We start from the raw sequence: 72,089 nt of genomic DNA, 5'->3' as shown, positions 1-72,089 counted from the left end.
TCTGGTCACAGAGTTAGCTTTCACAAACAGAAAGATAGCCATGCCCCTCCCCATCAACGTCATCGGTGTCTTCCAACTGCCCTTTGGCATGGCACACGAGGCGAGGTGTGGTCCCACCTCCCACCAGAGCCAAGTACATTCAACACTCAGAATTGGGGGAGACACAATTCAGTCAATCACAACTTGTGAAAAGGCAGATTTTGGGGTCTCACAAGAGACTATGATTCAGTAAGCCTGGGGTAGAGCTCAGGGACCCACATTTTATCAGGTATCCTAAGAGATCCTAAAACATGGAATCTGCAAACTGGTTTTAAGAAACACACAGTGCTGCTTACCTGGGCTGCCCACTGCATTCACAACGGAGCTTTCAAAAGTCATCAGTTCTGGGCCCTGCTCCAGATCGGTTTGATTAGGATCTCTGAGGGTGGGGCTGGGTGGGCATCCGCTTTTCTTCAAAGGTCAACGGGTGATTTTTACATGTATTCAAGGTGAAGAAGTATCACTCCTGTGGTGTCATGAAGCAGTGCTTTTCAAATTGTGGGTCACGACTCAACAGTGAGTCTTGAAATCATAGCAGGTTGCCAGCAGCAATTTTTTAAATGGAAGAACAGAATGTAAAAAGGAAAAATTGAGTGCGTGGAGTCTAGCAGACGTAAGTATGATCTTGTGAAACGTGGCGTCATTTTATAGTCCCGTCTTTGCACATGCAGTCACTTCTTCCTTCTATGCACCTGATCTCATCCTTCAAAACCCACGGAGGCAGCATGTCCCTGAGAAACCTTCCCTGCGCCGGCCCTCTGTGGTCATTCCTTCCATGTATATTGGGGTCTTCTCACATCACTCTAACATACACTCCTCCTTGTAACTACTAATGGATAAAAGTGCTCATCTCTTTGGAAGGTCTCCTTTGAAGGTTGGAAAAGTGTCCCATACACTTTTTATTTTATTTTATTTTTTGGTACGTGCCCCTAGCGGGAACCGAACCCAGGACTGTCTGGTCCGCAGGCTGACGCTCCAACCGCTGAGCCAAACTGGCCAGGGCGCCCTACACTTTAAAGTCCTCAACCCAGAGTTCAATGTCTCGTACTGATCACAGTGCTGTTTGATTATGTTTATTGCATTAGTCATGGTTCTGTAGAGAGGCACAACCAGTGGGAAATATGTATAGCAAACCTGTTGGGTATATATGTCTCCTAGTGGTTCAGTCTCTCTAGAGAACCCTAGAGAAATATATAAATATGTATTTTATATCCCTTCATTGATACACACACACACACACACACACACACACAGACACACACACACACACACACATATATATATATATATACATATACATATGAGAGAGAGAGAGGTCCCAAGATCTGTAGTCTGAAAGCTTCAAATCTAGGAAAGCCCATCATGAAATTCAGTGCAAGTCTGAAGGACTGAGAATTAGGAGAGTAGGTGATGTAGATTCCAGTCTGGGTGTCAAGTCCTGAGGACCAGGAGCACCAAGGGCAGGGACTGATGTTCCCATAGCAACATTCAGGTGGGAAGGGGTGAATGCCTCCTTTCTCTGCCTTTTGTTCTATTCAGGTCCCCAAGGAATGGGATCCTGCTCCCCTGCACCAGGGAAGGCCGTCTGCTGCACTCAGCCCACCAATTCAAATGCTGATCTCATCCAGACACACCTCACAGACACACTCAGGCAGTGTTTAATCTGGGCATCCTGGGGCAGGTCAGATGGACACAAAACAGACCATCAAACTTGTGTGATCGAAGAGCGAACTTCGAAGTTCAGTAGTTATAATAATGTTCATTTTTCAGATCACATGTTTGGGATAAAGTGACCAAAATGGGATGATAGAAACAGAATTACTGCTGCAAGAGGCTTTACAAATTACGCTCTGGTACACACGGGGAAACTGAAGCGGAGGGTAATGTCAGACCAGTGGTTCCAGCGGCAGGGGAGGGAAGGACAAACCGCTTGAAGAGCAGTGTGGTGTTTTCTCTGGGGGCTTTTACTCTGCAGGGTCATTCACAATTGGCACGCGTTTTAGAGAGTAGAAAGGCCCCCTCAAGGTACATGGGGAATCATTCCCAAGACATCATCTAACCTGGGACAAGTTGGCAACATTCTTTTTTTTTTAATCCTCACCCGAGGATATTTTTCAATTTATCTTCAGACAGAGTGGGAGGGAGAAACATCCATGTGAGAGGGACACATCGATTGGCTGCCTCCCACACAACCCCAACCAGGGCTGGGGACAAACTGCAACAGAGGTACGTGCCCTTGGTCAGAATCGAACCCGCGGCTCATTGGTCCGCGGGCTGATGCTCTACCGCTGAGCCAAACCGGCCAGGGCTCAGCCTTTAAAAGAGTCTGATAAGGCACCTGCCCTTGTGGCACCTGGTTCTCAAGTCTTTAGACTGAATTACACTGAGGGCTTTTCTGAGCCTCCAGCCTGTGGGGGACTTCTCAGCCTCCATAATTGTGTGAGCCAGTTCCACATGGCACCTCGTGTGTACTCAATAAATGTGTTGAGGGAACACATGAATTAAGAAAATTGAATGTATACCTCTTGGAATCTTGGGCAAGCTGGTAAACATCTCTGAGCCTCAGTCTTTTGAACGATAAAGGGCTTTAACGCTTCTTATTGAGGATTAAAGCGGATACCGTGTGTGAGTGCTTAGGAGCACCGTGCCTGGCACGCACAAGATTGGGTATTTTTGTGGTTGAAGTTTCTGCCACTGTTTCATCCACCAGTGGCTGGTCTTTTCTGCACTGGCCCAGGCGCCATGACAGGTCCTTCTTTCTCAGCCCCACTCCGTTAGTCAGCTGGCAAAAAGAAACGGTATTTATATAATATATAATATAAGTTATCTAATGATTGTTTAATAGGCCCTGTGCTATTTTACTTGAAAGCCTTATTTCCAAATATAGGCTCATTAAATGGGTTCAAGGCAAATCACTGGAATGATAGAGAGAACACCCTGAAAGTCTTCTAGAGAGATGATACCTAGAAACTAATAATGCAGCGTCTCTTTATACTAAATATGGGTCAAAATGTTATTAAATGATTCTTATGTACTGGTCGATGTTTATTATTTCAGTTTAGCAAAGGCAACATTTTTACAAAGGCTCACTGAGATCCTCTTTCATCATCCTCATGTTTCCAAAAAGACATGTTTATTTTGTCATGACTTTTTTCTACCGTGATTTACAGAATCAACCTTTGCAGTTGAACAGAAGTTGTTACATTAACAATTTGGAAGAGGGGACATCAGCGTATACTAACAAAACTCCGCCACTGAGATATGAAACCAAAATTCCAATTTACTAATTTACAGAGAGGAAATATATTTGTGAACCTCAGTACCATCAGCCTAGCCAGAGCGTTCTGTCCTAAAGAAAGAAAAAAAAAAGTTGATTTGCTTTGTAACCTTATGGGGTCTTTAAATTGGTCCTAATAAGGACATCAGAGAGCTGAACTCGGTGACCCGTCCCTGCCCACGTGCTCTTCTGCAGCTCTTGTCAGACTGCAACCCTCCCCCCGCCCCACAGCCTTGGTATTTTGAGTGACATCTCTCTAAGGGTTAGTTGGTTTTACTTGCTGTCACATGTACTTTTCAAAAGTAACATTCTTTTTCAAGAGTTCTCACTCCCATCTAGTCGATGGTGCTCTGATTTATGCCCTCCAGGCCTTTCAGCAGAAAGGGCTCTTGGTGAAAAATGCTCGAGTTTGTAGATCTAAGAATGTCTTTGTGCAGCTTTCTCGTGTGAATGACAGCTTGACTGGATACAGCGGTCTGGGTCACAGCCTGCTCCCTTGAGAACACTCAAGATGTCAACCCGGTGACTTTTGAAATTGAGTGTGGAGTAGACCTTATCTCTTCCCCCTCCCCCTGCTTAGAAAATTAGTCCCCATGAAGTTTAAAATGTTGATGGTTTTCAGTTATTAACCTTAACTAGGAAAAAGTGGTATTTTTTTCCACTTCCAAGCTTTTTTCTGTTTTCTAAGTTCTGGGAGATGTGTGTATATTGTCAATTATGATAAATTCGGCGTATTTTCAATGAACTTTCCAAAAGGTAGTTTTTGGAAACTTAATGAGTGAATTCTAAAGTGAATCTGGAAAAGTGGTCAAGAAAAGTTCAGAATTGGAGAATAATCAAGAAGGAAATTGATCTTCTAGTCATCAACATATCTTAAAAGCCACGATAATTCAAGTTGAGGGGTGGCACCTCAGGAGCAGAGCAGCAGATGCGTGTACTAGGGTAGAGCTTTCACCAACAGACCCGCGTGTGTGCAGAGCTGAGGTCCATGTTCAACCCAGCATGTGGAGAAAGACCATGCAGCAAATTATTTGGGGGAGTTGAAGAAAAATAACCTAAACCTCCCTCACATACCCAACATTTACACACAAAAATACATTCTGGGTATATGAAAGATCTAACTGTTACAAATAACCTAAAAATAATATAATATTGCTTTATATCCTTGAAATAAGGCAAAAATATATATATATGAACTATTACAAAGGAAATAGTGACATGTTTTCCTAGATAAGAACTGAAAATTCTAAGGAAAGACAATGCCGAACCAACCTCATGGAACAGATTTGGGAAAATATCACTAAGGCATTTAATACACAAATAGTTAACATTTATAACATTGCATATATTTATTAGAGTTCGAATAGATTTGGGGAAGGAGAGTTAGATAAACTCATGGGCTGAATCCACTCCCATCACGATATAGAAATCAGGTTGAAACTTTGTACAACTTCCTCAAAGGAGAAGGGCCTTGACTTGTGGGAAGTGTACCCCAGTTCTTCCCAGGCTCCGAAGGGCGGTCGCTGGCCTTGCCTCCACCACTCAAGTATCCAGATTTCTGAGAACTGAACTCAGTGGTATTCACTGCAGTCATTTCTGCATCGGTGACATAAACAAACTGTTCAAGCACCTAGACCCAAGTTATCATGTTTAATATCTACTTTCCACCTCATCCTCTGGAATTCGTCCTCATTAATCTGTGGGTAGACCTCAGCTCTAGCCTTTGATGCATGGCTATAGCTTTGGCCTTGCTCTCCTTGTTCTCTGGTCTCAGACTCAATAGCAAGACATCATCATTGGGTTCTCTTAGCGGTCTTTCTGTTGGGTCTTGGTACCTGATGTTTCTTCTACCTGGAATCTTTTCCCTTTCTTTCTTTGTCTGGTTAACTTTCATTCATCCATAAAACCAAGTTTATTTATCTTCCTCAGCAACCATAGATGCTTCCAGGCACCATTATTTATCAGGTGCCCAGGAGAGTTCCTGGTATGTACTAGGTGCTCGATAATGCTTTCCCAAAGACATAAATGTAATCTAAAGATGTTATAAATCTTTATAGCACAGGAAAAATGCACAGAACCCAGTAGGAACATGAGCTGAGCATATGAATAAGCAATTCATAGGAAAAGAAATACATGTTGGGGATAAGGAATCAGGTATGGTTGTATACTATAAATGGAAGTACACGTCAGGGTCATTTCAGAGAAAGGGATTTTGGCACTATCAAAGTAAACATTGTACATACCCTTTGGTCCAGCAATCCTGCTTCCACATATAAATATGCTCTCCTACACACAATCATATTCATTGTCTCATTGTATGAAATAGTCAGAAATTGGAAATCATTCTGGAATCTACCCACAGGGGAACAGTAAATAGGAAAAGCCTAATTTCTAGGTCATAGCACAGGTGACTCTCTTTAATGATGTGAATTTAGGAGCCCAGTCTCTCTCCAAGTGTGGCTCTACCATCTTAGATGCCTTTCCTTTCATAGTGTGAATGGGGGAAGAGTGTGAAAGACAGCACGAGACACTCTATACCCAGTCTGAAAGTGATCTCCCTCACTGTGCTCACATTCCAGTGTCGAGAACGTAGTCACGTGGTCCCTCCTGGATGCAAGAGGGACCGGATTCTTCCTGTGCATGTACACAGGAGAAAAAAATAAGTTGATCTGGAAATAGCTTTAAGGTCATTTGCTAAAATGCAAGATGGAAGCTTCGGAAATGCATGTGGGGAATTATTTCATATTCTTAAAATTGCAACTGGTGCATTCTCACCCTTATACAATATTTAACACTTTTATAAGTGGAACAGGACATTGAGTTGAATGTTTCCTGTTGCCCTGGAATTGATAACGGGAGCTCCACATTAACGTCAAAATGGCTTCAATTCTCACATTCTAAAGAGAACTGTACCAAGTATCATCCCCCATCATAGGCATCTCAGAATCCATTCCTGTGCAATCTAAATAAGGATAATGGGAGAAGGAGGACAGTTGTTAGCACCTTGAGAGGACCAGTAGTTATGCCAAAAAGTTTTTCCTTCTCTCCTGGGAGGAGTCCAGTAGAACAACTCTCAGAACCCTGGGCACCTGCTAGAATTGGATTTGGCATCTCATGCTCCGGCTGTGTGTGCATTGAGCTGAAGAATTCACACGTCACAGGTGATGCCATCAGAACAGAGACAAGCATGGTGAGGACTCGTGGAGAGTTAACCATGAGTCCTCAAAGTTTGGGAGCCAGTGTGAACCATATACAGTTCTCTTCTAGAGACTTTTCATGGCAGAAGGTTCATTGCACCCGAAAAGCAAAAGGAAACTATAGGGTACATGCCTGGAAGAAAAGAGTGAGTAGATGGAGTGAATCACCCACACTCCAATTATCCCATTTTTTGGAGGGTGCAGAAGGCCTTTCTGGTTCCTGCAGCTTCTCACAAGGGAGCCCCGTGGTCGGAGGAGAGAAGAGAAGCAGTAGGACCACCCAGGTGCTACCAGGACAGTGAGGCAATACATTACCTGTCAAAGAGGCAGAATGCCCAGATGGCTGGAGGGCAAATGGGCGTCCATGGTGAAAGATGGGTTAAGGTGAAGCCAAATCTGGCCTGAAGAAAACATCATAATCCAGTTATGAAGAGACCAATGTCTACACCACCAGAGGTAACCAGCAGTTGGAATCGGAAAAGCCAGAAAAAGGCCTGAGAAATATGTCAGTTAGTTTCCTTACCCCGGCCAACCAGAGAAGCCGGGTCATAAAGGGACAATGGGAGCCGGGTGGTTTGTCCAGGGCCTACCTCAGCCTTCTCCACTCTGAGCTGGTGGAGGCGCTGAGAGCAGGCTTTAGAATTAAATATTAGATTAAAATCAAGTCTGAGACTGAAGTTTTAAAACAGACTGGATGTTTAGTAATCAAAAGTGACTAAGAAGTTCTTGGATCTGCCTGAGATACCCTAGAAGGACAAGAATGGGTGATTTGACGGCTCACAGTGGATTGGAAACAGAGGAAAGCATTTCCATCACTACACCCCGCTGAAGCACACCCCCGCCACAGAAAAATAAACTCAATTACATTTTTACGTCTTAAAAAAAAGAGTTAACTGCTCTACTTTGGTGATGTTGTCTGCTTATTAATTTTACCTGGAGCGAAGTAACCATTTTTAATCTCCTTTTTTTTTTTTTAACTTTTGAGAGTTCTTTGCTTCTATCCTTGCTTATTAATTCTGCACCGTTTGCTTTGTCTTCTCCTGTGTTTATAGTTCCCCCGTGACAGTGTGCAGCTCTGTGTCCCGTCTCCTGCGCTCGCCACTTCCCATTCTTCTTCTTATCATGTCCATTAATTCTTCTTATCGTGTCTCTTTTTTTCATTCTGGCTTCTATTTTGCTGATTTGATTTTCTGCCACATCGGTTCCATTTCTGACTGCTTCAGTAATGATCTGATTGTGGTTATTGCACTTTTCATCATAGATTGATTTTCTGTATTAACTGCAACACCTCTGGTATCTTCCCGAACATTTAAAGCACTTCTTGAATTACAAGTGAGAGATCTGTTTTAGGGGTTAGGATGACTTGGTGTTGCATCCTGACTCTGCCACTTAGCAACTGTGTGATCTCATAATTATAAGGGAAGGGATAAGACAAACCAGTAATTGCAGATTTGGTGAAGCATGTTCCTTGATAGCAGAATGAACCAGCAGGTTGCATTTAAAGGGCCAGAGAGGGGAGAAACCATAATGTTGAGGTTCAGTGTGTTACAAGTGGGGGGGTTGTTGGGTTTGCGTGCTAGGGCATGGGGTCAAGAAGGGGTCAGATCACAAAGGCTCTTATATGGTTGAATTGAGTATGAGGATATTATCCCGTAGACACGTGCTTCTCAAGTACACACGCTGGGAACTGTGAAACTGCCCAGGGGCACAGGAAGTCTCAGGAGGTCCTCGCCTCATTTCCTTAGATTGTCAATATTAAGTGATGTAAAGAAAACACTGTTTAAATTAAAGCAAACATGTACACATAGCATAGGATGCAAGATCAAAATGAAATTCTAAAATAATCCTGGAGACTATACAAGAGCGTGTTGGCTCTAGTGGCCCCCTCTGGACTCGTGGGCGTGCACCTCACGCCCCATGCCCTTCGGGAGGACAGCTGAGGGAAGCCATCCGCTCCCCCTCAACCTCTCTGCGTAGCTCCCTGGAAGGAGAGGTTTCCTCTTCATCCTTCGCACATAGGCTTTGAGGGGCCACACCCCTTCTTTAGTCTGGGAAAATGCTCTAATTAGGTGGTTTCACTGTACAAACATCCCAGCCCTTCAGAAGCCACGGGCCCAAACAGAGATTGACTAACGACAGTGTTTCCCACTAATACTGATGTATTTTCAATTTCTGCAATCCAGAGTGCAGCGGTCGGCTGGGTCCCCTGCCTCCGGTGATTAATGGCCTGGCCCCAGCCAGGGTCCAAACAGAAAGAGCCAGGGGAAGCAGATGCAATGGGTTTCACATTATCGTGACGGCAACAAACTCATTCTGTAGTCTCAGTGCTGACTGCAGGGTTCTGATGATGAAATATGATGCATGTTGAATTTAATGACTTTCTCTGCCCTTCTGGTGAGTTCACTGCTTTCCAATGTCATTTTCTGTTCTCATCTGAGTGGTAATAAAAGGAATATCATTGACTGTGGTAGCTTGTAACCACTGTGTGTTTTACAATAAATTGCATTTCAGGACCTTATTCCCCAGGAGAAAAGTGCATGTGGTCAGAAGGATTATTCTGGGCAGGCTCTGGGATCCCCGTCTCCAGATGAGGAGGGGCGGGGTGGAGCTGCCCTTTTTAGGGAATTACTGCCGAAGAGCACTCATTTTTCAAACGGTTCTATATCAAAGGTCAGTTGGGACTAGAGGGGGAAAATGATATAATATGGGCTCCAAAGCAGAAATGACTAGGGCTCAACCCAAATCGCGCAGAATGAGCAAGGTCTAATCTCTTACGAGGTTCAGGGAGGGGGTCTGAGAGAACGCAAACTCGAAGCTGGGAAGGAAGCCCGAAAGCCCCGCTCTCCCTGCACAAGTTTGAACCGACCCTGGGTTCTCACCTCACGGAACAGTCGCCTGCACGGGGAGTGGGAAGGAGACGAAGAGTAATACTCAGTGAACTGCCACCGTGTACCAGACCTGTGCCAGGCACAACGTCACCACCTGCTCTCTCCGCACTTCTGGGAGTCAGGCCTTCTTCTCCTCGATTTGTAAACAAAGAAACTTAGGCTCAGCCGTGTTCCAGGGTTTCCGAGCCGGTGAAGGTCAGGGCCAGGGGTCCGGCTCCAGGTCCTCTGACGCCCAGCGGTGTTTTCCATAGACCAGAAGCACTGGCCTCACCCAGGAGTTTGTTAAAGACGCAGACTCAGGTCCCAGCCCAGTCACGTGTGTGGAGAAAACTGCCACTGATTCCAAGCAATGGGGCTGGACAGGGACCAGAAAGTTTCCTGACACTCGGGGTAACCAGGACAAAGTTCTCTTTTAATTGTTCAGAGGGACTGCTGTGTGATGTCACATGGACCTTAGCCTGGTTGTCCAGCTGGCAGTGATGCTGCGGACAGTACCCCTCCGACTTCAGAGTCCGGGACAGCTGCCGGGGTGACTCTGGTTAAAGTGCAGACTCTTAGCTCTAGAGGGTGTGAGTCGGAACTCTCCGGACAGAGCAGGAGAATGTGTGTACACACAGAAAGAGATTTATTTTAGAAGACACGTGCAATTATAGAGATTGGCAAGTCCAAAATCTACAGGGTGCACGTTCAAACTCAAGACCAGAGGAGAGCTGACGACGCAGTTCAAATCCCAAGGCCACCTGCTGACAGAGTCTCATTTCACGACCCATATCCCGGAGGGCCACCTGCTCTCCTCACAGTCCACTGATTTAAATGTTAAACTCATCCAAAAACACTCTCACAGAAACATCCAGAATAGTGTTTGACCACATATCTGGGAACCACAACCCAACCAAAAAATTAACTATCACATGTATTGCAGTGGTGGTTACACAAATCTACATGGTGGGAAAAAATAGCAAACAAGCTATACACATGCATAGTACCAATGTCAGACATTTGGTTTGGCTATTGCACAATCATTAGTTATTAGTTATTAAATAAATTAAATAAAAATTAAATAATTAGTTAATAATTATTATAATCATTCAGATAGAACGATTGGAGAGTCTAGTGAAGGGTCCATAGGACCTCTCTGGACTGTTTTTGCAACTTTCCGTGAATGTAAAATTATTTTCCAAAAAAAGTTTTTAAAAAATGTTTACAGTGCAGATTCTTGCCCAGTTGCAGCGCCCCCTCCCACCTCCCCTGCTCCAGGAGGCTGGTCACGTGCCCTTCGGTAATTTGGTTTCCAGGAGCTGCTCTGACCACGGTGTGAGCACGGCCCAGGGGAGGTGTGATTTGATGGGCTGTGGTTTCACCTACCTGACAAGCAACTGTCACTTGACTACTTTCTCACCAAGAGGAGGAACATGTTGCAAGTAGCAGGTTAGAAGAGAATTTGGTGCTAAGCGTCGGTCCGTGTTAGACAACAAAGGGACAAGGGTGCCATCGTTCCAGGGTGCTCCCTGGACAGGTGAGAGAGGCCCAGAACCTCGAGCGTCTCCCTCTGGAGCCCCAGTCCTGACACATACTGAGCAGTTCGGACCAGAAGCAGAGCTCTGGGACCCCCAGGGCCTGAGCCAACCGACGACAATGTCACGTGGGCATGCTTAATCCCCTCAGAAACCCCTGTGGTCGAGAGGACAGCCACTTCCAAGGCCAACACATGAGGACACCGAGGTCAGGGGGCATCGTTCCCAAAACTTCCTCATGGGACAGTGAGATTGCTCAGGTACTTTTTCCACAACAAAAAAACTTCAAGGCCCTGGCCAGTTTGGCTCAGGGGTTAGTGCATCGTCCCGCAGTCCAGAGAGTCCCGGGTTCGGTTCCCGCTAAGGGCACGTACCTCGGTTGCAGTTTGTCCCTGGCCCTGGTTGGTGTCGTGTGGGAGGCAACTAGTCGATGTGTCTCTCTCACATCAATGTCTCTCTCTCTCTCTCTTACTCCCTCTCTCCTTCCCACTCTATCTGAATATAAAGGCAAAAGTGTCTTCTGGTGAGGATAAAAAAAAAAAGTTAGGTAATGAGTCCTAAGTCCCACAGAGCCAGACATACTAACCTCAAGACTGTCCCAAAACAGGAAGGCAGCCAGCCCGGCCCGGCCCCTGGAGGCTGTGTTAACTGCTGAAGTAGCAGCGGTAACCCCGCCCTGCTGGTTCCCAGCCCAGCCCCGCACCACCTGTACTAACCCAGACGGCGCATCATGGTCCTAGTTTCCTCTTGCTTAAAGTACCAGCACTGGGCTCCAGCATTCAGAGTTTGGGGTTATTGTGGTTTTGTTTTCCTCCATTCGCTCCATGATTTACATTCTAGCCTATACTTTGAAGAAGCTCCCAGATTAAGATAATTGTCAGTAATTTTCTGTTATTTGCCAAAGGATCCATGCCTATACAATGGAGGTAGAAATTAGAGGTGGCAGGTGACAGAAAATGAGTGACTACACCAGCAACTTGGGGCCACTTCAACTCAGGTCCTGCCCCTCCTTCCCCGCAGCTAAGATTCTGGTTGATTCTACTCTGCATGTTCCCTTTGGCTGCCAGCGGTCACTGCCCACACTTCAGGTCTCTCACCCTTTCCTGCCCTTTCACCCATGGCCCTAACAAAGGTCTCACCCTCTTCCAGCTCTGCGTTCAAACACTGCCTTAGCCAGTGTGCTACATGTAAATGCAATAGTTACATTTAAGTGTAAACGTAAAATATAACGATCACTTCCCTACTTAAGCTATTCATTCCCTTAAAACGTAAATCAATACTCAGCTCGGATTCCAGGTCGCCCTGGGCCGGCCTCTCCCTCCTCATGGCTCATCACTGTTCCTGTGCCTGGGACCACCTGCAGTTCCCCACGCACCCTTCTCTCTGTCCCCTCTGCCACTCTGCCTTAGCTACTCTCCACCACTCTAGTTATCCTTTAAAATCTGGCATTTGTCCCCAGGGAAGACCTGTACTGCCCCTGTGACTGCTTTAGTGACCTAGCACTGTATTCCCACAGCATCCTGTGGAATCTATTGGCATCCACACCTCCCACCGACTTGCAGGTGGTGAGTCCCGTGGGGGAGGGCTTTCACCTCTGTGTTAGCAGAACCCAGCGCAAGGCCAGCACTGCATGGGCTGAGCCAGCTGTGACATCATGAGAAGGTGGAACATCATGGCAAGGAGAGTTCCAAGGGATTCAAACAGGAACCTGGGATGGAAGGTCATGCCTGAATGGGATGTAGTCATTCAACAAGTGCTCATGAACCACCCTCCCTGTCAAGCCTTGTTCAGAGATAGATATGAAATGGTAACACCACTGCCTCTGATGCAGTCTTGCCTTAAACTCAAAATTGAACCACATTCAGCCTTAGAAAAGATGCCATTTTGCAAGACATTCAGGCTCCTGAGGAACATGTTTAGCAGCACTGTGAGGATGCAGTGGGAAAGGCCCAGAATATAGAAAACTCTGGGGGAAATAACTTGGTTCATTTACAAATTAAGTGCAAGGGAATTTTTTTTTTTTCGTAAAGAGAGAAAGAGGGAATCTATAGATTTAAAAACACTTAAAAGACAGCAATCAAATTCAATGTGTGGACCTTGAGTGGATCTTATTCAACAAGCCATCCCTTTAAAAACAAGTGCGGAAATTTATCAACTGAATGGATATTTGATCAGATTAAAGAACAATCATTAATTTCATAAGATGCGGACAATGTGGCTCAGTGGTTGAGCGTCAACCCATGCACCAAGAGGTTGCCGGTTCAATTCCCAGTCAGGGCACATGCCCAGGTTGGGGGCCAGATCTCCAGTGAGGGGCATGCAGGAGGCGGCCAATTGATGTTCTCTCTCATTGATGTTTCTTTCTTTCCCTCTCCCTCCCTCCCTCGAATCAATAAAGAAAAAATTTTTTTTAAAGATGCAACATAGGCATTATGGTTGTGTATTTTTAAAAATATACATACACACTGATTCTTGGCTGGTGTGGCTCAGTGGTTGAGTGTCGACCCATGCACCAAGAGGTCACCAGTTTGACTCCTGGTCAGGGCACATGCCCAGGTTGTGGGCCTGATCCCCAGTAGGGGGCATGCAGGAGGCAGCCAATCAATGTTCTCTCTCATTGATGTTTCTATCTCTCTCTTCCTCTCTCTTCCTCTCTCTCTAAAATCAAAAAGGAAAAAAATTTTTAAATACACATACACACTGAAACATTTATAGGTATCTGGGAAGGGGTAGCATAGATATAAAGATAAAAAGATTGACTATAAGCTGATTATTGTTGAAGCTAAGTGATGGATATTTGGGGTTCGCTGTTATTCTTCCTACTATATATGTTTGAGATTTGACAGAACAAGTTAAAAATGGTAAGCACAAAAGATGCCCCTGTTAGCATATTATTTCACAATTACAATAACAGATACTAAATAAACAATTACAAATGAGTTATTTACAGTTGGGTAAGGCCACAGATACTTATGACCTGTGATGTATTTGTATTGAATTCTGCTTAAGTGCTATAGGAAATGCTTTCTCAACATTATGTTTTGCTAAAATCAGCAGTGTATAGGGGTCAGGGCTAAAGCCTTTTCCATTCATTGTCAAAGTCCATGTTGACATGTCCATGAAGATTTGGTTTTCTTTCTGAGGTTTCTTGTAAAATATAGGATCAGCAAGTGCCAGGAGCCAAGAAATAATATAGGTCTCAACGCCTGTGCCTGAAAAGTGTTAAACTATTTGTAAAGATTAATTGCAATGTATCTCAATTAGTATTGCTTGTGTGGTATTTTATAAGCAAATTCTTATTTAGTGTATCTACCTACTGAAATTGGAGAATCGTTTAACTTTATAAATTAGAGTGAATTCATAACAGTATTTCCAGTCGCTTGTATTTCTTTGGATGCCCATCGTCAGTGACAAAGGGGCAGAGTTTATAGCTCATTTGCTGGATTTGTTCAAAATCCCCCTTCTCACCCCTGTTTGTCTCTGTCGCTGGCTATTGTCACCCCCATGCCAGTTGTGATCACGAGCTATTGCCATGCCAGACAGTTTGTGATTTAATAGGTATTCCCCTTTTCTCGTTCCCTGTACTTGGGGCATACATCTCAATAAGGACCAGGACAAGGGAGACAGAGAACCTGTGAGGGGATTGCCTGCCTCCACATTGCGTGGAAGTGAGGCTGAAGCCAGAAGCTTTTCTATTAGGAGTAACAAAACAGCCAAGACTACCAACGCCAAAGCTGACATTTCTAAAGCAAATATAGTCTGCCGTAGTAAACACATATGAAATAGATGCTAAATGTCATTAAATTATATAATTTCGAAATAAAATATGGACTTTTTTGCTTCTTTCCAATGGACTATATTTGATCACATCCTTACCAAAGAAATATACCTAGAAAAAATATGACTCATGTTAAAAAGTAAATTGCAATATTTAAAAATTAGATCAGCCACGCACGTCTTTATTTTACCATAAAAATAAACAATTTTTTACATCTTTAATTACTCACTTTTAGACATGTGTTTATGAATATCATCCCGAATTATCAAATCCAAAATACCCTTTTCTTTATTTTGGGGGTGGTACGTCAACACATTCTGGGCGTACACCAGGAACTGGGTTTGCACCGCGACCCTGTAAATGGCAGCAGGAGGAAGTCTGAGAGGCGTGTTGTACCGACAGCAATAGCCACGAGATACTCTGCTACAACAGGAGAGTTGTCTTAGGTCACTGCAAAATGAATTTTAATTTGCAGCACTAAGTGGTAAATAGTACCTTATGGGTAGCATAGACTTGTTGAGATAAAAATTCCGGGCCGAAAGACATCAAGAGAAGAGAATGACATTTAAAGACACAATCAAATCAGAAGTACCTACCAGAGTGAAAATCCTCAGAAGTGAGTGGAGAGACACACTAAAGATAATTCCGGTGATGTAAAAATGAAAAAGGACTCCAAAGCAGTACAGAAATTGATTCAAGTCCAACCCACACTATGAAGGACACAAAAGCTGTTCCGTAGCAGCTCTGTGGGCAAAATGACTTTCATGCTCTAGATGACGCACTTCTCATTGGTTTAAAAGCAGAGCACCTGAGAAACCCATTTGTTTTTCATCCTGCTTCACTGCTTGCTCCCCCTACCCCAGTCATCTTCGTTTCCCCAGCACGCCCCACCCCTTCCCACCTGCTGCTTTGCACCTGCTGACCCCTTTACTTGAGTAGATATACCATACTTTTGCTTGACTGGCATCTTCTCACCTGTTACATCATCACCCTGCATGGCCTCACCCCTAGAGAATTTCCCTATGGTTCTATATTCCCAGCCATTCCTTTCACAGCTCGTAGCAGAGCCTGCGTTAATTGATTTGGGATTGCCTGTCTCTTGCACCATACTAAAGCTCCATGAGGACAGAACCAATCTATCTTATTCACCACTGCATCGCCAGTACTTAATACATAAAAGGACTTGAGTATCCAGTTCAGAGTGGGTCGTGAAAACATATTTGTTTACTAAAAGAATAAAGGGTCATAATCCAGTCAACTCTTATAAGAAAGGGAGGAGCAACTATGTAATTAGTGTGACTACACAGGTAAGACTCAGAGGAGCTCTGCTTTTAAAAGGGCACCTGTGAAATGGAGAAAGGAAGAACTCATAACCAAGGACAAATGTAAGAGAAAGATGTCAAAGTACCATGAAGGCTACAATCCTGGTGAGATGAGACTGCGAACCAATGCTGGGAAGATGAACATGGACTTTCATAGTTGTACCTGGAGCTAATCAAAGATAGGGGGAGAATTTCACTTGCTCCTTGGGGTATAAGGTATAGCACTTAGGAGAATTAAAGAGAAAGGTAGTCTTTGGGCACAGTGCCATGGAGAAGGATTTTGGTTTAGAAAGATAGTTAGAATGAAGTTGATTGCCTCCCCCTGCCCTCGCCAAAAAAATCAAAAGAAAGATCACTGAGTGTGACCAGAACTTCACAGTGGCTCATTCAGCACCCACTCTGACCCCTAGAAAGCCTTCCCAAACTCTGAGAAGTGGAAAATAAAAACTACATTTTCTAGACTCTCTTACCACTAGGTTTCTTCATGGGATTCAGGTTCTACTAAGTGGATGATCATACAAGACACACAAGGAGGACATGAACATTGTAACAGACTTACACATGGGGAATCTGGCTTTTCTGGTAAGCATCATGATGGAGACCTTTGGTCCTCTGAGGGCCGGCAGCAACCGTTACAGCTTCACAATCATGGCAGTAATGAGCCGAGGGCCAGCCCGGCTGCACTGGCTTCACTAAATCGCCAGCTTAGCATTGCAGCAGCAGATGTGGGACCTGGGACCCCAACTGGCAAAGGCTCCCTTAGCAGGCCAGCTCTGTGTTGTGGTTCTGGGGGTTGTCCCGGCTCCAACTTAGCCAATGTCTCTGTGAGCTTTTTAATACCCGTATTTAACCCTTTTTGGCTCAAAATGGCTAGAGTGGATTCTGCTGACTGCAACTGAGAAACCCAACCAATTCGCTAAGAAAAGAGGAGAGGGTTCCTTTTACATTTACGTGAATGTTAGGGATGCCCATGTCTGGGAAATCTTACGTCTTTTGTAAATGTGATTTTGAGAACATCTTGGATTTCTTTCTTTAAATCGATTTATTTTTTACTACTAACAGTGAAAACCCAAATGAGCCACCAAGAAGGGCCAGGTGTTTATTTTCATGATAACCTGGTGGAATTATGTGTCTGCGCCAATGCAACTTGGGGGAAAATGATGTCAAAAATCTAAAAAACGAATACCTTCCGTGAAGAAGCCCAGACTAGTCCATTTCTAGAATCCAGAGGGAATGAAGAAATATGGCGATTAAGTGTCTATAAATAAACAAAAAATTACCATTGGACCTATCAATCAATGACCATTCATTAAATAATAAATATTAGCCACACTTCTATGTGTGAAATCAAAGAAAATGACACCAACGCTTCCCTCAGAGAAAATACAATGAGCTGTAGAAAGAAGGGAAATCTGTATTCAACACTAGAAAACAATGCAGAGTATTATGGAACTCAGGGAAAAAGCGTTTGGTAAAGACGTTGATTACTGTGGGTGGGGGCCGTTGAAATAGCTACTTAAAACCACGCTTATTGCCCTAAATCTGGATAAAAGAGTATGCTCTTAGAAAGCAGAGAAAAACTGGGAGACATTTAAAAGACAAAACATGCGTTAAGTATAGATGTGTCATTTTTTGCTGGGACACTCAGCACCGGTGACAAGGATTTGGCTCCGAGCGTGGTGGGCAGGCCCGCTGAGGAACCCAGGAGGAACTTCCGTGGACCACAGGGAGTCAAAGGGTTTCTGGGTGAGGAAAGACCTTGAGTCACCGAACGCAATACTCGAATACGTCCTACAAGTTAATCTCTGCTCATATCACTGTTTTTGGAATGTGGGCATAACAGGATAGATGTGCTTTTTAAAAACCCTAGAGAACGCCTCGGCAGAAAGAGTCTGGGTAAATCCAAGACAGTGATAGCCTCAGCAAAACAAATTACAAGTGAAATTACGGACCATTATTTCAATGCCTCAGTTGTACAACTGACCTGGGTTCAGAGAAGTAGAAGCATTTCCAAAGGCTGCTCAGCTCGGCAGAGCACCGTGGGCTCGGGACGTCTAGCCCGGGTCTCCACCTTGACAAGGAATTTCCTGGCTCTGTTTTGTGAGTGCTGCACTTGACTTCTCTTCCTAGGCATGAAAAATGTTAATAACTTTCTCTCTCCAAACATCCTTCCCCCGAGGAATCATAGATCATGGGAAGAGAGAGGTTCGCCATTATGGAGGGACATTATCATTTTTATACAAATGCTAAAACAATTCTGAGCTCTCAGCCTGAACTAAGCTACCTTAATCTTACCTGTGTCTCGCACCTGGGGAAACTGGGTTTAGAAAAATGAGTGGAATCCATTTCAAGTGTTCTATCTTAAGCCTCTCCGTTTGCACTCAATTTGTTTTATCACATAGTGATAGGAATTAAAGGCCTTCGCTGCAGTTTAGGCAGCTTGCCAATGCCTATTTTATAGCAATAAAATATGTACAAGTTAAGGAATCTCATGTGGAAAATTCATTCAACAGCCTCAAAAGCCAAATGAATGGTAATTACTTTGAACACAATGTGGCAGCAATCAAGCACGATTGGATCATGCTTTTAAATGTACGTCTACATTTTAAGAACTAAGATAATTATGAATTATGAAAATAACGAAGAGAGACAATGGCACAGCAAAGCTGTTGTTTATGAAACATGAAAGGGACATTTTCAGAGGAGTAGGGGAATGAGTCATTCCCCGCACCTGCCAGAAAATATTGAATATGACACATTACATAGTACAAGGCTGGGCTCGGCTTTTCTTCCCAGTGATTTCACGTGGGGATTACTATGCTGAGCTCCAGTGTTTGCAGAGGTTGGTGTGTGTGTGTGTGGGGGGGGGCACTGAGGTTTCCAGCTCCACTTCCCACACGATGTGAAATTAAATGCATGGCCATCACTCCACACACCACAATTCTAATAGATCCACCCCTTATTATGCCCGCAAACACGGATAAAGTGTTCTCTGGATAATGACTTGCCAAACTATTTTTCTCTAGACGGAATTTATCTGAAAAACATCTCTTGGAATAGCGAGTCCATGAAACAGTATTTCTTTTTGCCAGTCTCCCCTTTATGTGAGATCCTGGGATAGGCATTCAACTTCTCTGTTCCTCAGTTTTTTTTCCCCAACGTAAAAGTTATGGGGTGGCCAACTGTCTCCAACATGTCATGCATCTCTGCACCACGTCGATGGTGCCCCTCGGTGGCCATGTGGAGCGCGCCGGGGAGACATCTAGCGGAAGAAGTTTCCAGGAGGGAAAAGCAGCGAGTCATGGACATCACCACGCCTGCGGCACTTGAGAAGGAGTGAGGAGGCCAAAGTGAGGGGAGAACAAGAGATGAGATTAGAGAGAAAACGGAAGACAGATCACGTCGAACCTTGAAAGCCACCGTATATTGGCCTTTACCCTGAGCACAACGGGACATTGCAGAGGACGGTGAGCAGAGGAACTGTGTGACCTGACTTGGTGTTTTTCCAAGATTCTTCTGACTTCTAGAGTGAGAATGGACTGAAGGGGTGTGAGCGTAGAAACAGGGAGACCTGCTAAGATTCTGTGATAATCCAGGTAAGAAACGAGGGTGGCTGGGACTGGAGATTCTGGATTCTACTGGGGAAGGTGAGGGAGGGGCATTGGACGGGATTTGCTGACCTATCTGTCCTCCATATAACACAGAATCGAAATAACCCCAAAGATGAATAGTCTTCCATGGTTACCAGAGTTGGGGACTCAGTTCCCAACTGATGGCCCTGACATTTTTCATTTGTATTTTTAAGTTTCAAGGACACCTACACTGCTTGGGTTCAGTTTCAGTATTTTGAACTTCTCTACGAAGAACAAATCCTTACTGTCAGGCAACAAATAGTTTGTCAGATCATTTTGCTGAAACAAAATAAAAGTGGCCATTTTCCAAAGGCCCACTGTCTTGAGCTGAGTTCTCTCCAAAAAGTAAAGCCTGAGATGAGGACTTGTCATGGACAGTTTACTTTGGGAAGTGACCCCAGGGAACAAAAGTGGGATCTGGGATGGTGGTGCTGGCAGAGGCATTAAAGGCAGGGAAGACAGATTATACCTGGAATAGGTGAAAATTCAAGTGAAGACAAATAGCTATTCTCTCTAGAGTAGAAAATCAATCCAAGCAACCTGCTACCAAATTGCGAGTAAGGATGACACCATCCTGAGGGCTCAGAGTCGATCTCTACTGTGAGCAAGGTGAGTGTTCCACAATGGCAGTAGCTGATCAGTCTTGGGCTTGTTGCATAACCTCCATGCCTACTCCCACGACCATCTGTGGGGCCCATGGTACAAGCACCAGAATAGAGCAGCGTAGAGAATGGCCAACATCCCCCGACACCGAGGCGTCCTACCTATCTGATCACTGAGTTCCCGCTGTGGGGACGACGCTCTCTGGCGAGCATACAAATGAGACACAAGAATCAGCACACTCTATGTCCATTCCGATCGGCCTGCGCCCTCACCTCTGCCTTGAACCCTTTCCTCTGTTCTTCCCATCATGCTCCTCCCATGCCTCTGACCCGCCGACGAGCCGTTTACCTGTCTGCCGGAGCACACGTACAGTGACAAAGGGCAGCGTTCACAGTTCTGCCCATTGAAAGTGTCTGTCTTACCTTTTGTGCCCCAGGAATACTCCAGGGTGAAACTGGCCGCCCATTGCCACAAGCGTGAACACATTAAACATTATAATTATATTATACAGGTGGAGCAAAAGTAGGTTTACAGTTGTTCATATGGAAAAGAGTGCAATAATGAATAAATAACAATACAAGAATAAACTGTGATTCACGTACTCACAACTGTAAACCTAGTTTTTCCCTACCCTGAATATTAATATATTACTTAATATGTGCAAATGTTAATATAATATATAATTATACATCATATAATTACATCTATGATTATATAATATATAAGATTGTTATATGTCTACATATATTAGTATATAAAATATATTAAGCCACCCTGAGCCATGTCTAGATTTATCTTCTGTCGGTTGATCAGATGGAATATCCATGAAGCCATAAGTATAGTTCGAAGGGAGCCAGTTGTCTAAGGACGTAGTGAACGTGAAAGCCTGGGCCATCTGTTCATGTTTCTTACTTGTGCCCTTAGGATTTGTTCAGATTCGGTTCTAAATGTGCCCTTCCCATCATATGATAAATTGTTGCTGTGCCCACCCAACCTTATGACTCAAGTGGATTGGCCAATACCTAGCTAATTAATGATGGGAACTTCTGTTCTCACAGTCACATGATGTCCACGGTTGCTCAGTCTCTACGTAGTCACAACCATGAGCCAGGACACTTCTGGATTCATTCCGGAAACTGGTGGAGACACCATTCCTGTTGGAGTGGCCGGCACCCCCTTTCCGATCTCCAGCTATCATTTTTCTCTCATGTTCAGTCTTTCGTGGTCATAGAAATTAAATACTATCTTAGACAACTTCCTGCGTATCTCACCGCCAGGAATGTCATGGTCGTTACCGCCAGTCCCTGCAGGCCCGGGACACAGCGGTTGCCTCTGCAGCCTTGCTGCCCGTTACACCCACCTGCCTGCCTTGCCTGGTCGGTCGCATGCCGCCACCTGGCCTCGGCAGCCCGGAGGTCCTCCCACAGGGAGCTCAGCTCCAGGTACCATCTCCTGACGCCAGCCCAGCCTCGAGAGAACAGCCACTGCGAGACATCTCAAAGACCCGGTGCCTCCTCCCCAGCACACTTCCTACCGTTTTAGTGAAGGGAGTGCGAGGGGAGAGTTTTCAGTAAGGGGCTGGATTTTTGGTTCCATGCATTAAATCCTTCTACCAGTCCCACTTCTCTCAACCTTAGATCACTAGCTCATTACTCTGCCAAAACAGTGCTAGCAACTCCGCCGGGTTCATGGTGACCCGGCGTCCTGTGGCAGATCCCAGGAGCCCTCCCAGCAGGGTCCTCCGACGGCTCCACCGACCTTTCCAGGGCATCAGGGCCCAGGTAGGGGAGAGCATTCCCTTCCCCTGAACCCTCCCCTATCGGCTATACATCCCGCCTCCCCGCCCCCCTCCACCGCCACCCCTGCTCCAACAAAACCCGTGTCCCTCCTGACGCCTCTCAGCACCCATTTGCCAGGTCCTCTGGCGGAGAATGCCATTCCTTCCGGAGCAGGCAGCGGCTGTGTTCCACCCCTGGAGCCTGACCCTAGGTACTGTTCTGGAAGCAAGGAGGGATGGACAGATGGGCCGTGAGAGGAACGAACATCACCTTGCAAGGTGACTTCTTCATGGGAGCTTTCTGCAGACCGCCAGGCAAGAGGAAATTGTTCTCACCTGTCAAGGGAGAGAACTTTTCCCACTGACCTGACCGATCCAGGAGAATTCAGGTTTAAGATTCTCAGGCCACGCAACAGACATCCCCATGCCTGGTCTCAGGGCCCCAGTATGTTCCTACCAGAGCCCTGATTTTGGCATCAGATACCTGTCAAGGCTGTGCATTCTGTCTCTTTCTAACTCTGTAACGTTAATCCTGGGCTTAACTTCCAGCGCAGTTTGTCCTGCAGCTGAGGGGTGGGGGCTCTTTAAATGCTTCCATGGAGACTTCCCGATGTCACAATGCGCCCCGAGTACATGCGGACCGACCTGAGACTTCCATGTCTTCCAGGCTTCTAAAGGTGTTGCCAGAAGCCAGGCAGCTCCAGAAGCATCATGCTGATGTTGCGCCACACCCGGCAGGTTCCCCGCGTGAGGTTAGCCGGTGCTCCGCCCTCCACTCACAACTCCTCTCTGGCCGCCAGTGAGTCCTGGTGGGGCTTCCGCAGGCCACGGGTTACCCACACCCCACTTCCCCCAGCTGTGGGCCCGGGATGCCCGCGGATGGAGAGTGAGACGTTCCGGTTTCCAAACCCCATCCTCAGGGTCCACTGTCTGGCGAGTCTTCTGGTGCCGACGGTGGTGGCCTACACGCCCCCCCCCTTGGTTGTGAAGTACAACCTGAGATGCGGCTGTGCCCAGGTGGGCTCTGCTCTGCTTTGGTGCTGAGGGGCAGAGAACTGGGAAGAGTGGAAGACGAGAGGGAAAGCAGATACAGAAGTGCGCTCGTGAGCTGGTCCCTCGGGGGCGCGCTTAGTCATGTCCACCCACGGGGCAGAGAAGGGCGTAGGTACACACCAGAGGGCTCCCGGCTCCCATGGACAGGGGTTGGCCCACAGGGCGATAATGCCCTCCAGTTGGAGTGCACACATGTTGATCCTGGGAGGGTCCCCACCCGAGTACCACCACGTGGCCTCTGAGAGCCACTGAAACAGAAAAGGAGCCATCCGTGGTCCGCATGAGACAACGTGCCGTCAGACCGCCTGCGTGAAGCTGGCTGTGGGCAGGATCCGCTGCTGTAAACGTGGGCCAGGAGGGGTGAGGTGAGGCACGGCCACTCTGCGATGGGGTGTGGAAGGGAGGCCAGCAGTCCTGTCGGGGCCTCTGCTCTCACGCAGCCGCGCGGAGCTGTCAATCACTGCTTTCCTGCTGGGCGTAGCTGGGGCTCAATGCCGTGGGGGCCTTACTTCCCCACTGACAGGTGAGGAGGTTGGAGTATTTATTCACCAACTTCTGTCATTTATAGGTTGAGGATCACTCTTGGGGAGCTGGCTCTTGGCACTTCCAACTTGTCCCTGAGCTCAAGAGCTGAGCTCTCGTAGCTGGAGAACCCCTCAGGCAGAGAGATGCAGGAGGCCATCAGCAGGTCAGGGACCTCTGCAGGTGACCTGCAGGTTAGGCCAAGGACTGGGCACCAGCAATGTTTCCGCAAGTACTTCTGACTCTTCAACCACTGTTGGGCAGGGCAAGAGGCCAGGCCGATCGGGGTGGTAGTTCCAAGAATTTACTGTGTCTTCCGAGTCTTCTTGAAAACCCCTAGTATTAGTGAGCATCTGGTAAAATGCTCTTTTCATAAAAGGCACCTCTGTAGCAACCCTCAGATGCATCAGAATTTCCTTCTGCACAAATGCATACTCTCTTCTTCTCCCATTCCCAAGCTATCGGAAGTCTTGAAATTCCCTTGTAAAACTACTGCCGTGAGCTGTTGTGAAAGGAACAGCAAAATAAACGCTCTGTTTGCTGAAAAAGAACAGACACGCTCGCTGTACCCGACATTAGCTTACAGCCACCATGCAAGACCTCTCCCTGCGTGATTGAAAGTGGCAGATGGGGCGGGAGCTGGGCACCAGCCAAGGAGCCGGCAAGGAGATGGGCCCACCAGGCAGCGCTAAGGGGAGACAAGTGCTGATACTTCGAGAGTTTCTCATTTTGCGGCTTCTTTCGCTTTCCCGGAGCAGATTCCCAAATTGATTCTGCCGACTTCAGCCGCCACGTGTGAAAACGCTGACTGGCAGAAACACCTGAGGGTAATACATCTGCCAAGTGATTGGTTAAACAGCTACTCATTTTGAAATATATCTCTAAGAAGTAGAATAATAGAGGGCCGCTGTAGTGTGCGGCCCATTAATTACACGGTTGACAAGAAAATTACCCTTCAGATCAACATTAGTGGAGACTGGTCTGAGTGGTGGGTGGGGGTGCATCGAGGACAACATTCAACAGGGTGATCTGGCAGCCCGCCCCTCTGCATCGGGAGGAGGGAGTTGGTACATACAATGGAAAGAAAACGTATGAACCCTTCTGCGAAAGTCCCTGTCTGTGCGATTTAGGGGACTTTATCAGACCTTCTTAAACCTTACGGTCCTTATTCATAAAATGGGGCTGAGAAAAACAGCTACAAGGGCACTTATGAAGAATAAATGAGAATGCAGATGAATCACCTGACATACTATATGCTTGACCAATGCGCACCTGCTGCCTTCCACTCTGTGGTTTCCCTGTGCTCCGGGACAGCTTCCTCCGCACCTGGTTGTAAGGAAAACCACGAGAGCACCTGGCTGTGTGTACCTGCTCCTTCAGCCCTGCCCAGCAGGCTGTCCTGAGTCACAGGGCCCAGCCTGGGGGTGCATCAGGAGTGTCTGCCCCTCTAGGAAGTGGGGTCTGAACATGGTCTGCTGCGCCCAGCCCAAGTCTGACTTTCTGGAGGGAACCAAGCCTGTAGCACCATCCGGTTGCAGCCTCCTCACCTCCCCCGTCAAGCGCAGCTGGTCAGGCTGGCTGGCTCTCCTCCCAGCTCCTGTCTGCCTCCCAGATCCACCTCAGCTTCCCTCTGACACTGATCCTGATTGTGAAATCCAGTCTACCCACAGGGGCTCTCGATCTAGATGGCTCATTCAAACTGGGTAATTGAAGGAAGCTTAGTAAAAGGAGCCATTAACAAAATTATAAGCTGTAACCAGCTCTAGGCCTGCAGGGACCAAAGGAGGGAGGGCTTACCAGGGCCCGGCTGATTGTCGGGGCTGTGGATTTCACGGAGGGATGGAGCCAGGCCCCAAAACCTTGCAGGAAGGGAGTCGGGAGAATCAACTCTGATCTCTCTCTCCCTCCTCCCATGGGCTGAGCTCAACCAGAAGCTAGAGGGATACAGTCCAAACAGGTCAGCCTTCTGGGATACAGAAGAGCAGCGCAGAGAAGGGAGGAGTAATTGGAAGGCAGCCCGTGCTCAGTCTCACACCTCACCCAAGGGTCACATTGAACCCGAGGCTACCAGGACTCCTTGGGAACACCCAACCCTTCTTAGGTGCCACGGCCAGTTCTCCCAGAGGCTACTTTGGTGAACAGTTTTGAGCATGCTTCCTCCACTTCAACTAGGTACAATGGCAGCTCATGGCCCTCATCACCAATGTGTACCTTTTGCTCCCTGCTTGAGACTTGTCTGAGGCCATGGTGGGAGACACCTGCAGGAGACCCCTCACCTTTGATCCATGCACAACCCGAAGTGGAGGAGGTTTGGGGCTATGCTCGACCGACTGGGCATAAGCGCTTCTCTCCCTCCCCCGGCACCAGTGTGGAAATATATTTCATAAGATGCCTTCAGAGGTCTGGATTCTGATTCTAAACTCTAACCCACTGGGACCCCAAATCTGCAATCTTCGCCTAGTTCCTGTAGTCCTTTGTCCTGGCAGATGGTCTTGCTCCCTGCTCTACATTTTAGACTCCCAAACCTGAAGACCAGTACTCCCTAAATGCCCCTCCCAATCCAGTCTGTGATAGCCAGTCAGGCGGGAAACAGATGACAAACTCAAACTGAGAAAGTTGATAACTGTGTAAAGGATTTATGTACATGGGTACAGGTGTTACTGTCCCTAGGTCTGGAGGTCAAGCACCATCTTAGTTTTCCATCCTTCTCCACTAGTGCTTCACTTCTATTCCCTGCCGCTATTGCCCAGATAAACCAACTGCACTCAAACCTTTGTCTCAAAATCTGCTTGTTGGTGGCGTTCTCTCTCTCTCTCTCTCTCTCTCTCTCTCTCTCTCTCTCTCTCTCTCTTTCTGTCTCTCTCTCTCTCTCTCGCCTGTGTCTTTCCCCCTCTCCTCCCCTAGGTGCATTCTCTCTGCCTTTCTTTTTCCTAAGCTCCAAGGGCCCTTCTTTTGTCTCTGTAACTCATTTCCTGAGCCCATGCAACCCAGCTGGCTCACCTTTTCTGACTCTGACTTTCTAAATAAACTTTCTCTTATAATTTGGGGGGGGGGGGCTTGTTCCTTGGGTCAGGGGCTACCTAAAGTAAAAGGTTTTGGTTCTCAAGTATGACCCCAGAACTTCCTGTCATTTTAGAGCCTACTAGTTTCTTCTGTTCACACCCGAAGCTCATCTCTCACCCACCAACCGCCCTCCCCACCACCACCACCATCATTGCCACACTGTTGGGAGCACCTAGGATGCCTGGCCACTCTCTGACCTCTGTGTTCTGACCAGTCCCTGAAAACAGTCCTTCTGTCTTCTCTCCAGCCTTGGGTCCCTCCTTCTGGCCAAGCCCCTAGAGACCACCATGTATAAGCTCTCCTTATCCCTTGGAATCATGAAAAGTTCTCCCTGGATTGGAGGTAGCAGGAGAATTAGAAGGCTGTGGGAGTAGACTGTCAAAAGGTAGTGGCAGTGGAAATGAAAAGAGGTGTGTGGAGTCGAGGAATATCAATAAGGAAAAGTACAGGTTATCATGGTTGTGGAAGACATAGGAAAGACAAAGGCAAGGATGGGTCTTGGCTTCTCCCTTGGACACCTGGGTCAATGGAGTGCCACGGTTAGGTCATAGTCTGTGAGATAATTTCCTAGTGGGAAGGTCTAGTCATTCCAGATTCTCTCTCTCTCTGCCAAATGTTCACCTCTTTATATATCTTCTACATATGCTTAGCCAGGTTCCATCTGAGTGTTTGGTTATAAAACTTTATTCATAGGCCAAAATTTATTCTTTTTAAGTTGAACTAACACAAGTTAGAATTTTAAAAATTCAACTCTGCCAAGAAACCTATTGAAAACCAAATTACAGTGAAGCCTTGGAGGAGTTACAGATTAGCTTGCCTGGCAGCCTGCTGGGCACGGGTGTCCTACTTCCTCTTCAAGGCATTACAAGGCGTCCCTCTCTCCTAGTTTTCTGGACATAGGTGACTAACCCACCCTCTGCCTTCTGTTTCCTGTGAAAACGGGACATGTTGCCCTCATTCATCGCCCTAAATGAATCATGATGGTGCCCATACCTAGACCTGCCATGAGATTCAGAGCCTGGGTGGGAGGAATGTCATTCTGGATACATTAGAACATTTATTCCAGAACTGCATAAAAGCAAGAAAGAACAGCCCAGGAGGCTAGAAAAGCAAGATCCCAAACCTGGTGAGAAGACTGAGCTTGGGAGATGGTGCAGTGAGCGCAGGTGTCAAGAACAGGCTGGAAAGGCCAGGGAAGGGTTGCTGTTGGAACAGACTTCTGGTTCTGGTAGCAAATGTCTTTTCCACACAATGTGCTGGAAAAGGCCATGAGTTCGCACTGGTCAATTCTGTTCTAGAAAAATAAAACTTTTTAAAGTGAGCAAGATAGAGAGACTTGTTTACTATGTGTTGATTATAGACCAGGCACTGTGCAAGGAATTGGACTCCTACATTTTGTTTAATCCTTATCCACCTTAAGGTGAAAAATATTTTTCCTATGTATCCAATGAGGAAATTGGGGCTTGAAGAAGTCAAATTACTTGCTAGCTGAGCTGAGATCTTGCTGTGGTGGTTTCCAAAGCCCCTGTTATTTTCATTAGCGTATTCTAATTCCTCCAAACATACGTTGCTTCTCTCTACCTCCTATAATGCTATATTTATGTCACACCTTGGCTCAGCCTGAGTATGAGACATATGGCATTGCAAGAACATAAGTAGGTGATAGTGAGGAAGTTGGAACTGGATGGGACAGGGGCTGAGCCCAGACCCACCTCTGACTTCTGTAGGGTCTGGGATAAGAGTACAAACAGAGGCCTGCATACTATGCAGAGAAGTATTAACAGGCTGGAAATCAAACTTCTCAGTGAAATATGTTCTGTTACATATTTTTTTCCTTGACAAATAGTTCTAACCTGAAAAACCAAGTCAGAATGCAGAATTCTTGCATTCCCCTAGGTTCTGTGCTGAATATGGCATTGTGGAACCCCTCGCCCTCCACCCCTTGCTGCCCTTTCTCCCCATTCCAGGTTACATCCTGTTGCAAGAGGCCTTGCACATTTGCACACGCCCAAACTCCTTCCACACCACACACCAGCAGCTGCCCCGTGGCTAAGCTTCGACCCTTTGACTAGACTTGTGCATGCTCTGGTAGCCCCAGGGGAGAGGCCTGCCAAGTCCCTAGAAGTAGGATCATGATGACTGGGGCAAAGAATTCTTGCATCTCAGGTATCTGAAACATGGTCTAGAGGCGAAGGGATGGATTCCGGCTGGGCACAGCCCCTTGACCAGGTGGTTTCTTGCCCCGTGGGGAGGGCCTGACTAGAGGACAGCCCTGATGTAAAGTGTGTGAGCAAGAACAGAAGCCCTTCACCCAGGTTCAGGGCAGTACTGGCTGGATCACCCAGTATAAAAAGCACAAAGGGATTGGTGAGCTCCAGGGTGGCTCATGCAGAGCCTACACAAGGGATTCAAAGAAGAAGGCTGGAGAGTTTATCTTACAAGTACAAAGGGTAGTGCCTCCCCTCACAGTGAGACCCAGCTGGGACATGGAAATAAGAGGGAGGAGGCAGAAGGCAGGCTAGGGCCAGGAAGGACATAGTTCAGAGCTCCAGTCCCCAAAGTAAACTGCAAGTTAAATGCAGGAAGGAAGAACTTATTTCTGAATAAATCAACAGAGCCAGGCAGCATCAGGTAGTACCAGAAGGACAGGTAACAATAGACAGCAAGAATAATTCCAGGCCCCTCTCCTTCTGGCAGAGCTGAGGCTACTGATTATCTTAGCCCTGGTCAGGGCTGGCTCAGGAGCACACTGAGTCTGGCCTCCGAGGTGGAGGGCACCAGTGATTCTAATCGGAAGAGACAGGGAAGGTAGGAGCTGATTATTTCCCCATTAGGAATGACAGTATACGCTGTGACCAGGGCAGGGATGGGAACATCTTCTGCTTGCTGAGCAGGACTCCCCCCAGAGTCCGTTTAAACTGACAGGAAAAGAGTGTGCTACCTACAGCCAGCTGTACCAGGGAAGTTTCAAGATGCGCTGCGAGATTTGAAATCACTGATTGGGGGAGGGGTGTAGGGGTCAGCAGTTTAATTGGAGGATGGCCTGTGTTGTCAATGAGTTAAGGTCCCGCAGGCTCCCAGTGTTTCCACTGTACAAGTCCTCTCCCAAAGCACATGTTTATTTTTTCAAACAAAACATAATTTGTGTTACCATTTCATGCCATATGTATTTACATTTGGCTGTTTATTTGGGATAAGTTAGCCTCTCCTTGAATTTTTGTACCAATTTTTAAAACTTAGTATTTCTACTTTGGTTTCCCTCCGACCTAGAAATTGACTGTGTCAGAGAGAGAGCATTAGACTCAGACTTGAGAGAGTTTGGTCTGGCCTTGTCATTGAACTATGTTATATGTTTGGGAACGTTACTTACCTTCTTTGGCCTCTGCACCCTTGTTTGTCAAGAAGTAACAGTAAGAACATTAGACCTATCCAACTCAAAGACTGTGTGGGGCTCCTGTGAGATTATCTAGAAGCCAAAGAACCCGTAAGATAATGTGATGTTATGCAAAGAATGAGACAGATTAGGTCTCTGCCAATAAATATTGCCTCTGCCATTTACTAATTATATAATCTTAGGCACGTTTCTTAAGAAACTTGACTTTCAGTTTCTTTAAATGTAAAATGATAGACTCAATATTTATTTCAACGAGTCTTGTGAAGGTTTTGGTGAGATAATTATAAAAGAAATCAGTGCAGTTCTTTCCATATAGTAGATACTTGAAAATATTAATCTTCTTTTTTCTTTTCTAGAATAACACACTATAGGGTCTAATTAAACCTGGTTAATTGATCTGGAATATTTCTCTTTCCGATCCTTCTAAAATAAAAGTAAAGGAAATGAAAGTTATAAAATCTAAAATGCTATAATAGCAGTAAAAGACTTCAATGTGTCAGTCACTTGCATAATAGACTAAACACGTAAGCAGAAGACTACCTGAACAACAGCATGAACCAACTAGATCTAACAGACATCTACAGAATGCTCTTCCCACCAATAGGAATACACATTCTTTTCAAGTGCACATAGAACATTCTCTGGGATAGACCACACAGCAGACCACAAAATAAGTCTCAATAAATTAAAAAGATTCAAATCATACATATCTTCTCTGACCACAACAGAATGAAACTAGAAATGGATAATAGAAGAATAACAAAAATTCAGAAATATGTGGAAATTAACACACTCCTGAATTTGGGTCGAAGAAGAAAGTACAGGAGAAATTAAGTCATTAGAGATGGATGAAAATAAAGTCACAACATGTAAAGACTTATGGGATGAACTAAAAGTAGTATGCAGAAAAAAATAACTGTAAATGCTACACTAAAGAAAAAAATATCTCAAATCAATAAGCCAGCTATAACTTAAGGAACTAGAAAAATAAGACAAAAATATAACCAAACATAGCAGGAGAAAGAAAATAACAAAGAACAGAGCACAGATAAATAAAATGGAGAACAGAAATACAATAGAGAAAATAAATGAAACCCAATTTTTTAAATGATTTTAACAAAGTTTGCAACCCTTTAGCCAGACTGACAAAGAAAGAGAGAAGACACAAATAACTAAAATAAAAAAATGAAAGGAGACATTACTACTGACCTTACAGACATAAGATGAATTATACAAAATACTATGAACAATTGTGCACCAACAACCTAGATGAAATGGACAAATTCCTATAAATGCATAAATTATCTAAACTGACTCAAGGAGAAATAGCTAATCTCAACAGACCTATAAAAAGCAAAGAAGCCTTGGCCGGTTTTGCTCAGCGGTTAGAGCATCGGCCTGCGGTCCAGAGAGACCTCGGTTCGGTTCCCACTAAGGGCACGTACCTCGGTTGCAGTTTGTCCCCGGCCCTAGTTGGGTCGTGCGGGTGGCAGCCATTCGATATGTACCTTTCACGTCGATGCTTCTTTCTCTCTCTCTCTCTCTCTCTCCCCCTCCCACTCTGTCTTAACAAAAAATGAAAAGTGTCCTCGAGTGAGGATTTAAAAAAAAAAAAAAAAGTAAAGAGAATGAATCAGTAATAAAAAAATAAAATAAATAAAAATCTTCCAGGGATTCCAAAATGGCGGCGGAGTGAACTGAAGCTACACAGACCATCTCCCAGAACCAAACTGGAATTACAACTATAACACAGACAAATCAACGGGAAAAACCAACAGAGAAGCAGCTTGGAGGACCATACAACGAGGGACACCGACTCCATCCCGGTAGGCTTGCGAAGGCGCGAGACGGGGGCTGGGAATCCACGGTCTGCAGCTCGGCAGCAGCCTTAGCTGTGAACAGGGCCCTCAGGTTACACTCCCAAGGGGCTCCACAGCGCAGAGCCCAGACAGAGGCTAAAAAAGCCACAGCCACTCACCTTGGGCTCCGGCAGAGGGAGGGCAGACTGGACTGGAACTGTGTCGGGACACTCGGGATTTGGAGGGCACTCAAAGCTTTTGCTGAGTTGCTGCCATGCAGGACAGTGGCCATATTGCTCCTTCCCAGGGCTCTGGGGAGAGGCAGCAGCCCCTCCCTCGGAGATCCAACCCCACCCTGTGGGCCATTGAAGTGCTAATTGCAGCTCATTAACAACCAGCATCTGCCCCACCCTCGTGAAATCCCCTTATGCTGAGCACCTGAGGGAGTTTCTCAATCAACTGACAACCCAAAACTCATCAAGTAACCTCGACTGCTAGCCTCCAGGCAAAAAGCTAGAGGATAACAGTACCTTTCCTGGGCTGGCAACTTTAATCATGAAAGTAAGACTTGACAGCAGTGTTTACGTGGGTCCTCCCTTGCTCATCAAAACCCAGGAGAGGGAGCCACAAACAGCAGAACACCAAAACCCACAGGGAAAACTTGACAGGCTCCAAAGCCCACTGTGATAGCCAAAATGGTGAAATACAGAAACAGAAGCCAAATGAAAGAGCAAGAGACCTCCACCGAAGATGAGATCAATGTGGAGCAGTTAGGCATGTTAACAGAGCTAGAATTCAGAGCCATGATCTTGAGGAAGCTCAACAGCATGCGTAAGGACATAGAGGTGCTGAAAATAAGCCAACTGGAAATTAAAAACCATCGAGAAGAGATAAAAAATGATATATCAGACATGAAAAACACATTGGAAGGTTTAAAAGCAGAGTAGAGAAAGCTGAGGACCAGATCAGTGAATTAGAAGACAGTGTAGAAAAAATCAACCAATCAGAAAACCAAAAGGAAAAAACGATTACAAAACAGGAAGACAGTTTAAGAGAACTGTGGGACAACTGGAAACGTAATAATATTTGCATCATAGGAGTCCCCGAAGAAGAAGAAAATGAGCAAGGGATAGAAAATATGTTCAAAAAAATAGTGACAGAAAACTTCCCTTATCTGGTGTAAGAAGAAGGCATTCAAGTTCAAGAAGCACAGAGAGTCCCAAGTAAGAAGAACCCAAACAGGCCCACACCAAGACACATAGTAATTAAAATGCCACAAATTAAAGACAAAGAGAGAATCCTAAAAGCAGCAAGAGATAAGCAACAGGTTACCTACAAAGGAAACCCCATAAGGCTCTCAGCTGACTTCTCACAAGAAACACTGCAGGCCAGAAGGAAATGGCATGAAGTAATCAAGGTCATGACCAACAAGGATCTGAATCCAAGACTACTCAACCCAGCAAGGCTATCATTCAAAATAGAAGGTCAAATAAAGAGCTTCCCACACACACACACAAAAAAAAGGCTAAGGGAATACATTAGCACCAAACCAGCACTGCAAGAAATGTTAAAAAAAAAAAAAAAAAAAAACTGCTATAATTATCAGGAGAAATGAGAAGAAAAATAGAACCACACTAAACAAAAATGGCAATAAATAAGTACATATCAATAATCACCTTAAAAGTAAATGGATTGAATGCTCCCATAAAAAGACAGAGTAGCTGATTGGATAAGAAAGTATGACTCATCTATATGTGGTTTACAAGAGACCCACCTCACAAAAAAAGACTCATATAGGTTGAAAGTGAAGGGATGGAAAAAAATCTTCCAAGCAAATGGAAAGCAAAAAAAAGCTGGGGTAGCAATACTCATATCTGATAAAATAGATTTCAAAATGAAGGCCATAACTAGAGACAAAGAAGGCCACTACATAATATTGAAAGGATCTATCCAACAGGAAGATATAACCTTGATAAACATATATGTACCCAATATAGGAGCACCGAAATATATTAAAAAACTCCTGGAGGACTTCCAAGGAGAAATTGACAGCAATACAATCATAGCAGGGGACTTCAACACTCCGTTGACAGCAAAGGATAGATCCTCTAGACAAAAAATTAGCAAGGAAACAGAGACTCTAAATAAAGCACTAGACCAAATGGATTTAATAGATATCTATAGAGAATTACACCCCAAAACTACAGAATTCACATTCTTCTCAAGTGCACATGGGACATTCTCAAAGATAGACCACATGATAGGACACAAACTAAATCTCTACAAGTTCAAGAAGATTGAAATCATATCAAGCATCTTCTCAGATCACAATGGCACGAAACTAGAAATCAATTGCAACAAGAACATGCAAAGACATTTCAACAAATGGAGGCTAAATAGCATGTTATTAAACAATGAATGGGTTACCGAGGAGATCAAGGAAAAAATTAAAAACTTCCTGGAAACCAATGAAAATGAACACACAACAACACAAAATCTATGGGATGCAGCGAAAGCAGTTCTGAGAGGGAAGTTCATAGCACTACAGGCCTACCTCAAGAAACAAAAAAAATTTCTAATTGACGGTCTAACCTCACAACTTAAAGAATTAGAAAGCAAACAAAAAGAAAACCCCAGAGCAAGTAGAAGGAAGGAAATAGTAAAGATCAGAGCAGAAATAAATGACATAGAGACCAAAAAAACAATTTAAAGGATCAATGAAACAAAGAGCTGGTTTTTTGTAAAGATAAACAAGATTGATGGACCCTTAGCTAGACTCACCAAGAAACAAAGAGAGAGAACCCAAATACACAAAATCAGAAATGAAAGAGGAGAAATAACAACCGACGCCACAGAAGTACAAAAGATTGTTAACAGCTACTATGAACAACTATATGGCAACAAATTCGACAATCTAAGCGAAATGGACAAATTCCTAGAAACACAGAGTCTCCCAAAACTGGACCGGGAAAAGATAGAAAACTTAATCAGACCGATAACAACTAAGGAAATTGAAGAGGTAATCAAGACTCTCCCAGCAAACAAAAGCCCAGGCCCAGATGGCTTCACGGGGGTTTTACCGAACATTCAAAAAAGAACTAACACCCATTCTCCACAAACTATTTCAAGAAATTCAAGAAGGAAGACTTCCAAACACGTTCTATGAGGCCAGCATAATTCTAATTCCAAAACTAGAAAAAGACACTACAAATAAAGAAAACTACAGGACAATATCCCTGATGAACATAGACGTCAAAATCCTGAACAAAATACTAGCAAAACGGATCCAGCAATACATCAAAATAATTATTCACCATGACCAAGTGGGATTCATCCCAGGGATGCAACGCTCATACAATATTCGCAAATCAATAAATGTGATACATCACATAAACAAAATGAAGAATAAAAACCATATGATCATATTAATGGATGCTGAAAAAGCATTCGACAAAATCCAGCATCCATTTCTGATAAAAACGCTCAGCAATGTGGGAATAGAGGGATCATATCTCAACATAATAAAGGCCATATATAAAAGACCTACAGCCAACATCATACTCAATGGGCAGAAACTGAAAACATTTCCATTAAGAACAGGAACAAGACAGGGATGTTCACTTTCACCACTCTTATTTAACATAGTACTGGAAGTCTTAGCTACAGCAATCAGACATGAGGAAAAAACAAAAGGGATCCAAATTGGAAAGGAGGAAGTGAAACTGTCATTGTTTGCAGATGACATGATATTATACATAGAAAACCCTAAAGACTCCATCAAAAATCTACTAGACTTAATAAATGAATTTGGAAAAGTAGCAGGATACAAAATTAACGTCAAGAAATCGACGGCATTCTTATACACCAATGATGAACTCACAGAAAGAGAAACTAAAAAAACAATCCCATTTACCATCGCGGCAAAAAAATTAAGATACCTAGGAATAAATTTAACCAAAGAAGTAAAGGACCTACTTGCAGAAAACTACAGGACGTTGGGAAAAGAAATAGAGGAAGATATAAAAAAGTGGAAGCACATACCTTGTTCATGGACTGGAAGAATTAACATAATTAAAATGTCCCTACTACCCAAAGCAATCTATAGATTCAATGCAATCCCCATCAAAATACCAACGACATATTTCACAGAACTAGAACAAATACTTCAAAAGTTCATATGGAACCAAAAAAGTCCCCAAATAGCCACAACAATCTTGAAAAAGAAGGACAAAGTAGATGGGATCACATTACCAGATATCAGGTTATACTACAAAGCGACTGTAATCAAAACAGCCTGGTACTAGCACAAGAACAGGCATATAGACCAGTGGAACAGAACTGAAAACCCAGAAATGGACCCAAGGCAATACGCTCAATTAATATTAGACAAAGGTGGTAAGAGCATACAGTGGAGTAAAGACAGCCTCTTTAATAAATGGTGTTGGGAAAATTGGACAGCTACATGCAAAAAAATGAAACTATACCATCAACTTACACCATACATAAAAATAAACTCAAAATGGAGAAAAGACTTAAATGTGACCCGTGAATCCATAAAAATTCTAGAAGAAAATGTAGGCAACAAAATTTCAGACATCATACGAAGCAGAATTTTCACTGATACATCACCTAAGGCAACAGAAACGAAGGAAAAAATGAACACATGGGACTACGTCAAACTAAAAAGCTTCTGCACAGCAAAAGAAACAATCATCAAAATGGAAAGGCAACCCACTGTATGGGAGAACATCATTGCCAATGATATATCAGATAAGGGGTTAATTTCCAATATATATAGAGTGCTCATACAACTCAACAAAAGGAAGACAAAAAACCCAATTAAGAAATGGGCAGAGGAGCTGAATAGACACCTCTCCAAACAGGAAATACAAATGGCCAAGAGGCATATGAAGAAATGCTCAACATCACTAATCATCAGAGAGATGCAAATTAGAACAACAATGAGGTATCACCTCACACCTGTCAGAATGGCCGCCATCAACAAATCATCAAACAACTAATGTTGTCAAGGGTGTGGAGAAAAGGGGACTCTAATACACTGCTGGTGGGAATGCAGACTGGTGCAGCCACTATGGAAAACAATATGGTGTTACCTCAAAAAATTAAAAATTAAACTTCCATTTGACCCAGTGATCCCGCTTCTAGGAATATACCCTAAGAAGCCTGAAACACCAATCAGGAAGAGTATATGTACCCCCATGTTCATAGCAGCACTATTTACAATAGCTAAGATCTGGAAACAGCCCAAGTGTCCATCAGTAGATAACCGGATAAAAAAACAGTGGTACATATACACAATGGAGTACTGTGCAACTGTAAGAAAGAAAGATCTCTTGTCCTTTGAGACGACATGGAGGGACCTGGAAAGTATTATCCTAAGTGAAATAAGCCAAGCAGAAAAAGACAAATACCACATGATTTCACTTATATACGGAATATAATGAACATAACAGTCTGAGGAATAGGGTAGACCCAGAAACACGGAAGTAGGGTACAGACTGACATCCTCCAGAAGAGGGGGTGGGGGGGTGGGAAGAGATAAACCACAGAACTTATATGCATGTATACATAACCAATAGACATGGACAACAAAGCCGGGGACGGGGCGGGGGTAGGGTGGGGAGGGGGGTGCCAATGGGGTAAAAAAGGAGAAGCATCTGTAACAAATAAATAAATAAATAAATTTATTTCAAAAAATAAAATAAAATAAAATAAAAATAAAAATCTTCCAAAAAAGATAAGTCTATGACCAGATAGCTTCACTTAAATTCTACCATCCTCTTAAGAAGACTTAACACAATTCTTCCCAAAATCAAAGAAGAGGAACACTTCTGAACTCATTCTAAGAAGCCAGCATTGCACTGATCCAAAAACCAGAGTGAAACATCAAAAAAAAAAAAAAAAAGAAAGAAAATTACAGATCAATATCTCTTGTAAAGATGAAAACTCTCAACAAAATACTAGCAAACTAAATCCAACAGCATATTAAACTATAAAACATAACCAAAAGAAATTAAAGATGACGTAAATTTCTATCCCACGTTTATGGATAGAAAGTACATGGAGGAGTACTAAATGAGATAGTAGAATAGAGTAAACTACAGCCCAGGATCCTGCAAAGGAGAATGCTGGGGAGAAATTAGCTGAGTGGGTGGGCTCAGCATCAGGTGCAAGAGAAGGCAAGTACCAGCTGTGGTGCTGACAATAGGTAGGTTGGTTGAAAGTCAAAGCACAGAGCTGATGCCTTCCCAAACAAATGCAGATAGGTAACTATTTCTCCCAACAGAAAACCCAAAGTTTATTATCTGGGGGAACCAATTGAAGTAATTCCATAGTCAGGGACATAAGATAGGGTGAAGAGCATGGATAAAGAATTAGACTAAAAGTAGGAAGTTATGTGAAAGTCTGCAAAATTAATTTTGGTTACCAAGCTCCTATCTCTTGGCCTGCTCACTGCACCCCTGAAACTGTTCAGTGATGCTCAAGACAGAAGATTGGAGGATTCCTCCACCGAGACATTGGAATAGTCTCAGAGATAAGAAGTCAGGATACTGACATTTGGGAGATGCCATCATTGCTTAATCACTCTATTCAGAATTCTCCAAGCACAGGATTTCATTTAGCTTTTCTTATTATCACTTTTTAATATGAATGGGAATCTAAGGATCTCCAAGCTAGTAGGGGAAACCTCCAACATGAAAGAGGGAGACCAAAGCACAAATACACTAAAAAAGGGACCTGAAAGATATAAGAATAATGCAAGAAACAAAAGTGTTTCTTTAAAAAAAAAAATGCATTTACTAATCTCAGAAGGATAAGAGAAGATACTGCAATCATGAAACAATTACAGGAGACTTGGAAAGAATGATTAGAAAGCAAGGAAGACCTCTTACAGCGTATATATATTAAGACATTTAAAATTTTTGTAAGATTTACTTACTTCAAAGATATGATTACCCTCAGGTTATTTTGGAGTCCTTTTTGCCAATAGACCAGTAGACAAAGAAAAGAGTAACTCTATTTGAAGCAATAACTGACCTGACCTTTATTACCAAGAAGATTTAGGGTTACAAGGAGAGAGGGAGAAATCTATCTGGAACTCAAGAAACTTACTGGGGCATCCCTTACTGACGTCTTGCCCAATGAATATGGTGAGTTGATAAGAGCATGTTCAGTAATAAATAACAGAACCAAGACAGGCGAGGCAACAAAGGGCTCAGACCCCTCAGGAATAATGGTCTAGGTCTCCTCATCAACAATCAACCTACACCAAATGAAATTTTGCTTAACAGTGAAAGAAATCTAGAATGGATGAAGTAGGAGAGAAATGATATTAAATATGATCTTTGAATCATATGCAACAGCATATGTTATATATACTTGTATTACGTCTTTTTGGAGCTCTGGCCGGCTGCCACCTTGAAAAGGATCACGCGATGAATTGGACTTTAATAAAGGGCTTGAATAGATCTGAATGGGCTGTATCAGGATACCTCTTGTGCAGCACTGCTAAACCTTTCAGTCCTATCTCTTGCATCAGCTGCTATTGTGGCAATCAGTTTCAACAACAGGCTTCAACAGCTAAATAATTCTTGACCCAAATTCGCACTACATGCTTCTTGCTTCCTATCCTGGGGGCTTCTCGGATGCGATGACATGGGATACCTGTGATAACTCTGGTACGCACATATGCACAACCAGGAAATGAAGAAGAATAAAATCTAAAAGGACACCCTGACCGATGGAAGATGGGAACTGAGGGATACATGTGTCTCTCTTTTGTCCTCCATATGAGCTCCACACAGTGCTCTGCAGAGATGGAGCACTGGTCATCTGCAGCCATGGCCAATGCAATAGCACATCTTGGCATTGTGTTTCCTTCTATTCTTATTCCAGTCTCCCAGTCCTCATTCCTATGCCCTGGAACCTGCCCAAATAAACATCTAAATGCTTGCTTTTGTCTCAGGCTCTGCCTTTTGGGGTAGGAGGGAATCCAAATGAATACAAACTAGAATAGTTTAACAACCCATATAAGCAAAAAATATGAAACTATAATGAAAACATTTTCAAATGTGCAATGACGAAAGAAAGAAAAGGGAAGGGAGAGAGGAAGGGAAGGAGGAAAGGAGGAAGGGAAGGCGAGAGGAAGGGAAGAGTACAGCCAGTCAAGAAAGAAAAAGATAAAGACTTGGATCAAGGAAAACTAAATCCAACAGAGGAAATTGACCAAGGGAAGTTTCAGGATAAGAGCTTTGCAGCAAATTCAAAGAACAGGCACTGTAGCCTTGGCCGGTTTGGTTAATTCGTTAGTGTTGGCCCTCGGACCAAAGAGTCTTGGGTTTGATTCCAGTCAAGGGCACGGACCTCGGTTGTGGTTTGGTCCCCCACCCTGGTAGGGGTCGTGCAGGGGGCAGCCAATCGATGTGTCTCTCTCACATCGATGTTTCTCTCTCTTTTCCTCTCTCTCTCTCTCTGTCTCTCTGTCTCTCTGTCTCTCTCTCTCTCTCTCTCTCTCTCTCTCTCTCTCTCTCCCTCCTTCCCACTCTATCTGAGGATAAATGGAAACATGTCCTCAGGTGAGGATTAAAAAAAAGAACAGGACTATAGATTGGACATTCAGAAAAGATAACTCTAGGGGGGAAATAATTGAAGAAAGATTTCATATTTGTAGACATTTGGGAATAAAATAACCATATATAAGAAATGGATAGGTTTGATGGTAAAATTTAAAGATACACATGTAGAAAACAATGTAAGTGAAAAATAAATAATTATTCCTTCACATTTTCAAGAAGGGAAGTGTAACCATAGTAAAAGTATGGCCCACCAGTGAGCAATATTCAGACAGCCTCAATCATATAAATGTTATGATTGGTTTTTCCTAACATATAGCGGAATTGGTAAGATAGAGAAGGAAAGGTTTGTGTGGAAGGAGGAAGTATGAAAAGAAGCTAATTCATCTTTTACCAGCAACAATAAAAAAATGAAACTGAAACCAACAACAAGCAGTAAAAACAAACAAACAAACGTATTCATTTAAGCAACTATCTGCTATTCTGAGTACTGCCTACTCTCAGTCCGAGATAAGGGTATAAACATGAGACCATTTTATTTTCTCCTCTGATCGCTACCTTCAACTGTGCTATATTGAATTGTATTTTCCCTTCACTTAATAACTTCTCAGCCAGACCCCACAACTATCCGATCATTTTAAGACAGGCGTGAGGTGTCCAATCCACCTCCCCTCATTTTTAAACTTCAGTCTTCCATCCTGTTGAACCTCTCGTCCTCTCCCAGCCCCACTCAGCCTCAGCCAAGGCACCCGGCGCCCGGAGGAGACATGTCGGCAATTTCACTCCCCTTCACTTTGTCAGAAAATGGGGATCAGAGTAAGATGGTAAACATTTGGTCACTTCTAGTAAACACTGGCTGGGCTCAGTTGTCAACCATGTGGCAAGAATCTTGAAAATGTTTTTTGACGGACCCCCAATAGCCTTCCCACCCCCAGGTTTACCTCTTCTGACCCCACCCAACCCCACACCCTGGCCTCTTACGTCCACTGTCCCTGCCAGCAGAGTGCCAGCAAGAAGGCTCAAGCCCGGCTCACTTCCCCCGCGCCCCTCAGTCTACAAAAAATCTGGCATCCCTGCCACACCCCGACTCCCGCCTTGCTCTCATCATTTCCTCCCTGCTGACACCGACACCAGGGGCAATCAGCCAGTCTTCCGCAAAGACACATCCATCATGGAAATGAGAGGCTAGTATATCCTCCTGGTAGACCCCTAATCTCTACTTGGAACATACTCTTCTCATTTCTTGGTTTACAACTGTAGTGGGGAAAGTGAAGAGGGGAGACATTGATTTCTCCCCCTAGGCTGATGGCAAAATCCTTCCAGAGTTTCTGGCGTTCACCCCATCAAGGCCAGAGTGGAAGGGATGAGCAACGGCAGCAAGACCATGGAGAGGCAGCTTCATGTAATGGTCAAGAGCCAGATGACCTGAGATAGAACCCTATTTCTGCCATTGGCCAGAATTACTTAACCTCTCTAATCCTCAGTCACCTCATCTGCAAAATAGAGGGATTTCATAGGGTCACTGCAATAGTTAAATGAGTAAATGAATCTAAGGCGTTTAGAATAGGACCTCGGACCAGTGTTATCTATTCTTATTATTTGTGCCACACGTTAGCAAGATCTGAGGTGATACGTCTTGTCATCTTGACAATTCTCTTTGGACTGTGAAAGTTCTTAGCACCTATTATTTTCAGCTTTCAGGCTATCACTACAATTCCGAGGCCAAAGCAAACATCTATTCATTGTTGCGCTACACACGTTATTCATGCGCATGAAGATGAATACTGGAAGAAATCGTGAAAAAAGGAAGAGGGTAGACAGTGATCACCTCCAGAGAGCAAGATCGGGAGGACAAAGCTGACAGGGGACTGCTGCTTCTTATAAACCCTTCGGTACCATTTGATTTTTAGAAACCAGGGGCATGCATTACTTTGATAAAAATCAACTCTTAATTTTTAAAAATACTATGAGAATGTTAAAAAAAAGAAAAGAAAAGAAAGTCCATGTTAATTAGCATCTATTTTGCTTTGGTCCTATTCTAAGGGTGTCATGACAATCCTAGAAAATGATAGATATTACCCAAGGTTATCACCAAATTGCATTTGGAAAAGTTGTGTAGTGCAGAAAACGCAAAAAAAAGTATTTAACTCTCCATTTCCCTTTTTCTTTTTCTCTCACAACCAAAAGGAAAACATTTCTAGTTTTTATTAAGCCAAGCACTCTAAGACTAAATTTTCTGTTGATCATTACAATATTTCTTGGTGAACTCTTAATTAGATTTAGAATCCTTTTAGAGCAGTGTTGATTTTTTCGAAGCTGTTCGCTGCTTCATGAGTTACCTACCAGCTTCCTGGTGGCCATTCTTATGCACGACAATGTACTCCACGCATGTGATCGTTGAGCTTTGGGTGAGCTTATCCCGTCAGGGAGGCCTCAGGGGCTGTCATCCAGGTGGAAGACACAGAGGCTGACAAACACTTCTTGTCCTCAAAGCCTAGGCACACCCCCGGTAAGAGCGAGTCAGCAGAATGTGGGAGACCACTGCTGGGACAGCGAGAGCAGAAAGGCTCCAGGAGCATCGGCGGTGCTCTCCTGCGGCTCCACTCTCCCCTCTGAGCAGCAGACCCTACCATTGAGTCTCACTCATAGAAACAGACTCACTCTTCCCTTGGGTCAAATACCTACAGCCTTTCTCTGCAATTTGCTTTCTGTTTTTCCCACCACCTGGCAACTCTCCATTTCCCAGCTTGATTTGTGTGTGTTGGACCGCACAAGTGACCCTGTCTGTTTTTTCTCCCAGAAGATTCCTCAGTTTTGTTGCCCACATCCACACTCCAGATGTCTCTGCCTCTTGGCTTCCCCGCAGTACCTGGAAGGAAGAAGAGATCCTAAAACAAGGCAAGTGTGTTCATTGTTGAAGGAGTCCAGCAGTAGGAGACATCATTATTGTAGTTATTCTCCCAGATGTATTGATATAATTACCTGTAATGAAATACAACTATAGGAAGTATATTTGATGTATTTTGATGATTACATGCAGTTGTGTAGCCACCACCACAATCAAGATAGAAAACATTTCTGTCACCCTAAAAAGTTTCATTGACCCCCCTAAGGTCATAGCTTGTAAGACAAAAACAGATTGATTTGCACTGGGGTGGTCAGGAAAGATTTCATAAGAGGGGTTGAGACAGGAGCTGGAATGAAAACAAAATTTTGTTGGGCAGAGGGAAGATCCAAACTGAAGAATAGCAAATTTGAAAAGCAATGATTACACCAGTTTGGAGAGATGGAGGAGTCAGGTATATGTCAATGTCAAGAGGTAAGACTAGAAAATCAGATACATGTTACACTGTAGAGCGTTTTAGTGGTAGGCTGAGGAGCTGGAATTTATACCACATGCAATTGGAACCTATTGTACCGAACCTGAAACAAATCAAGTAAAAGAATCTAAATGATGAATATTTACGAAAAGGCTGTGATTGCTTTCAGTTAGCTACTGAATTGGGATCCTCCAGTTGCGGGAAGGGTAAGTTCAACCTGACCTGAGTGGGCAGGAAAACTTTACAGAAGGACAAGTTTCTGGACGCTGAAGCAGCATCTGTTACTTGTCCTGAAGTGTCCAAGAAATTTATCTTCTCAAAAGCTACTCTGGGTCTCCCCATTCATTATCACTCCAAATCTTAGGCCTCCTACCCACGTGAGATGTTAAGCAGATAAAGGTCCATACAAGGAGAAACCTTGTCCAAAATAATCGCTGTTTCCCAGCCACATAGCACCAAGCCATAGTCTCCTGGCCAAGACGAGCATCTGTGATTCACTCAGGATGGGCAGTTTAGGACACCAGCTAATTCTCTCTGCATCATTTATAATGCAGTCTCTTTGGGGGGGGAAACACACTTTTTTTTCATCAGGGCTCAAATCCATCTACTCTTGGAACAAAAAGACACCAGGCTTCTAAGGCAGCAAGGCAGTGGGCTAAACACACCTGATACACTCTCTCCCAATTTCATAGTAAATGCCTTGGTAGGACAGGATTCTTTTATCCTCTTAGAATTTTTTTTTTTTTTTTTTGGCCCTTCAGAAGCCATTGGCTAAAGAGAATTAAAAGAGCATTTTATTAGCACAATAACCTCTACACTTTCTTCTCTAAGAGTTAGCCAGTGTTCACATGAAGTTTGTTTGTGGATCATTTAAAGAGTTTTGAAAGACTCAAGCCTTCTCCTGGGAAAGCAAAGGAGAGCAAGGAATCATCATTATTGTCTCGGGCCTCTCGGCAAGTGGCCAGCTATTCCAGAACATGGGAGGAAGAGCAATGAGTAAGGAAGACCAAAAGAGATCAGGAAGAGAAGAGAAAATGGAGGGAAACAAGACATGAAAGATACTCTAGGTATCCAGTGTGAGAGTTGATTTGATATGTCAACTTGACTGGTCATGAGGTGCCCAGACATTTGGTCAAACATTATTCTGGGTGTGTCTGTGAGGATTCTTTCAGATGAGATGAACACTTGAATCAATCGGCTGAGTAAAGCAGGTGGCCCTCACTAATGTGGGTGGGCCTCATCCAATTGTTTAAGAACCTGAATAGAACAAAAAAGGCTAAGTAAGAGGGGACTCCTTCTGCCTGACCATGGGAGCTGGTACATTGGTCTTTTTCTGCCTTTGTATTTGACCTGAAAGTTTAATTCTTCTTGAGTCTGATGGTTTTGAGACTGGAAAGAGCTGTACCTATACACCCTTCCAGACACGTGGGGCATATTGAGCTGGTTCAAGCATATGAAGATGTACCAAAGACCAAGACCAGTGATGGCATCATAAACAAACAATAAAAGACTATATGCCAAAGCCTAGACTTTCCACTGCAACTGCTTTTGTAAGGTGCTTAATTTGATAGAAACCATAGAGGAGGAAGCTTTGTTCTTTTCTCAAAACTACCCTAAATCTACTTTTCAGCTCTCTCTTTCCCTCCAAAGTCAACCTCTGCATCTTGTTCTGTCTTGGTCTGTTCTTGAAGCACAGACCGTTCCCATGGCTAACTTTTCCCCTCACGAAACATCACAAGCAAATTAAGTCAGCCTCCGGCCTTCAGAATCCTCCAGGCCCATTCACCATCCACTTCATGACTGTTTCATTGGAAAAACAATTCTGGATTCTCCTAATTTGTTTCTTGTTGTGAAGCTATAAAGAATCAAAGGGTACCAGGAAGTGAGGAGAGCTAGGCAGCCATTGAAAGCAACCTGCTGCCCTCAGTTGAAGACGCACTTCACATATAAAAAGCACCAGCTCTGCTCAGCAATTGCAGGCTAATAAGACGTATGAACATGCTTTGTGAAATGAAAAGTGTTAACGAGATGTGAGGAGCTGAGGGATCACTTTGAGGACTTTTGCTTTATCCTCTCATTCTTTCGAAATCTTTTAGGTTGTTTGTGCCATTAGAACCTAACTTTAGGAAAGGAATTAAACCTAAGCTTTCCAGCAACTCAGCAGCCCTGGCAAGTGGCCCTGGGCTGATTTCATGAGAACCACCAGCGGCATGTGTTCAGTACTTCGTGCTTCCAAGTCACTTTCCAAAACTCACCTCACTTGATTCTTAACAACCGGTCTATAGGGTAGGCACCATCATCTGCACACAGGTGAGAGTCAGAATCCTCCTGCTGAGGGATGGAGTAAGTCAAAGCACCCACATTACAGAGTCAGGGGGGATGATGTAATGGGCTTTGGGATGTCGGGGCAGAAAGTACCTAAGGCAAAGCAGAGCCAGATTTCATTGTCCAATGCTCTTCCCATTACACATGTAGCCTTGGCTCTCCGGGGTGTAGGTGTGGAACCCCACCCTACCCCACTCCAGAGGTACTGAGTGACAGACATCGAGGTGTAACTTCAGGACATCTGCAGTTGAGGTCAGAATACTTGACCCCACATCTAACACAAACTTGTTTTTGATGTTGGGTAAAGCACTTCAGCTTCTCTAAGGCCTTATGTTTCCAACGAGGGCTTCAGCCAGCACCCTCACAGAGGGGCCTTTCGGCATATAGGGCTGGAATCCTATAGAATTCTATAGCTGTCAGGCAGTATAGTTTGAGCATTGCAACAGCAGCAGACCTGGCTTGGATTTCGGGCCCTACCACTTTCTATGGGTATGGCACTGAGCAACTCAGGGATGCTGTTACCTGTAAAATGCAGAGGGTACATGCAAAGTGCCTGGCTCAGAAGAAGTGTTGAACAGCGATCACTCCTTCTGCACCTCCACCTCTTTAGAGCTAATTTTCTGCTCAGGACTCCTATGAGTTAAGTCAAAGGAACAGCTCTCTAACGGTGGAGTCTGTCTCTGAGGAACAGTTAGAGACAAAGGGGAGATGCTGAGGACAGATTCCTTCTGCTCATGTTCCAACTGTGTTTAAAGAAGGGTCCAGGTGAATCAAGGTCAGTACTGTAGCACCCCCTTATGAACTGAAGTCATAAGCTTTCTTCTTACCTCTCCTGGTACTCAGACACCACCCTGGCAGGCAATCCAGAGAGAAGCTAAACCACAGCCCCCACCTCTCCCAGGGTGGGCTGGGGGGACAGGCCAGGGTCATTATGCTCAGGTTTTGTGCAACCAGCTACATATCTGAAGACATGACATGGTCATTCCCCCGCAGCTGCGGGGAGAATCCAAATGCCAGACAAGCGAGATGCACAGGACAGTGGGGAGCCAGCCAGTGCCCTGTGATGGCTCATTCATGCAGCTTGTTGGAACGAGATGGAAGAAAGGGCGGCCAGGCAGTTCACAGGTGTGCTGATCCCTGTAAGCTCCACATCAGAGCCATTCATTCTGCTCATCTGGAATCCGAGACAGAATCCTGCACCTGCCCCGGGAGCTAGAAAGGTGGCAGAGAACACCTCACACTTCAAGCACTTTACAATTTCTTTTTCTTTTAAAAATTATTAATAATTTCCACATATAGGAGAGTGCAGAAAATGATATATCAGCACTGTGCTCACCACAGAATTTAGATGGGTTAGCATTTTGCCATGCTTGATTCCGTTTTTGTTTTTTGTTTTTTCTTAAAGAAATAAGCTGTGGCATTAAGACATGCCAAATGCCCCTCCTTCTCAGAAACAGTAAATGTCTTGGTTGCCATATAAAAGCAGAACTTCTATACATGCACCTCCTACGACACTGTCTAAAACTGGAGGAAAGAAACAGAAACCCACCTGTAGTAAAATGGGTGGATTCCTTTTACTATGTTCATGCAAGGAAATAGTATACAATTCATATAAACAAACTACAGTTATACCCATAATCATGAAAGAATATTTCCAAGATGAGGTTGAGCAAGAAGAGCAATGCTGAAAAGAATAAATGTAGTTTCATTGCATATAAAGTTCAGAAACAAAACCAATTTTTTGTTTAGGGTGATATGCACAGCCAGTCAGGCTAACGTTCACCTATAAGGGGGTGAGCGGGGCTAGATTGTCCTAAACAAGGATGCACCGGGGCTTTTGAGGTGCTGGCTGTTTGGTTTCACTTTGTAACATTTAAACTACATGTAGATATACATTTTATGCACTTTGTTCAATGTACATTTTACAATAAAAGTGTCTAAAATACACTACTTTGTGAGCTTTTAAATTGTAGAATAATGATACTAAATTGTGTGGGGGGGGGTATAGTTTTGCAACCTAATTTTATTCAAATTTATTATTTTAAGCTTTATCTGGTTTAATACACATCAACCTCATTCATTTTATTATTTTTTTCTCTTTTTCATATATCTTCAGATAGAGAGGGAGGGAGAGAGAAAGAGAAACAACGATATGAGAGAGACACATCCACTGACTGCCTCCCTCACGACCCCAACCAGGTCCAGGGACAAACCGCAGCCGAGGTACATGCCCTTGGCTGGGATCGAACCCGTGACTCTGGTTCATGGGCTGATGCTCTAACCACTTAGCAACCATTCCGGGCTCAACCTCATTCATTTTAATCTCTGTCTAGTATTATATGTGTAAGGACAGAAAACAGGTTTCTCTTTTTTATGATTTCATCCACAATTTATGAGAAGCACCTGGTAATGAAACACGGCGATGGCTGGTGTCTGCACCTTCAGACCGCCTTCCTACCCAAGTGAAAGGGGCAGGAAGGAATATCAGGATTAATAGAAAATATCAGAAGAGTGAGAAAACAAGTCATAGTGGGGCACTAGCCATAGTTAGAAAGATCGTAAACATCCTGTGCCATGCTGGCCGAGGCTGCTTTGTCCTGAGTGAGCAAAAGCCCACCCTGACCTGGCTGGGAGGTGTTAGCCTCGCGAGCGCACCTCAAATGCTGTCCATTCTCCGAATCTGAGGACAGGTACTACCTGACATTCTGGGGAGATTAACCTGAGTATTGGAACACAACCCGGGACTGCGATTCCCTGGCGACCAGCCCGGCAACCATGGGTCTATATTCCTACCCCCTTGCCTGTAACCATTTTATCTATTTTTTTTTTTTATTTTGCTTAACTGCCTTTTCTCAAGTAGTCATAGTTTCTCCACCCTTTAAAAGCCGGTGGCAAGTGGGGGTGGGCCGAGCAGAGCTTACGGGACGGCCCACTGCTCCCGGACCGCCGGCAGTGCTGTACTAGAACGAACGCTCCTGGGATGCAACCCGGTCTCTGCTTAATTGGCTCAAGTAGTGACAGGTGGCCAGACCCATTTACCCCTTCATTGTCCGGTTTCACAACCAGTAAAATAGATAAGGGCTGGGTCCTTTCCCAGCTGTTTTTAGCCTCTTTCGAATTTTTTACAACACTTTCGAGTGAAACTCCTTCTTCCCAAGCATATTTTACAGGCTAAAGAAGAGGTGATAAGAAGGCCCCCCCTTGGTGCATCAGCCAGACTGTTTCCTGAAGAACCAACGAACCGAAACGCCTCAAGGCAACCAACCCCTGGCATCTGTGTGACTGCAAATCCAACCCCTTCCAATAAAAGGGCAACTCGCCTACCCTGGGTGGCTCAGTGCCACCTGGTACTCGGCCCTTTGCCCATCTCCGGGCAACACCAAATAAAACGTCCTCCCTTTTCTCCCTTCTCTCAGTGGTGAATTCTTTCACAAGTCCGCGTCACTGGCCTAAACAAAACCCCGACAATATGCATAAACCACAGTCTCCCTTCCCATTCCCTAACTGAGCAAGAGTAACGCCACATCCACGTCCTGCAGTTACAAGCGCGCAGCAGCGAGAACTCGGTACATCCCTCCTCACGCGTGAGTGTGAGGGTGTCTGTCAGAGTCAAATGGACTTGAAACGTTTGCCTCCCAAGGAATGTACATCTTCACATCTGTTAGATCCCGTCAAGTTGCTCCTGGAAGTGACTGTATCATTCTAGACTCTCAGAAGAAATCCTGGTCCCTACCTCCCCCCAGTGTCTGGGGTCACCAGACTTCTCAGCTTTGCGCATGTGCTGGGTGTGAGCCGGAGCCCCTTCTTGTTCTAATTGGCATCCCCCAGTTTTTACTGATGTTAAGCACATTTTCCCGTGGGTCTCGGCGTGGATGGCATCCTTTCTCGTTGGTAACCTGTTCTCATCTCTCTCCACTTCCCACAGAGCTGCTCGTCTTTTCTGATTGCGATGCAGGAGTCTGTGTGTGTTCTCAATGCTAATCTCTCCATGGCTTCCCAGCCGGCAGAGATCTAGTCTGTGGCATGTCTGTTCACTTTACTACCGAAACCACGGCGAATAGGTGAGCTGGGATCAAATACTAAGTGAAGAGGCCAGGTTTGCAAGTGAAACCACCCTGTCTCCGAACTTGATTCAGTCACTTATAAACTAGTCGTGTGGCTTTGAGAAAATATTTGATTTCTCTGCGCCTCTTTTTTTTCTCAGATTTAAAATGGATCTAATAATACTCTTTGTTTTATTGTTATATGATTAAATGAGGTAATATAAGCAAAACACTTGAAACAACTGTTAAGAGACTGTTTAAACAATAGTTGTTTTGTTTTGTTTTTATCCTCACCGGGGACATTTTTCCATTTTTTGTTCAGGTAGAGTGGGAGGGAGAGAGAGGAAGAGAGAGAGAGAAACGTCGACGTGAAAGGAACACATCGAGTGGCTGCCACCCGCACAACTGACCAGGGCCGGGGACAAACTGCAACCGAGGTACGTGCCCTTAGCGGGAACCGAACCCGGGTCTCTCAGGACCGCAGGCCAACGCCCTAACCGCTGAACCAAACCAGCCAGGGCAACAATAGTTGTTTTTATGGTGTCTGTTATCACAGACATTTAAAATTTTGATGAAGCCAGTTTTATCACTGCCTCCTTTTATGGTGTTTTCCTTTGCCATCTGATCTAAATTATCCTTCCCTACTCCGGTGTCGTGAAGAGATTCCCCTAGGTGTTCAGAGCGAAGGACTCTATAAAGACTTTATTTGAGGTATTTATTGGGGTTATTTATTGTGGTAGGAAAATAATAGAATCTTTCCTGTAGGGATGGTCCTTTGTCCCAGTATAATTTATTGAATAGCTGGGTCTTTCAAAGGAACCGTGGAGACATACTTGACTTAGGCTCGATGAGACAGGCACACATGATTTACAGTCACTGGCTTCACCCATCCTGGATCCAGGAATAGCCCCACTGCGCACAGTCGGCTCCCCTGGATCCCGACCCAGCCTCAGCATCCTCTGGGCAGTGGAGCGGGAACAAGGTGTGCAAGGCATGTGTGCAAGGATTTCTCATATCGGGCAAGTAACAGTATAAGCAGAGAGCTCGGCTCTAGTCGATGTCCAGTCAAAATGTAAATCCTCTTGTGTTAAGAATTCGCTCAGTGATACAGTGCACACAATTATCCACATGTGTGTGTTCCAATGGGAGTCATGCCAAACAGAATACATTAGGAGTCGTGCGCTGGCGGGTCACAGCCTGCAGGGAGACTGCAAACAGCTAGCGCAGCTGTGGGGGAGGTCACGTGTCCCCTGCGGTCCAATTACCAATAATTAAACACTCGTTTCCATCTTTCTAGTCTCTCTTCAGAAAAGGTGGGAGAAGCACGGTCATACGAAGAGGTGATGCATTAATACGCAGCCAGTAAAACAGACAGAATTTGTAAGGGTTTGCCAAGCAGTTCATTAGTAATTATAATTTGACACTTTTCTGGATTTTGTGATGTGTGTAGTGCGTTTCAGCACTTTCGAATGTGTACTTTGTTCGATTTCTTGTCTCCTTATAAAATTTCACTTTCTCTTCTAACTCTGCATTCTTTTCTTTCCACAGGTGCCCCCAGTGGTCTCAACTGCAGGTCCCTCAAACCCCGAACCTGTCCCTGCAGGTACATTCATGTTTTCAAAGAAATGAGCTCTTGGAGAGCGTTCTCTCTCTCGGTGATTTTACAGAGGACAAAACAGAGAACCGAAAGGTGGACCCATTTGCCCCGGGTCACACAGCAAGGTTGTGCTGAGTCGGGACGAGAAGCCTCGGCCTCTGAGGGGGGTTCTCCACTTTCCCTCAGGCTGTGCCCCGTGTGCATGCTCTTCCCGTCACCCTCCTGGCCGAGGACCACTGCAGATACACCGCCTGCTGTGACAGGGTTATCCTGAGTGTGCTTCCTCAACAGAATCCCATCGCTCCTGCCCCCCAGCTGGCCTCTCCTCCTCGCTCCCCTCCTTGAAGGAAGGGTGAGGAGAAAGCAGTTTGGTGATTGTCCCGTGTGTTTCTCTGCCTCCTTTCAGGCAGCATTTTGTCCCTTTTACCCTCTGACCAAATGACCTTTCTGCTCTAACCACCCCCAAAACGCCATGTTCTCTCTCTCCCATGCAAGTGTCACCTTGTTATTTCCTCCTTAACACACCCCAAAGGCCCTCGGATGTCTGCAGAATGAAGCCAGAACTCCTCGGTATGACACGGGCCAGCTCACCTCCCCAACCTCACTGCGGACCATTCCCTGTTCATTCATCCATCCACCCCTTCATCTGTCACTCAGTCATCTACATGCCTTCGCCATCTTCTCACCAGCTCCCCAGAAACATATCTGCTGTATGCCACATCTGCGGACGGAGAAAATGAGTCTCAGAGAAATCAGATGACCTGCCCAAGCGTGGTAACACCATCGATTTCCTAGGTAGCACTGATTATCCTTTTCTTTCTTCCTGATCAAATCTGGGTCTTGTTAAAGTATCTAGTTCTCATCCACCCCGCCCCGATCCCCAGCTCCAGGCCTGCACCGGCCGCAGTTAGTCTAAGCAAAGGTGGACTGGCTCTTCCCTAAAGGACCAGACAGCAAATATTTCAGGCTTGTGGCCCTGTGGTCTCTGTTGGAACTACTCAGCTCTGCCATGGGGTCAAGCTAGCAGCCACCAACAATACATACACCAATGGGTGTGGCTGTGTTCCCCTAAAACTTTATTTATGGACACTGACATTTGAATTGCATATCATTTCACGTCTCATAAAGTAATCTTCTTTCGATTTTTTTCAACCATTGAAATGTAAACACTGTTCTTAGCCTGCACAGAAACAGATGGCGGGCTGGCTCGGATCCTACAGGCTGTGGTTCGCCACCCTAATGTAAGCCATTTGGTGCCCGGTGTCCTCCTGGCTAAGTCGGGGGCGCAGCACCCGAGGGACCTAGTCACATCCAAACACTCTTAGGCGAGGTCTAACCTCGTGGGACGGAGCAGTCATGGAATGTCAGAGATCAGAACTGGGGAAGGGTAAAAGGGGATGTTTCCACTGCTGCCTCTCTGCTCTCCATTCATTGACATAAACTTGAGCCTTCTCATGAAGAGTCCTGCCTGATTCTAGTCCACAACCAGGGTTCTTCATTTCCCTCCAAGGCTGAGGTTGGCACAGGGCAAGGTGGACACTCAGGTTTTGCACTACCTCTCTGGAGGGTTCATTTTGAGAAGATCCAGGGGGGTCCTCCCGGATTTCAGGACTGATTTGTTACTCTCTCGGAGAACAGGGAGCAATCTGACCCAGTCCCTCCCGCTTGGCCCCGAGGACCGACACCCACCCCACGAGACAGGGCCTGGGATTCATGCTGGAAATAATCCAAATCCTAACAGAAGGAGGAGATGAATATGTTTCTGATATGCTGTACAATTTTCAATATTGCTTTTGATACAATGAGACTGATTAAAATTATCTATTCCAATCACTTGCAAACTTACCTGTTCGATAATGCATCTAAATTCACTAACCGTTTTTGTTTTAACAAGATTTTACTTTAAAGTTTAGTTTTATCTACCCATTAGCTCCCTTTTACTAATGCAAATAACAGCTTTATGGCTATATTAGCAATAACTCATTATCATCCTCTGCAAAGCCAGTAGGAAATTGGCCACTTTGGAGACTATCCAGTACTTTTAATTGGAGGGTTTATGCAAAGGCTGCATTGACTTGAAATCATTTGTACTCACAAATTAGGTGACCGGCGTAACGTGGACACGGCAGCTCCGTTCAGTGAAGAGCCCACCTCTGCACATGCCCGTCACCCTCCTCAGGTTGAGCATGGCGGCAAAGGGAAATAATTCCTGGGACACTCCATTTGGTTCACCACTGACATTTCCTGTTGGCAGAGTTAATATATTTAGTGGCATCAGAAGGGTGTTCAGGATATATTAAATACTGAACATCTCCAAAGAGAGGGCCACTGCATTTAACATGGCAGGGTCTCTCCCAAGACCAGCTATGTAATTCATCTGAGCACCTTGCCAAGGACAATTTTCTAGTGCTTTTCTAAAGGGCTTATTGGTAGAAAGGCTGGTCTTTTCCTCCCCACCCGCAATGAGATTATCAATAAGAGATCGAGGGCAGGCATCACTTGGGTTGTGCATCCCATAGAACCAAAGTGACCAGCCAAGATACCAGGACTGGGGAAGCAGAGTAGCTGGTGGGTCTCAGTCTCATGGGATAGAGGAGAGAACTCACACTGGAGCACTTGAGAATGTGCCCAGCACTGTTTTAACTACTTTGTCTGCTGTGTCTCATGTAAACCATGAGACTAAGCTAGGGAATATCATTCCTGGTTTACAGATGAGAAAATTAAGACTCAAGGAAGTAACGAGTATGATGGATCACATACTATTTCAGTATGCATGTGAAATACCAACATGCAGGGTTTAATTTAATCTTTACAAAGGGACTATGAGATAGGGATGCTTGTCCCCATTTTACAGATAAGAAAACTGAGGCTTAGAGACAATAAGGACCTTGCTCGAGTCCTCTAAGTTCTTAAGTGGCAGAGTCAGATTCTACTCCAAGCCCTTGTGCCTTGCCTTCCTCAGCAGGGAAACCCTCTGGGACTTCTGCCTCCACCCCAGGGCCAAGCCTGGTGTTCAGTGACCGGTTAGCGTTCAAATGAAGGAATGAAGAGACGGTGGGACACACAATGGGAGGGGAGAGGAAGACAGAATGTCAGGAGCCATTAACACAGCTGTCAAGGCACTTTTGCAGATTGAAAGCACTCTGCTGGTCAGATTCTCTTTTTTTATATAATTTACTGAGGCATAATTGACAAACAAAAGTGGAAAATATTCAAAGTGCACAACGTGATGATTCGATATACACGTACACTGTGGAAGGATTCTCCCATCAAGTGGCAGCACAACCATCACTTCCTTGTACATCACTTACATATATATAAACTAGAACATTCAAATTCTACTCTCTTAGCCCAGGTCAGCTTTTCAAAGAGTCTGCCAAAAGCCAACAATGAGAAAGGCTGATCAGCTGCAAGGCATCTGCCACACAGGACGACCATGTTGTCACTCTCTCTCTTTTGTCACCTGGATTCATGTGACCCCCCCTGAAGTAAATCTGCAGGGGACAGCTCAGCCCCCCCAAGCTGAATTTTTCCCACACACTGATGTGACAGACACTATGCAAAGCTCTTTACACCCTGCATCTCACATCTTCTCAACAGCAATCTCACGGGGGTTTGTTGAGAAGACATTTTCATCCCATTATACAGATGAGAAACTGAGGCTCGGGAAGATGTTCACCCTGTGAAAGCAGTGAGCAGGCCTGAAAGCCAGTCAGTCTGTGAGTACCGGAGAGGCCAAGACCAGAGTACAGGGCTGGAGTGCATTTTGAGCAGCTTTAGGCGGAAGTGGAAAGGTTGACGGTAGAGGTCCTACACACCAGGGCAGTGCTGGGAAGCCCATTTCCCAGGGTCTGTTGGAGGGTTGCTACTGCTTTTGAAGTAGAAGCATCGCATTACCCACTTCACCTTTCCCAGCTTGGCCTCAAGCCCTGCTTCAAGGCCCTCGGCCTCAGCTCCCTCAGGGGTACACCCTGCAGTCTCAGGCATGTTTAGGTGGGACTTGATTACAAGTGAGGGGAGCCCGGTGTGAAGTGCCTTAGGCAAAGGAAGAAACTGATGGGCCCGTGGGGTTCAAGGAACATTGGGAGGGGCAGGATGGAAATGGGCCTCAGAGCCCTCTGGGACCAGAGAACAGCTTGTCCCTGATCCTCTCTGCGTGTTTGATGTCATGGTCCCTGCTGCCTGGCTTTCTACCCGTGGTTGGACCATGGATGCCAACAGTTCCTCAAACGTTAAAGCTTTTGTTACTATTGAGATGCTACTGAGGTAAAAGCATGATACATTCAAGTATTTCAGGGAAGAAATCCTAATCTTGTTGGGGTGAGGTGCTCACACCCAGTGAATTAACTGTAGTGTGGGGTGGGGGGAGCGATGTCATGGAAGAACATGCGGCTCTATTGGGGTGGCAGAGAGGGGTTATTTCCCAAGACGAAATTCTGAACAGACAACTCATAGAGCTCCAGCCTCTGCTTCGTTTGTACTGTGGTCATTCTCGAGAGCTTAACTGGGACCACGCTCCTGCCACCTCGATGACCCGTGTATGCCAGAGGGACACCACGCTGAGTGAGTGTGCCCTCAGTGCAGACAGCTGTCACTGCTGTGGATACGGAGATGAGAACAAACCCCATTGTCCAGGCAAGACATTTTCTAGTAAACAGGTGCCTGGTTGTAATGCAATCTAATTTTGCATAGAGAAGAGAAAAGTGCCTTGGGGGTAGGTGAGACTGGGGTGTCTAACATGCTAGCTCATGACTCAGAGCATGGCTTTTATTCTATTTCAAATGTGCAGAGTCTGGCTTCTTACAAAGTGCTTGAGTTTGTCAGTCTGATACAGTGGAGTGGGCCATGCATATATACAGGCCCCTTGACACACACACACACACACACACACACACACACACACAGTTTCCTGCGGAAAGAGCTCTGGATTAAGACAGCTGGGATCTCATTCCAGTCTCGCCTCTGCATGAATGAGTTTGGACACATCTCCTTGCTACTACCTCGCAATTTCCTTACTTTGAGTTAACCTCAAGGAGGGACATTTGGAAATGAGTGAGGAGACTTTGGGATGCCCCTATAACTTTGGGGAAGGTAAAAGAAGCCTTAAGGACATTTACCGGGACGGGGTCAAGGATGCTAACCCTCCAGCAATAGGTTGTGATGGAGGATCATCCTGCCGCGAATGCTAATAGTGCCCAGTTCAGCAGCGCTTGGCTGATGGCCCCTAAGGCCTCTCTATCCCAAACAAAACAGGTTCAATGCTTCCGTGTTTCTCTCAAAGGCTGAGCAGAAAAGATTTTGCCAGGAGAGAACATGGTATCCTACCCAGCCACGGCATCACAGTACAAATCCTTTGGGTTGTCTGTTGGTCGTCTCCCAACTGTGCCCTCAGAGCTGTCTGCTCCAGACCTTTCCATCTGGCTGCTGCTGGGACCTTCCAGTGCCAAGCAGACCCCACCTGAACCGGCTTCTTGTCTGCCCTTCTTCTCTCTCTGACAGGGACTGCAGACCCCAGGGAACACGTGCTTACTTTGAAATTCCCTAATTATGCAAATTTTATAATTTTAGTTTAGAATCTGTGTTGTTAATGATAAAATGAAAATAACAAGAAGTTCTGGAATCTTACTCCAAGGGTGAGTGGAGGTTCCTCTCCGGTAGGCTTTTCACTGTGGTATCTTAAAGACCTTTGTCCCCCCCCCCCCCCTTATCTGTCGGGTGTTGAAGGTGAGACTTCAGGGCAGAGATGGCAAGGAGATTTGATTGCTGTGCTAACTCTAGCAAAGACACTAGGAGCCTAGTGGTGGCAAGGACCCCGGGGCCATCTCCAGACTGGGTAGGATGACATTCTCTGCTGGGTTAATGTGACATTTCATGGAACAAATGAGTGTGTTCACCAACCCTGCTGTAGGGCGTCAATGCTTTCCAAGCTCAGAAGTGGTGTCCTGGTGACCTCTGGTTTAGAGGTGGTCTTAAAGCGAGAAGAAAGTCACAAAGCAACCTGGCAGGGGATGGTGACAGGGCACCCCCCACCCCCCATCTGGAAAGGAGAAACAGGCGTGGAGAACAGGGCAAGGGCTGCTTGTCTGTGTGGAGCACACACGTGGCCCAGCTCAGCAGCTGCGGGCATCCTCGGCGTGACCGTGCCTCTAGGGCAAGCAGTTGTCTAGAACTGGGTGGGTGGGCTGCTCCCGCCAAGGTTCTTAGTGACAAGACCCCACTTTGTTCGGGTACAAAAGGCAGCCTGAGAATCCCAAGAGCTCGTAGAGTCGAGACTGGAGGCTCTGTGGCCAGGGACACAGGGACATGGACGGCATGACATTCCAGACCTGCTCCTGCTGCGGAGAGAGCTGAGAGGTCAGATCTGCGAGCCACTCACCCACGGCGGGCTGGGGACCCAACCTCTGCATGTGGCCCCCTTTCCCACCCTCCCCAGGCATCAGTCCTGGGAAGAGCCTTCTTCCTGCTGAACTGTTCTCGGGTAGCCACAACTGGTCTACATTGCGCCCTACGTACAAGGAAGCCTGGAAAACAGAGATCCTGGACTCTGTCTTGGGAAGCAAGACTCAGAAGCGTGGAAATGTTCCATTGTAAGAAGAGTATTCAAAAGATGCTTGAGCACCCAGGAAACACGTCCGCTCCAGGGATTCACGCAGATGGCGTGGAGGGCTCAGCCCAATTACAATGCAGGGTGCAGTCACGTGGTTCCCTGTCCCCTTAATTCAATGATGCTGGTCAACCCTTCCACTTCCTTTCAAAGGCTACCACTCCCCCTTTATGTAGGGGAGCTGCAGAGGGGGACATGGTGTCTGCGGGTCTCCCCTTCTCAATAGCGAGTTTATCTACCAAGGATGCCCACGGCTGTCTTCTGTTGTTTACACTGAGGCGAAATTCACATTACTGAAAACTAACCATTTTATAGTGTAGAATTTATTGATATGTAATACATTCACAATGTCCTACAAACATCACCATATCTACTTGCAGAACATTTTGATCAGCCTCCAAAGAGGCCCTGTACCCATTAGGCAGCCACTCTGCACAGCCCCTGGCAACCAGTAATCAGCTTTCTGTCTTTCTGGATTTACCTATTCTGGACATTTCACATAAACGAAATCATACAACGGATGTCTTCGGTGTCCGGTTTCTTCACTAAGCATAACGTTTCCAAGGTTCATCTAATTACTTGAGTTTGCTGAGGCTGCCACACAAAATGCTAGACTGGGCAGCTTGAACCACAGAAAGGGATGGTCTCACCGTCCTGGAGGCTGGAAGTCTGACCAAGGTGTCATCAGGCTCGGTTCCTGCTGAGGGCCGTTCCAGACCCCTCTCCTTGGCTTGCAGATGGGCGTTTTCTCCCTGTGTCTTCACACCATCCTCTCTCTGTCCATGTCTGTATCTGTGTCCAAATCTCCCCTTTTTATAAGGACACCAGCCATATTCAATTAGGACCTACACTAATGACCTCATTTTACCTTGATAACCTCTTTAAAGGCCTTATCTCCAAATAAAGCCACATTCCAAAGTTCTGGGGTTAGGACTTCAACATGTGAATGGTGGGGGGGGGGGAGCGGGGTATAATTTGACTCACTATATATGTGTGTGTGTGTGTGTGCACATGCATGTGTGTGTGTGTATATGTATATGTGTGTGTGTGTGTGTGTATATGTATTTTTTTTTCCCACTAAAGATAACAGGAAACAAACAAAGGCTCTTGAGGTGTTGCTGGCACAGAGAAGTCTGCTAGGTCCTCATCTTCCAATTGCTTGAACTTAGGTGTGACAGTTATCAGACCCCCAAAGCCTCTCCTCTTGTGTTCTTAGGCCAGTCACCTGTCCCTTCTTACAGTTCCGCTTCAGATCACAACAGGCCTCCTTCTCCATGAAAGGCTCATCCCAGGAATTTCTTGATATGATTCTTCTGGCTACTGTGTGTCCCCCGCCCGCTTGCACACAAGGAAAACACCTTTTAATCAAGGGCCTTCAGACACCCACTAGGCCAGGATGCCCAATGCAGCCCCCTGTCGCCCTGGGACCCTTGCATATGCCTCAGACATTGACTTTCTCTCCCTCTCAGCTTTTCTCTCTCCCACGAAGTCATAATATGGGGTAACAAGTTTAATTAAAGCAACTAGTTCTTGTTTCTGGTGGGTCTTCCAAGAGAACGTGAGTCTGTCCCCAGGCAGATGTTCCTAAGGAGCATGCTAATGGCAGGGAGCCGGGGGCCCGGAGGGAGGCGAAGCACCAAGCCCCTCAGCTGGGATTCCCTGGGCTGGGACAGTGGGACTCACACAGCTCTTTCTTTTTCCTTCCCTTTCGCGGGTACTTGGAACCAGACTTACTGGATGATAAGGGACCACGGCCCATTGAAAGAGTCCAGGGACTCTCCGTGTCAAGCATGCCTGATGTGTGATGAGTGGCCAGCCATGTTCAACGCCCTGGGCTCAGTCTACCCATTTGCCAAATGGGAAAATTCCACCATCCTACTTATCCAAGGCCCTTAGGACAATGGATGAGAAACCATTCAAAAGACAACAGAGAAATGAAGGGTTTTTTCTTACTGTTTATTCATTGAGCTCTGCAATAAATGCCCAATAGAGTTTCAGGCGGGGGTGGAGCCCCCGGGAATGTTCTCTGAGCTCGCCTAGCCTTTTCTCACCTCATCCGAACAATTTTTCTTGCTCCCATGAAAGAAAATCCAACGCTTCATTTGCTGAATTAACCTCAGATGTTAGAAATGATTTCTTCATAGCTATAGGGAGGCTGTCCGGGTTATGTCAAAGTACTGTTCAGCAGGGGAGGCCAAAAGCCAATGTACTGGAAAAGTAATCTGGATTTATCTGAAAAAGAGATTTATCCTTCAGAGAGCAGGGAGCAGAACAGGGACTGGTGAGAGCTCCCAGATCAACTCTCTTTTAACCTTTGAACCCTGAGTCCTGTGTTACGTTGTTCTCAGTGCAGAGGGGCTGAGGCCTCTTCGAAGCAAAACAATAATCGTCTCATATACAGTAAAACAGATGAGGTGGAAGAAATAGGTTAAGCAGCCCTGCCACGGGCGATCGCCTGCGCTCGCCGACGCGCCCGCGTCCGCGCTGCCTACGCTACATTAACTTGAGCCTCTGAGTGAGGTTTTCACTCAGACGTGAAATAATTGTTCCTCCGACATCATGTGACAACAGGGACATGTCCCGTGTTAATCCTGACACATTCTGATCCATTCTAATATGGAAAGTGAGCGATTTCCCTAAATGCTGTGGCAAATCTTAACGGTGCTATTCGTTCCCCCATCGGAAGCCAAATTGAATCTGTGTTACAAGTTAGCGCTCCCGTGCTGGAGACATAATGCATGCTCCCCTGCATGTAGGGGCCCGTGCTGGAGACATAATGCATGCTCCCCTGCATGTAGGGGCCCGTGCCAGAGACATAATGCATGCTCCCCTGCATGTAGGGGCCCGTGCTGGAGACAGTGCATGCTTCCCTGCATGTAGGGGCCCGTGCTGGAGACATAATGCATGCTTCCCTGCATGTAGGAGCCTGTGCTGGAGACAATGCATGTTCCCCTGCATGTAGGGGCCCGTGCTGGAGACATAATGCATGCTCCCCTGCATGTAGGGGCCCGTGCTGGAGACAATGCATGCTCCCCTGCATGTAGGGGCCCGTGCTGGAGACAGTGCTTGCTTCCCTGCATGTAGGGGCCCGTGCTGGAGACAATGCATGCTCCCCTGCATGTAGGGGCTCGTGCTGGAGACAATGCATGCTTCCCTGCATGTAGGGGCCCGTGCACTTCCCATTGTATGTATTACACTGACTAAGCGAAACAGGAGGGTGCTTGGGGGAAGAAGATGGGAGAGGGAGAGAACCATTCTGGCGACTCCAACTGTTCCTGATAACTTCTTCCCGCAACCTTTCCATCTGGTGAGACTAGAAAGCATCCAGCTTGCTCTTTTCAAAACATGCTTTGCCAGCTGACAGCGCTTTGGTGATCTCATCTGCAGGCCCGTCCAGATTTGGGGATGCAGTTCGCCCAGCCAGAACATTTGAGCTCATTTACCAAACTCTGACAGTTTTAAGACAGTCTAAGGTGTGCGAGGGTGTCTCCAGCAGCCCCTTGTTCGAGCCTCCTGACAACCATGCAGTGTAGACCAGGGTTCCAAGCCCAAGTTTGGATCCCAAACAGCCTGCTCCCACAGCTTGCTGGGTCCCGCTCTCACATGCTCCGATTCAGCAGGTCTGGGTGGGACCTGAGATTCTGCATTTGTGACAAGTCCGCAGGGTGCTGCTGCTGTGTGGGGACCACACGGTGGGATCAGCGGGTGGAGACCATCGACTCGGTGTTCTGTAGGAGAAACACAGAGGGATGGCACAGAGGGCGAGGCCTGGGCCCTGAGCCTCACAACCGGGCACCTGCCGCCTCCCTGTCGCTGTTTCTCACTCAGAGAATCAGGCCCTTCATCTGCTCCGGCCTCAGGTTCTTCTGTGGCAATGCTCTAGTTCCCATTCTCAGGCCCAACGCCGCTGTGCTCCGTGGAGGGGGCAGAACTCAAATGGGGGCCCGTATTTGACCCTTCATCTGCCTCATTACAATCAGAAACCTTGACTGCGTTTCCCTCCGCGTTGTGGCAGCTCCCGACGCGTGGGGCTGTCACGGCGCTTCCCCTAAGTCCATCCCGGCCCGGGCCCTCGTGGCCCTTCCAGATGGGCTATCTTTGCACCTAAGCTCAGCAAACACTTTTCTCGTGGGTTTCCTACTCCGTCCCTCTTCAGGCCTTGTAACGTGTGCCTTCCGTGCCTGGGTGTCTTGTCGAAGCCATTCAACCTCTGGGAAGAATACAGGTTCTTTTCCTGAACCCTTTGAAACCCAGAAGGGCCTGCACAGCGTCTCCCACTGTAGAGACCCCTCCCTGCCTTGGTTACCATAAATCTGTGCTGGCCCCATTTATCCCAGGACCCCAGTCACTTCTGCATCAGCAACCAAGTTTACTGGGTTGGTTGGAGGTAAGGCCAGAGTAACAGTGTCCTCTGGCTGCCTCTTCTGCCCTCCAGGAAATGATATTGACAGACCAGTCAAAAATACGTCAGACACTGGGTTTTGGGGTTTTTTTTGCTACATGCCCCTAGCAGAAACCGAACCTGGGACTCTCTGATCTGCAGGCTGATGCTCCAATCACTGAGCCAAACCGGCCAGGGCATGTCAGACACTTTGGATTCATCTGAGGAGACATCCACGTTGATGTCAGCATGGGTCTGCACATTTTTATGTTTACTTATTTATGTTTCGGTCATTCTGCATTGTAACTCTGGGCTAGTGGGGGATTCCTAGCATTCATGCAAGCTCTTCCCTCAGCCACATGCTTCTTCTAATCTCCTCTCCCAAATGCCTTCTGGATGCTTCCCTGACCACTGAGAACATTCAGCCAGAGGGGGGTTCCCTAGGAACCGTGAGCTACTCCAAAGTAGAGCAGCTCCCAAAATAGAGTTAGTGTCTTAGCATTCACACACACACACACTCAAGGTCACAGAGATATTCTGCAGTTCTCTCTATTCTTCTCTTCCTCTTCTTCCTCCTCCTCCTCCACCTCCTCCTCCTCCTTCTCCTCCTCCGAACTCCCTTTTGACATCCTTTTATCATACTATATTGCTTCATGAATTCTTTCTCATAAACCGATGTTATTAATTAGATGTAAAACAGCTATTTTAAAAAGTCATTTCATGATATTTAAATTCTCAATTCTGTGAAATTAAATGTAATAGGTCTTCCCCAGTAGTGTACTGGGCTGTAGAGTTTTTCCCTGGTGAGTCTTAGAATATGCCACCTGAACCTTTCCAAGTTCTTGTTTTTCTACATAATAGAATCTGCTCCACAGTGCTCAGAAGCAAAAGCTCGTGTGTTATTTTTTCCCCAGTCAAATTAAATTAGACTTTAAAGACCCTTGTCAAGATTGCTTCCATTCAGATATCAGCTCCTCACAGGCCCCTCCTCTTCCATAGGGTTATACCAAAGTCTTGGGCGGGGTAGGGTGGAGAGGAGACCAAGGTGTCCATACATTCTGGAAGGTGCCTGGGTCTACTGCGGTTGCCTCCAAGACACTCCTGGGCCATGCCCCCCGGGCACCGCCCAGGCCGGAAGGCAGGGCCGAGCACACTCCCACCTGCCAGCCTCGGGTCCTTTTTGAGTTCTCCTGATCTTGCTGTGGAATCAGACTCCAAGCTCCCCTCTCAGGGTCCTTCCCACTTAGGGTGCCACATGGGAGCATCACCGCTACATCCTCAACTGCCTCAGAGATCGCCTTGCCCCAGCTTGATTCCTCCCACTGTTCAGACTTCACTATAGTGATAATAAAGCTGTGTTCTTCTATGAGCCAAAGCATAGAAGACTCTCATCTTGTCCCTAGAGTAAGCCCAGAACGTCAACTCACAAAGCTCAACTGCCCTCTTCAGCGGGGAAAGGGCGGGGGAGGGGCGTTCCTCTTCAGTGATGAGCCCACGGAAGAGAAGGCAGAGTCAGTGTCTCCTTCTACGCCAGGCTCTAGGGATTCTGCCACTTCCGGCCACCCTCCCAGCTGTGCAGGGAGAGAGGGACAATGTGTCATGCTGATGCTGGGCATCTCTGCGCCATGGTCGGGAGCATGCACACGACGTGCTGGCTCTGGAACAGAGGTCCTCTGCGGCCCAGTACCCCTTCTCAGCATTCCACCCAGGACATCTATTTGTGGGGCGAAGAGGGTGAAGAGTTCTGCAGGATCCTTGCCTTCTCCTGAGCAGAGCCTTTCAGCATTTCCGAGACTGCGGAGGAGTCTAGCTTCCTTCTGAGGCTTTTGCCACAGAGTCATTATTATTAGTCTCTTGTATTATACAAATGTTTGTCAACTCTTGCCCTTCCCTCCCATCAGACCATCAGTTTTTGAAGGAGGGGATTCCTATCACCCTAGATAGGCCCCCGTGGGAGTAGATGCAGAATATATGCAATTAATATTTTCATTTTCATTCTATTACCTGAAAATATCCACGTTGGTGCCTAGGAGGCTGTTAACTGTTCTTACTTCCTGGAACAATGACCATGTACTTACAGGTTGTGCCACACGTTTCAGGCTCTGAATTTTTTTCTCTTCTTTCTTCCTCATCATGTCACTGCTTTAGCTCTTTACTTAACTGCTTCCGAAAGACATGGGATGGATGTCATATGCTCTCGTGGAAGGGAGCCTCACGATGCATCACCAGGGGCGTGGGGAAGGGACAACTGTGGCAAAGGCTGTGGGCTACAGGGGGTTCCGATTCAATGGGTACAGAGTTTCAGTTTTGCAAAATAAAAAGAGGTCTGGCCATGGATGGTGGTGACTGCCACACAATAGTTGAACGTACTTAACACCACTGAATTGTACACTTAAAAATTATTCACATTGTACGTTATGTATATTTTATCATGAATAAATAAATAAAGCTGCAGGCCTGCTATGGGAAGAAGTCTCAGCAGCACCATCCAGCCCTGCCCCCGCCCCACCCCCCAGACATGGAGGCTGGGAACGAGATGCTCAACTGTGACACGTTTTGATAAAGTATGCTAAATTATATGCTGGTGGCATTAATAGCAATCAGGCTCGTCGAACATGGGATCTAATGGTTCTTAAATGAGATGCAAGTTCATTTTCACAGGCCCACTATAATAAACTAATTATTTTGGAACTCTCCAATTATGCATTTTTCAAAAAGCTGAATTGCATTAAAAACATGTTATGGCTTTATAGATCCTGTCTGTGGGGAGAGGAGGAGATACATCTGCTCTACAAGTGCCCAGGGAGGGAGAGACACAGAGAGAGAGAGAGAGAGAGAGAGGCACAGGCAATAGATAAAGAATAAGCCAGCTGCCAAATGACAAATGTAGTGAAGGAAGACAAAGAGCTGTCAGTTTCCTCATCAATTACAGCCGGTCACTAACCCACGAGAGAGCAAATTGCTGTAGCTATCAGAGATGGCTCCGTTAGAATTATGGAGTTTGAGGTCTCCACTGATTTATTCAGTGCCTGGGGTACAGAAGAAAGTCGGTTGCTTTGGGATTAAGATTTCTCTGCTCAAAACCATCCAGAAGCTCAGGGATAGCCCACCGATGTCAGAAACACTCCAGCGCTGTCTCTGCAGGGAGGAGGAGGCGGCTGGCAGGCCTGCCCAACATCGGGTGAAGGTTCAGAGAGCATGACAGCAAGGGGCTGACAAGCCACACCCACTGTCGGGTCTTTAAAGGGAAGATCTCTAAAGGACAGAGTGTTTGCAAGACCTTCTGAGCAGCCCACACACCCACCTGGTTACCCACATGGCCAGTTGGCTTTAAATCCCATTTGACAACCTCACCCACCACTTAATCCTTGTTCAAGGTTTGGTCTTTTTATCTTTATAAAACACTATACGCCCACTGTAGAATAATGGATATGTCTGCTTCGTAACCATCGGATGCGTAACATTTGTGTCATTGCCTTTACATCTCACTTGTTCCTCTTGAGGTTTCTCTGCTCCCCGAATTGTCCAAAAATGCTGGGGGCTTACACATCCAAAATGGGGCCATCTGACTTCTGCCCGCAGGAGGCATTTATACTGGGGTCTCTGCCTCAGTTCACCTGCACGGTGCCTGACTGCTAGGAGAGCCCGTCCCCACCATCTGCCACCGAAGCTGCAGACCAGCCATCACAGCTTCATGGGAAGAAGGCCCTTTCTCTTGGACAGAGCTTTGTCAAGGGCCCTGTGTGTGGCTGCCCAGGGCCACAGACCCTGCTACTCTCTTTTCTGGCTCCCATGCAGCACGCTCTCCAGCCCAGGTGATAGGTGCAGGTTGACCCTAAGTCCCCAAACCACTGTCCATCCTTCATTCCCAGGGACTCAGTGCCGGTGACCCCAAGAGCTCATCCTTCAACCCTCAAAACCAGTGTTGGATTCCAATCTCTCTCCAGTGTGTTTCCCCCACATCTCAGGAGGAAACCCCCTTCAAGGAGTCAAGGGATCTTCCCGAGGAAAATCATCGTGTGAAGCCGAGGTGCCCACAGAATCTTTTGGAGAAGCGGGAGGTATGGGCGGTGTAAAGACATCACCCTGTAGAGGAGAAAAAAGCCCCATGATCCTTGTCCCTGCAGACAGAGCACACCTGCCCACCTGCAGACAAGCCCCCTTCTTCCCTTTATCTGTCTCCTACGTAGAACTGTGTCCATGCTGTATTCCTCCTACTCCAAAAGAGACATTTTTGTTTCTATAACATGTTAACACTTTTGAAACTCAAATAGTGTGTTTAATCGATCCATATATACATTTTAAAAATTATAATTACATCAATATTGTTACAATTAGAGAAATTTGGGGGAAAAATTTTAAATGTACTTTTAGTACATTAATAAAATGTTTATTTTTTCTTGCCAAAGTGGAATCATACCACTCATAAATAGTTCTGCTTTGTTGTTTTTTTATCCTCACTTGAGGACATTTTTTCCATTTTTTGTTCAGATAGAGTGGGAGGGAGAGAGAGAGAGAAACATCGATGTGAAGGGACACATTGAGTGGTTGCCACCCACACGACCCAACCAGGGCCAGGGACAAACTGCAACCGCAGACGTGCCCTTAGCGGGAACCGAACCCGGGTCTCTCTGGACCGCAGGCCGACGCTCTAACTGCTGAGCCAAACCGGCCAGGGCCATAAATAGTTTTTATCCCACATTTTTGTACTTGCTATTATACTTAAATATTCATTATCATTAAATATTCTTCAAGCTCATGATATTATGAGTTTTACTCAAAGTAAACTACTTACAGATGTGTGTTAACTTAATTGTTCACTTGCCCGTTGTAGGACATTAAAGTTGCTTTTTTCAGGAGAATCTATATGTTATGAGTATTCTTATATATAAACCTTTGCCTGCATCTTTGATTATTTCCTTTGTATAATATAATTTGCATAATATAATCCTAGACGTACAATTGCCATCAAATAATATGGACATTTTAAAGACTCAATAAATATTATCAAAATACTTTTCAAAGACCTCTTATTTATTTCCAAGAGCATGACATTCCTTATTTCACGACATCTGTGCTAGCCTTGGATAGCAGCATTAAAAAAATAATTGTGGTAATTTAATAGTCTAAAACTAGCTCATTTTAGTTTGTAGTTCAATCATTACTAACAAGATTGAGGATTTTTACATACCACTTTCTAACCAAATGCATCTCCTCCTTTGCAAATTGCCAGTTCTTGCCCTTGTCCACTTACCTAATGATATCCTTGTGCTCTTCTTATCAGCATGTACAGATATGTACACAGAAGCCCCCTCGACCTGTCACAATCAACGATCACTGACCGGCAGCTGGAAACGGAGACGCGGTCTATCTCCCTCCGCAGGGCGCTGAGCCTTTGATCTCTGTCGCTATAGCAGCCAGCCCGAGGAATGAATGCCTTACAAGCAATCACAACAGCCTTCAGCTGCCATGTTTGTGGCAAGTATTTCTCAGTTGATTTGCCATTACGTGTTTGCATGTTCACGCCGGTAGAATCTTTCTTGTCTCCTCCTTTCTGGATGCTCGTCCTGCTTCTAAACCCCAGAGGTCTTCCCCGTCCAAGGGTGTGTTAAATACTCAATTCTGTTTTCCGCTCGTTTGCCCACTGTTTGCTGGTTTACATTCAATTTGCTCTCTCCTGTTTAATGGAAGCCAAGCTGCTGGGCCAGACCCACCAGTGGCTCTTTGAACCGAATGCACAGGCAAACAGTCCCCTTCACCAGGGAGGCACCTGAGGTGCTGGCTGCACTGGGTATCGTCCATCATCTGCCGCCGGCTGGGCCTCCAGAGAGTAATTCTTACAGCAGGCTGAGCTCCCTGGCGCAGGATGGATGTTAAAAACCCTAGGCCTCTCCTCTTAGTCCTGGGCTTCAGAGTAAATCAGTTCATCTTCCTCCTTCATCTGAGAAGCGGGACCAGCAAGAGCCTTATTGACAAAGGTTAAACCTTCCTGTAATTAGATTGCTGGCATTTAAGCCTGGAGTCCTGTCCCCCACCTCTTTGTCCCTCTCATCCACACCTGGAGGAGCACCCCAGAGAAATGCCAAGGGAAGATTTCATTTTAATGAAGAAGAGATGAGACCGGTCCCTTTGGAGACTTATATTACAGCTTGGCACCACCACAAACTCATGAATTGAATCACGGAAGGTGCCTGGCCGCTGATGGTCGAGCAGAGGGGAGGCGAGAACCCTCTAGACTGGGGAGAAGCAGGATCTGGAACATGTGGTCTGCTCTTCGGGAAGCTGCTGTTTCACTTACCAAGAACACGGCTGTTTTCAAATGCGAGCGCATCATCTGACCACCTGAACAGTCACAAGGTCTTACGACAACACAGAGAACACTGATGAGAGACAGAACCATCTGTCCAAGCCTGGCCGCTGTCGAGCCTGTGACAACGGCATGTCACAGCCTCACCTGGCCTCAGGTCCCTCATTCGTAATTCCCAAGTCCCCGCCCATCTCTGGCACTCTGTCTTTCTGGCTCAGTGATGCTAATAGTGTGCATGGAGGGTCCCTGAGACTGTCGGCAGAAAAGGGACACAGGATACACCCAGGGGTGCTCACATTCACAGGTTCTTCCCTGTGAGAACAGTCAACTCCCAAGGTCAGCCGCCTACATTCCTTGTATACACGCTGAAACTAAGAGGACAATTTCTTCCAAATTTGATTCAGCTCTTGCCTCCCTAAGATGAAGGAAGGGGAGCAAAGCATGAAGAAAGTTCCCTCAGAGGAAAAGTAAAAGGCACGCAGTAAATATTTCTTGAACAAATTAATAAATGAATTTGAATTGCCCCAAATCCAAAATAACACTGCGAGAGCTAGCCATGGCCCCGGTGCCATCAGGATTCCGGCAGGGACAGGAGGCAAACTCGGTTGGTGTTCTAAAGAAACGTTTTAATGGAGACTGATGGCAGAGGCGTGTGCAGGGTAAAGGCCCCGGCGAGGGATGCTGAGGCACCTCTGCTGGGCCTGCAGAAGCAAGAGCACTAACGAGGGCGGCGGGAGGCTAGGCCAGAGCTGGGGTCTGTCGCGAGAGAGAAGCCAGAGAGGAAAACAGAGCAGGAAGGAAACAGGAAGGACGCCTGCTCACTCTCCTCCGGCACTGCCATTCTCTGCCAGTGCCATCCGATCACCAGAACTGGCAACCGAGGGCCCGGAAACCAGGTGATGCCATCCAAAGAGGTCAGCCTCCTGGGACACAGCTGGGCAGAGGCAGACAGAGAGAGAACCTGGGACAAACAGAGACTAACCCGCACAGTGCAGTCTTCTTACTGCAGCCTCCGCCTCAGCCCCACCCTGTACTTCAAAGGATATATAAGAGCAGTAAAGGCAATGGAAGATGGGAGGTCAGAACTGATCGCTCCAAGATTCAGAGCATCTAAATTATATCCAACTATTTTTAAGAGTTGTCTTAAAGCCTCGGTGTTTGGGAGCTCAGCAGCAGCATGCCACAGGGTTGACTTTAAAAGAGATGAAGTCTTGCCCTGGCCGGTTTGGTTCAGTGGTTAGAGCATCGGCCTATGGACCAGAGAGACCCAGGTTCGGTTCCCACTAAGGGCACGTGCCTCGGTTGCAGTTTGTCCCCGGCCCTGGATGGATCGTGCGGGTGGCAGCCACTCGATGTGTTCCTTTCACGTTGATGTTTCTCTCTCTCTGTCTCTCTCTCTCCCTCCCACTCTACCTGAACAAAATATGGAAAAGTGTCCTCGGGTGAGGATAAAAAAAATAATAAAAATAAATAAATAAAAGAGGGGAAGTCTTTACCCAAAAGGTCTAGAACATTTTTCCTACTCATTTCTCATCTGCAGAATTTCTAACCCCTTCCTTTTCCTCATCTTCCTGCCCTCCCAGCCCCTACCTTTCAGGTTTTCAATGGCCTCACATAAACCTTGGCTGGCTAGATGTCATCTCCAAAAGTGTCATGGGTAAACATCTATTTAATAGACTCATTTGTACCCTTATTTGTTTATCTTTCCACTTTTCCCTCAAGTCAAGGAGCCTAAAGTCCAAAGTTATTCCTTCTCTTCCTCTGTCATCTCTTACTTATCCCCACAACCATTCCTATTTCCCCGGCGTCAATCTCAGGCGCGAGGAAAATGCAGCCTGGCTCCCGTCCTGGGCTCAGAGCTGCAAGCAAGACAACAGGTGATCTCACCTGGCTCCCCTCTGCAGCACGGGTCTCCCTTGTCAAAGCCATCCCTCGCTCGAACTCTTGCGGTTCTGTATTGCGATTTCTCTATTGGGATTTGTCAAGTATTCTTCATAATCCCTATTCGCCCCAGATAATCAGAATATCATGTGTTAATAGGTTATAAGGCCCCAGTCTCAAATAGCTTGCACTGCACTCTAAACCTGCTGAAGAGCCTTCTACTTGGGGCCTGGTAAGCCAGTAGGTTACCCAGTGAATTGGTCAGACCAGCATCCCCAAATATGTATTAGGAAGTCTGCAAAGTCCAAAGAGGCTCGTCAACATTGTATCATAAAGCAGAGCAACTTATCATTCACTTGGAAAATACATATAATACCAACCACTCCTTGACCATTTGGAACTTAGAAACTTTGTTATATGACAGGTCTCTAAATTTTCATGGGATTTGTCTTCTATCCTCTGGCACACATGTGTCTTACTAAGGCAGTGGGTATCAAACTTTAACACACAATAAAATCACAAAGACTACTTGTAAAATCCCAGATTACTATGTCTTCTCCAAGGGTTTTTGATTGAATAGTCCCAAGATATAGTATCATAAATTGCATTTCTAAATTTTTTACCTGAATTTTTTTAAATATAAAAGTAAAAAGGATTCAAAGTGGGATAAGGAAAAGGTCACTACGATCCCATTTGTTGTATTAGTTAGATAAAGTGTTTTCTCTAGGAAGATGTAACCCTGTGGCCATATGGCTTAGCTCTGAGTAAAGGGCGTCTCTGTGCAAATTAGCAAAAGGGCTCTCTTTCTCCCAGCAATGGCTGTGCATGGCTTGGATTTCAGCTCTCACTATTTCTCTCAGCCAGATGCCCTGATCTGGGACACAATCAACACAGCCATATATGACAGTCCTAGGTAAGAGAGTTAAAAATGCATGTGGCTGACAGCCTATAATTTCTGTCATGTGGAACTCTGTAACAGGGCTCAAAGCACCTTCCCAACTCACGGTGTCATCTGGTTGTGTTGCCATAGGCCTGGCTGCAAGCGGTCGGCGCTCCTCTGTCATCCTCTCCTGGAGATCAGTTCTAGTACCCTGGACCTTCAGATCGTTAATAACTTTCATCTTCAAGTTTATGGCTAATATCGGGAGGTAGCTACTATCTAGATATTACTTGGCACTA

Source organism: Molossus molossus, unplaced genomic scaffold (genome assembly GCF_014108415.1).
Source record: "Molossus molossus isolate mMolMol1 unplaced genomic scaffold, mMolMol1.p scaffold_m16_p_3, whole genome shotgun sequence".
Lineage (NCBI taxonomy): Eukaryota > Metazoa > Chordata > Mammalia > Chiroptera > Molossidae > Molossus > Molossus molossus.
Note: the sequence above shows the minus strand (reverse complement) of the source record.